The following is a 72,089-nucleotide window of genomic DNA, read 5'->3' as shown; positions in this document are numbered from 1 at the left end:
TTGACCAACTTGAGTAATATTATGAGATTGTTGACTGGTGTTGAATATGTTGACTGTGTTTGACTTGCGTTTGACTTACATTTGACTTAATTTGACTTTTGTTGACTTTTGCTAAATTTTGCTAAATTTATGAGTAGGACTTGAGCAATAAGACTATACGAACCCTATAGACCGACCTAGCTTATTAGACACTTATTGACCAACATATGTTCTCTAGGTTGGGGTCTATGGTTACTTGCATTCCGATTTTCGGTCACATCTCTGTGATTTATTTCTGAAGTTGTCAGGTGAGTTTCATTTGCCTTTTTACCCTTTATATTTTTGGGCTGAGAATACATGCGCAATGTTTATAAATGATTTACAAAATAGACACAAGTACGTGAAACTACATTCTATGGTTGAATTATCGAAATCGAATATGCCCCTTTTTATTTAGTCTGGTAATCTAAGAATTAGTGAACAGACACCCTAATTGACGCGAATCCTAAAGATAGATCTATCAGGCCCAACAAGCCCCATCCAAAGTACCGGATGCTTTAGTACTTCGAAATTTATATCATGTCCGAAGGAGGATCCCGGAATGATGGGGATATTCTATATGCATATTGTTAATGTCGGTTACCAGGTGTTCAATCCATATGAATGATATTTTTGTCTCTATGCATGGGACGTTTATTTATGAGAATTGGAAATATGAAATCTTGTGGTCTATTAAAATTATGAAATATTTGTTTATGATAAACTAATGAACTCACGAACCTTTTGGTTGACACTTTAAAACATGTTTATTCTCAGGTATGAAAGAAATCTTCCGCTGTGCTTTTGCTCATCTTAGAGATATTAATTGGAGTCATTCATGACATATTTCAAAAGACGTTGCATTCGAGTGGTTGAGTTTATCAAGAATATTATTAAGTCAATTATAGTAAGATATATTATGAAATGGTATGCATGTCGTCAACCGTAGATGTAATGAAAGATTGTCTTTTCAAAAATGAATGCAATGTTTGTAAAATGTATTATATAGAGGTCAAGTACCTCGCGATGTAATCAACTGTTGTGAATCATTCATAATCGATGTGGACTTTGTCCGGATGGATTAGGACGGGTCCTTTCAGTTGGTATCAGAGCGGTGGTCTTAGCGAACCAGGTCTTGCATTAGTGTGTCTAACTGATAGTTGTTTAGATGCATTAGGAGTCTGGACTTTGACCGTGTCTGCATGTCAAAAGTTTTGCTTATCATTTCGTGTCGAAAATTATCTGCGGGGAATCACTTGCTTATCATTCTTAATCTAGACATATCTTACTGCATTGATTGCATGAATAGTGTATAGACAAAAATTCATATCTTAGCGTATCTGCTAATTCACATCTTAACGTATCTGTTACTGTAGACTTTATCTGACACGTTTCCTTATTTCCCTTCGTAATCTACGGAATCTTCTATACTATACATAGGTATTCTATGTAATTAGAATATCATCCGATATCCGAAAATCATTTCATATCAAAAATCTTTCATCTAACCGTGTAAGATGAATTCTGCAACAAGTTCAAGTTCCTCGGATTTCAATATGGGTTTCCACTCGAGCTTCGAAAGTGGTGTAATCGGAATGAATCAACCAATCAGCCATCATCAATTCTGGATGAATTGAGAATGGGTTCGTAGTCGACTTAATCAATGGAGGTGAGAAGAAGTGATCCCTCTCACCAACCATATTGCCCTATTGGCAAAGAACCTGAAGTACTTACCGGCGAACCTATTCGAAACACCATATTCACCCTCATTACCAGGATATTTCACAACAAATTATATGATATCCCAAACTCTGAACCTTATTCATCCGCTTGTTAAAACCGCCAATCATCCCAGAGTAATAGAAGAAGTCAACAAGCTTTGCGCTCTAGTAGTGGCTTTGGAAATTATGGTGCCAAAATTACCAGCTTCAGCAACATCACCTACATCAACAACACCACCAGCATCAGTACCAACAGTACCAATACCACCAACAACACAAGCCTCAACATCCGTATCACAAGCCCCAACCTCACAATCTGTACCTCAAGCATAATCTTGTTCTACATGACGTTCTACACCATTTATCTTCGTTCTACATATTCGTTCTACATCGAATATATTCGTTCTACGTATCGTTGTACATCAAAGATTCTTGTGTACAAACTGTTAATGGTTAAAATATTTTAACGGGTAGGTAATACCCGAGGAATATTTAGATTTCACATTAACATGTTATACTGTACATTCTTTAAATACGATTCAACAGTCATTTACTATCCTACTTACAACCACAGATATACGTATCTGTTCATCAAAGAATAACTATTTTCATTCCAATTCAATTTCATATACGAATTTCTGTCGATCAAAATCCAAGTCAAGATTTGACAAGTGGCATAATGGAGAAAATAATAAATAAAATAAAAATTGATTAGTAACCAATTAATTAACTATGTAAAATTTTCTTCATCATCTTCAAATCTTAAATATTTTAAATTCTAAGATTTTATATTGGACTATTAGACTACTAACCTTGGACAACTAAAAAGCATTAAAAGAATAGGAGATGTCAATTATAACACATTCTGATTTAAAATATCGTTAATAAGCTACATCTTCTACAATTAAATAATTTTCTCAAGGTTGCCACTTGATTTCATCTTAAACAATCTTTTGTATCTTAGCGATTACAATTTTCATTCAAACCCTTCAAACTCTTGAAAATACCTCGGGTTGATAACCAATGATTCATATATGAGAGTGCTGATGAAGCAGCAAAAGCTATAGATGGTCCTAATGACCAGAAGCTTAATAATAAAGAATGGAGTGTTGGAAACGCTCAATAGAAAATTTGGTACTGAAAAACGGATTGAGCAAACCATGAAGGAGACAGAGGACAAATACAAGGACCAAACCCTATATTCAAAAAAAAAAAAAAAAATCCAGATAATTCTATATCCAATGAAATTTTTAGAGAATATCTTGCTCTGTACTCATGTTAAATCTTGTGGAAAATCTTTCTTCATCAACCTTCGATCTTAGAAATTCTAAAAATATCATCATAAATATCTTCGATATTTCTGAGGATATATTCATAACTCTTCTTGTCCAAAAATTATCTATCTCCTCGTGCTATCTATGTTACATCATAAAGGAAACTATTTTAGTTTCTAAAGTTCATTGAAATTCGAGTTTAAATTATGAATGAATTCTGGAGAAGTGTTGGAAATTGAAGCATGAGTTAGTATAATATAATGACGTCAGGCCAACGTGATTATATTACAGTAAGTCATGCTTAGTTTCTAATGGAACATGATGATGGTTCACAGTAGATCACACCCTCATCATGTACTATGTTACATAACTCTTTCATTCTACTTAACCTCCGAACATATCAAGAAAATATATTATTGATAGCTCTATCCTCAGTAATTCTGGTAATATAACAAATCAAATCGTGCAATTACGATCCTTCCTACTTAGAACATTATGATCAATCGAAACTTTATACCTACGAATTCTGGACCAGTATTCGCTTGACTTAAAGTCGGGAAGAGAAAACAAGAGCATGGAGCTCCGAAATATAAAAGGAAATATAAAGCTGATCACAAACACATAAATTAAAAAAAACCGTGTATAACAATGCGTATAGCAAAATAAAGACATGGGAGAAGGGAAATAAAATAATTTCTAGAGCATAGTTGAAGTAAACATATTCCTCTGGTGGTAGTTGAAAAAGAAGAGTGATTGATACGATAATCAAGAAAATATCAAGGATTAGAATTGGATTAAGCATTTTCAAAATCTTTTGAAAATATGAACTAAGAAAGAAGGTATTGGAATGATGAAAATAATGAAACGGGAGAGATAAATTTATAGTGAAAATATCTGACAGAGCAATCGAGGAAGATTACCGTGTTTAATTATAGAGATCCTAATTTCCTTAAATCACGAAGAACCATATCTTATAGATTTCAAAGATTTTCTTTAAATCCCTTGAATTCCGGAATTCAACCATGACTAGTCAAAAGTTATGATGAAACTTGTCTTTCTCATTTCACTATTTTGTGATAGCTTCATTCGTGCTCTTCGAAAAATCGAATTGTTTTACCCATATTACTCAAAGATGATAAAACTCTATTTATTTACTCATATTCATCATGAAAACATTTTTATTGTTAGCCATGACCACCTCACTCAAATTTCGGGACGAAATTTCTTTAACGGGTAGGTACTGTGACGACCCGGAAATTTCTGACCAAATTAAAACTTAATTCTTATTTGATTTCGACACGATAAGCAAAGTCTATAAAGTTGAATCTCAAAAATTTTGAACTATTTTTATGAATCCATTTGACCTTTGACTTTTCCCGACGACGCACAATACGATTACTTGTAAATAGATATGTATATAATTATATATATATATATATATATATATATATATATATATATATATATATGTAAATAATAAAATGAAATATTATATATTGTAATTGTTAGAATTAATTATGTAAATAATAATAATATATAAGAAATATTATTTAGAAAGTATATATACATATAAATAAAGTGTATAGAATATATATTTAGTGATTTCGAAGTTATTTAGTAAACAACGGTAACGCTCAATTGTCATTCAATTGATAGTAAATGAGTTAAAAAGGAACTTATGTGATTTTAAAATAAACGATGATCCGAAAATGAGTTTTATAAATTATAGGCTTATTAAAAATATAATAAATAATGAAACACACCAACTAGGTATGACGTCAAGAATTTTAAAAGGTTTAAAACAATATAGATATATATATAATTTTTATAAATATAAAATTAACCAATCATTGAATCATATTAAACTAAAATACATTGGGTTTTAGATAACAGATAAAAATTAAATACCAACCCGTGACTACACATTTAATACACGAGTTTATTTAATTATTACACCGTGTTATATCTATACCCGTGATTAACCAGTAAAACACCCGTGACCTTATCTAATCTATCTATATTCCAGATTCATTTTATCAAACACCCAATTTTTCTTTCAAGAACACCCACTACTATTCATCATCATCATCAATCTTTTATCACTCAAGAACACCTTAAAAACTTGATGGATCATAAAATCGTTTATATATTCGGATTCCTCTCGAAGAGCTCTACACATCCATACCAATAATTTCATGATTTGTGTAAGTTTTAAAAACTCAAATTTTTGGGTTTTCAGGTTTTTGTTACATATTAGGGTAGATATAGTGTCTATTGCTCAAGTCTATATGATTATACATGATTGTATGTGTTATATTGCTCGTTTGATGTGTTTATGTTTAATCCCGAATTTGTTTTGTGTGGTTACAGAAACTTGGTTTTCTTGAATGTTAAATATTATGATATAATTAAAATCCTCTCGAAAAATTAATAATTTTAGGCTTTAGATTCGCGTATTTTCATTACCGTATGCTTAAGATATGATTGATTGAAGTTTTTGTGATGAATATGTGATTATGTCAAATTCTGGAAAAATGGACATAGAATTGAATTCTAAACTGATCATAATTGTGTAGAGGATTTAAAAACACTCAAGTTAGACTAGGATATCATGCTATTTGGATTTGTAATACTCCCGTTATGCTTAATTGATCGTATATGAAAAACTGATTTGCTCAGTATTATAAAACTGACTTTTAAATTTATTTGAAGTATGATAGTGATTTAGGACTTTGCATATCTAAAAATTTCATATGTTGTAGTTAACGTTTCATCTAGGCCTTGCATCATTTGGATTTGTGAAGCTTGAGTAATGTGCGTGTCGAAATGGTAACCTGCATTCTGTCCAAATCTGTAACGTATGTACCTATACTTTTATAGTAAGAGTTGTACACCTTTTGAGACCTTGGCCTTCTGGATTATCGAACTTTGTATGTTATGTGATAAATGTCTAGTTTATTGAAACCTCTGAAACCCGATACATTGTGCACACTAAGGCTGTAGATTTGGTAACTTCTGAATTGAGCTGAAACAGAATGTCCAATTTGATTGAATAAACTGTACCAATTGGCTAAAAAAAAGTTTCTCATTTAAGGATATGTGGTAATTTGACTTGTCCTTGAACTAGGACCACTGACCTAGCTTGATTTGCATGTCCCTAGCTCCGGTTATAGCCATTACGAGATTGGTGCGCAGTCAGAAACTGATTTTGCGAACCATAAATGTACCTCTTCTGAAACCCGAATTGTAGACATCGTATGAGGCCCTGGCTGGATTTTTTGGAATCAATTTTGAGTCTACTTTTGATCTGGAGTTTTCCATGTTAATATGTTTTATGTGTTATGAATTATGTCCGATGTTTGTATGACGCGCGTGAAAATTTGTGACAATACGTGTTAACTCTAAACTAAACAGGCCAATATGTTTAATTAACTTAAGTTCTGGAAAATGTAGATTTTATATTTGTAAAGTTCATGATTAGTAGTTAAGTTTTCATATAGGTGTTGTATCTTAAAAGTTTCTAGATTTTGAGATAATTGCATGCGAAAATGGACACCCGAACTTGGACCGTCCATTTGGACACTTGACCCGTTTGAGTCTAAAAATGTCAAAATGGATAACGGTCAGCGTAAACAAATTCTATATGTTGATTTAAGTATGCCTGCAAGTTTTGGTGCTTTAAAAATGAGTTTTGGGTCTATTTTGGTTTAAAGAGAGATTTATGACCTATTCGGGTCAAACGTGAATAAATTGACCCATATGCATAATTTTGGAAAACGGAAGTCACCAACACATCTAAAATGTTCTTTTTGAGCTGTGATACAAATTTGGTTAACTCAGGTCAGCCGGATTCAAATTTGGATCGTTAACCGAAAGTTTTAGCATTTTTAACAAAAGTGTCAAAAATGACTCTCGAGCCTACTTTGCGGACTCATAAGTTGAAATTGGTTAAGTTTGGATAAAAACCATTAATTGATATTGAAAGTATTTACGACAAGCTTTAAAACAATATGTTATATGTATGATTTTGTCGAGACTAAACTGGTCTAAAACGAGTACGAAAATGGAACATCAGGGCTGATCCAATGCTATTAACAACAGCAAAACTCAGCATTTAGTGTTTTGAAGGACTGTTTTCGCGAGGTCATAACTTTCAAACTGTAACTCCGTCTTTGTCAAATAAACTGTATATAGAAAGGTGGGATGACATACTTTCCAACGATCACGACCCAAAGTATTATATCGGATTTGGTGGGACCCGAAATCAGCTGTAAAGTTACTACATATACATATATGTAAATAATATTGTTTTTACTAAATAAAAATGTATAACTTAAGTTTGACCTATGTTTGACTATTTGACCAACTTGAGTAATATTATGAGATTGTTGACTGGTGTTGACTATGTTGACTGTGTTTGACTTGCGTTTGACTTACATTTGACTTAATTTGACTTTTGTTGACTTTTGCTAAATTTTGCTAAATTTATGAGTAGGACTTGAGCAATAAGACTATACGAACCCTATAGACCGACCTAGCTTATTAGACACTTATTGACCAACATATGTTCTCTAGGTTGGGGTCTATGGTTACTTGCATTCCGATTTTTGGTCACATCTCTGTGATTTATTTCTGAAGTTGTCAGGTGAGTTTCATTTGCCTTTTTACCCTTTATATTTTTGGGCTGAGAATACATGCGCAATTTTTATAAATGATTTACAAAATAGACACAAATACGTGAAACTACATTCTATGGTTGAATTATCGAAATCGAATATGCCCCTTTTTATTTAGTCTGGTAATCTAAGAATTAGGGAACAGACACCCTAATTGACGCGAATCCTAAAGATAGATCTATCGGGCCCAACAAGCGCCATCCAAAGTACCGGATGCTTTAGTACTTCGAAATTTATATCATGTCCGAAGGAGGATCCCGGAATGATGGGGATATTCTATATGCATATTGTTAATGTCGGTTACCAGGTGTTCAATCCATATGAATGATATTTTTGTCTCTATGCATGGGACGTTTATTTATGAGAATTGGAAATATGAAATCTTGTGGTCTATTAAAATTATGAAATGTTTGTTTATGATAAACTAATGAACTCACCAACCTTTTGGTTGACACTTTAAAACATGTTTATTCTCAGGTATGAAAGAAATCTTCCGCTGTGCTTTTGCTCATCTTAGAGATATTAATTGGAGTCATTCATGACATATTTCAAAAGACGTTGCATTCGAGTCGTTGAGTTTATCAAGAATATTATTAAGTCAATTATAGTAAGATATATTATGAAATGGTATGCATGTCGTCAACCGTAGATGTAATGAAAGATTGTCTTTTCAAAAATGAATGCAATGTTTGTAAAATGTATTATATAGACGTCAAGTACCTCGCGATGTAATCAACTGTTGTGAATCATTCATAATCGATGTGGACTTTGTCCGGATGGATTAGGACGGGTCCTTTCACTACAGTACCTACCCGTTAAATAAATTTCGTCCCGAAATTTTAAGCAGTTGGAGGTGTTGACGTATCTTCTGGAAATAAATGCGGGTATTTCTTCTTCATCTGATTTTCTCATTCCCAGGTGAACTCGAGTCCTCTACGAGCATTCCATCGAACCTTAACAATTGGTATCTTGTTTTGCTTAAGTCTTTTAACCTCACGATCCATTATTTCGACGGGTTCTTCGATGAATTGAAGTTTTTCGTTGATTTGGATTTCATCTAACAGAATAGTGAGATCTTCTTTAGCAAAACATTTCTTCAAATTCGAGACGTGGAAAGTGTTATGTACAACCGCGAGTTGTTGAGGTAACTCAAGTCGGTAAGCTACTGGTCCGACACGATCAAAAATCTTGAATGGTCCAATATACCTTGGATTTAATTCCCCTCGTTTACCAAATCGAACAACGCCTTTCCAAGGTGCAACTTTAGGCATGACCATCTCTCCAATTTCAAATTTTATATCTTTTCTTTTAATGTCGGCGTAGCTCTTTTGTCGACTTTGGGCGGTTTTCAACCGTTGTTGAATTTGGATGATCTTCTTGGTAGTTTCTTGTATTATCTCCGGACCCGTAATCTGTCTATCCCCCACTTCACTCCAACAAATCAGAGACCTGCACTTTATACCATAAAGTGCTTCAAACGGCGCCATCTCAATACTTGAATGATAGCTGTTGTTGTAGGAATATTCTGCTAACGGTAGATGTCGATCCCAACTGTTTTCGAAATCAATAACACATGCTCGTAGCATGTCTTCAAGCATTTGTATCATCCTTCCGCTCTGCCCATCATTTTGTGGATGATAGGCAGTACTCATGTCTAGACGAGTTCCTAACGCTTGCTGTAATGTCTGCCAGAATCTTGAAATAAATCTGCCATCCCTATCAGAGATAATAGAGATTGGTATTCCATGTCTGGAGACGACTTCCTTCAAATACAGTCGTGCTAACTTCTCCATCTTTTCATCTTCTCTTATTGGCAGGAAGTGTGCTGATTTGGTGAGACGATCAACTATTACCCAAATAGTATCAAAACCACTTGCAGTCCTTGGCAATTTAGTGATGAAATCCATGGTAATGTTTTCCCATTTCCATTCTGGAATTTTGGGTTGTTGAAGTAGACCTGATGGTTTCTGATGTTCAGCTTTTGACCTTAGAACACGTCAAACATTCTCCTACATATTTAGCAATATCGGCTTTCATACCTGGCCACCAAAAATGTTTCTTAAGATCCTTGTACATCTTCCCCGTTCCAGGATGTATTGAGTATATGGTTTTATGAGCTTCTCTAAGTACCATTTCTCTCATATCTCCAAATTTTGGTACCCAAATTCTTTCAGCCCTATACCGGGTTCCGTCTTCCCGAATATTAAGATGCTTCTCCGATCCTTTGGGTATTTAATCCTTTAAATTTCCCTCTTTTAAAACTCCTTGTTGCGCCTCCTTTATTTGAGTAGTAAGGTTAGTATGAATCATTATATTCATAGATTTTACTCGAATGGGTTCTCTGTCCTTTCTGCTCAAGGCGTCGGCTACCACATTTGCCTTCCCCGGGTGGTAACGAATCTCAAAGTCGTAATCATTCAACAATTCAATCCACCTACGCTGCCTCATATTCAGTTGTTTCTGATTAAATATGTGTTGAAGACTTTTGTGGTCGGTATATATAATACTTTTGACCCCATATAAGTAGTGCCTCCAAGTCTTTAATGCAAAAACAACCGCGCCTAATTCCAAATCATGCGTCGTATAATTTTGCTCGTGAATCTTCAATTTTCTAGACGCATAAGCAATCACCTTCGTCCGTTGCATTAATACACAATCGAGACCTTGCTTTGATGCATCACAATAAATCACAAAATCATCATTCCCTTCAGGCAATGATAATATAGGTGCCGTCGTTAGCTTTTTCTTCAATAATTGAAATGCCTTCTCTTGTTCATCCTTCCATTCAAATTTCTTCCCTTTATGCGTTAATGCAGTCAAGGGTTTTGCTATTTTGGAGAAATCTTGGATGAATCTTCTGTAGTATCCAGCCAATCCTAAAAATTAACGTATATGCTTCGGAGTTTTTGGAGTTTCCCACTTTTCAACGATTTCGATCTTTGCCGGTTCCACCTGGATACCTTCTTTGTTCACTATGTGACCGAGGAATTGAACTTCTTCCAACCAAAATGCACACTTTGAAAATTTAGCGTACAATTCTTCCTTCCTCAATACTTCTAACACCTTTCTCAAATGTTCACCGTGTTCTTGGTCACTATTTGAGTAAATAAGTATGTCATCAATGAAAACAATGACAAACTTGTCAAGGTATGGTCCACACACTCGGTTCATAAGGTCCATGAACACAGCTGGTGCATTAGTTAAACCAAATGGCATGACCATAAACTCGTAATGACCGTAACGTGTTCTGAAAGCACTCTTTGGAATATCATCTTCTTTCACCCGCATTTGATGATACCCGGAACGTAAGTCAATCTTTGAATAAACAGACGAGCCTTGTAGTTGATCAAATAAGTCATCGATTCTCGGTAGTGGGTAGCGGTTCTTGATGGTAAGTTTGTTCAACTCTCGGTAGTCCATACACAACCTGAATGTACCATCTTTCTTCTTGACAAACAAAACAGGAGCTCCCCACGGTGATGTGCTTGGTCGAATGAAACCACGCTCTAAAATTTCTTGTAATTGGCTTTGCAGTTCTTTCATCTCGCTGGGTGCGAGTCTGTAAGGAGCACGAGCTATTGGTGCAGCTCCTGGTACAAGATCTATTTGAAATTCAACGGATCGATGTGGGGGTAATCCCGGTAATTCTTTCAGAAATTGATGTGTAATTTCGTACTCTAAATTATTAGCTAAATACCTATCGATTATCACACAATACAGGAAACTATAACCAGTTCGTGTAGTAATTAAACAAGTATTTGACCAATTCCTTCCACAGAGAGCATGTAATTGAAAACTTGAACGATTAATTATTCTAAGATTTAAAAAGGGGGTTTTGTTGTAAAACTGATTAAACGCGAAAGTAAATTAAACTTAACTCAATAAGAAACAAAGGTATCCACTTAGCTACAATTCCCTAGGCTAGGATTGCTCGTTTAAACCCGTTAATTAAACAATTACAATGATGTGACACTGTATTTATCTATCGATTCCTACAGTTTAAGACTAGCAACCTAAGTATAACTGTCATTAACCTAGAGTTACTAACCAATTCACAATGGTATTACTCAAGATTATAATCTAACTTAGGTTGGTTTGGTGTCCCTTACAACCTCACAATTATTGCAACTAATTTCAAGCTCAACCACTATACGATTAATTTTATTATCGGTGTCCCTCATAAAATCTCACGTATTCCTAAATTATTCACGTTCAATAATCTAGTAAAAGCTATTAATCAATTTAACTGTCGTTAGTTAATCAATAACTTCCGTGATCTAACAATCAATAAGCTTTAATAACGGTGGATCTTAGCTAGACATAAACTTGTGCAATTTTAATTAATTGTTATTAACCAAAAGATCGCAATCCATCACCTAGGTTCATGCATCTAAGCGAATACTAAATATTTAGCTACTCATGGTAAAGCAAAGAACAAATAAATAAGAAGAACAATTAAACATAATCATTGAATTGAATGAAGAACAAATTAATAAAGTAATTAAACTAACCAAGAATGATATTGTAGTTTAAACCCTTGTAAAATAATGAAGAAAGACAGAGAAATTCGTAACTAAAGTTGCTGTAGGCTAAAGTTCAGAATAAAAACTGCATACCCTAAATTGGGGTAAAATTCGTCTATTTATAGAAGCTGGGAAAATAGCTGAAATCGACAGACGTCGCGACCCACGACATACCATCGCGATCCGCGACAACATCGTGAAACGCGATGCACTGTAACGCGATATACTAGCCTCAAACGCGATAATTTGGTCAGAATGCCCTTTTTTCCATGTCGCGTTCTGGTGCACTCCATCACGTATCACGATGACCAAAACGCGATAAACATCATCCTGAAGCGATGGAAACTGACTTTTTCACCCGGGGCACGTTTATCTTCAACTCTAACTTTGTTTTGGCTATATCTTCAATAAAATCAACAATAATGAGCCAATGAACCATATCTTGACACTTTCTTCAATTTAAACTCAAATAACTCGATATCTCCATCAAAGTCTTCAAAATACCAACAAATGGAACAAGATAACGCCCAAAATATATGTATGAAAATGGCGTTATTAGAAATACATCGGGAAATTCTTTTTCGACGGGAACATCATTGATGCTCTTTTCTTCAGTTTGTACTTTTTCGACGTGTGCTAGAACAGCATAGCAACCTTTTATTATTAGTTTTTGTGCCTTCAAATTACTAATAAGATGTAGCTTCGTGTTGCCCTTTACTCCGTACACCATTAAGGGTTTTCCTTTTTCTCGTATAATGCGAATTGCATTTTTGTAACAAACGATCTCTACTTTCACTTCTTTCAACCAGTCCATACCGATTATCACGCCAAAACTCCCTAACTCTACTGGTATCAAGTCAATCTTAAATGTTTCGCTAACCAGTTTAATTTCTCGATTCCGACATATATTATCTGCTGAAATTAATTTACCATTTGCTAATTCGAGTAAAAATATACTATCCAAAGGCGTCAATGGACAACTTAATTTAACACAAAAATCTCTACTCATATAGCTTCTATCCGCACCCGAATCAAATAAAACGTAAGCAGATTTATTGTCAATAAGAAATGTACCCGTAACAAGCTCCGGGTCTTCCTGTGTAGTGACCCGAACTTTTCCATGTTTATATATATTAATTGAGATTGATATTTACATGATTAAATGTTTCCAACATGTTAAGCAATCAAACTTGTTAAGACTTGATTAATTGAAATATGTTTCATATAGACAATTGACCACCCAAGTTGACCGGTGATTCACGAACGTTAAAACTTGTAAAAACTATATGATGACATATATATGGATATATATATAGTTAACATGATACTATGATAAGTAAACATATCATTAAGTATATTAACAATGAACTACATATGTAAAAACAAGACTACTAACTTAATGATTTTTAAACGAGACATATATGTAACGATTATCGTTGTAAAGACATTTAATGTATATATATATCATATTAAGAGATATTCATACATGATAATATCATGATAATATAATAATTTAAAATCTCATTTGATATTATAAATATTGGGTTAACATCATTTAACAAGATCGTTAACCTAAAGGTTTCAAAACAACACTTACATGTAACGACTAACGATGACTTAACGACTCAGTTAAAATGTATATACATGTAGTGTTTTAATATGTATTCATACACTTTTAAAAGACTTCAAGACACTTATCAAAATACTTCTACTTAACAAAAATGCTTACAATTACATCCTCGTTCAGTTTCATCAACAATTCTACTCGTATGCACCCGTATTCGTACTCGTACAATACACAGCTTTAAGATGTATGTACTATTGGTATATACACTCTAATGATCAGCTCTTAGCAGCCCATGTGAGTCACCTAACACATTTGGGAACCATCATTTGGCAACTAGCATGAAATATCTCATAAAATTACAAAAATATGAGTAATCATTCATGACTTATTTACATGAAAACAAAATTACATATCCTTTATATCTAATCCATACACCAACGACCAAAAACACCTACAAAAACTTTCATTCTTCAATTTTCTTCATCTAATTGATCTCTCTCAAGTTCTATCTTCAAGTTCTAAGTGTTCTTCATATATTCTACAAGTTCTAGTTACATAAAATCAAGAATACTTTCAAGTTTGCTAGCTCACTTCCAATCTTGTAAGGTGATCATCCAACCTCAAGAAATCTTTATTTCTTACAGTAGGTTATCATTCTAATACAAGGTAATAATCATATTCAAACTTTGGTTCAATTTCTATAACTATAACAATCTTATTTCAAGTGATGATCTTACTTGAACTTGTTTTCGTGTCATGATTCTGCTTCAAGAACTTCGAGCCATCCAAGGATCCGTTGAAGCTAGATCCATTTTTCTATTTTCCAGTAGGTTTATCCAAGGAACTTAAGGTAGTAATGATGTTCATAACATCATTCGATTCATACATATAAAGCTATCTTATTCGAAGGTTTAAACTTGTAATCACTAGAACATAGTTTAGTTAATTCTAAACTTGTTCACAAACAAAAGTTAATCCTTCTAACTTGACTTTTAAAATCAACTAAACACATGTTCTATATCTATATGATATGCTAACTTAATGATTTAAAACCTGGAAACACGAAAAACACCGTAAAACCGGATTTACGCCGTCGTAGTAACACCGCGGGCTGTTTTGGGTTAGTTAATTAAAAACTATGATAAAATTTGATTTAAAAGTTGTTATTCTGAGAAAATTATTGTTATTATGAACATGAAACTATATCCAAAAATTATGGTTAAACTCAAAGTGGAAGTATGTTTTCTAAAATGGTCATCTAGACGTCGTTCTTTCGACTGAAATGACTACCTTTACAAAAACGACTTGTAACTTATTTTTCTGACTATAAACCTATACTTTTCCTGTTTAGATTCATAAAATAGAGTTCAATATGAAACCATAGCAATTTGATTCACTCAAAACGGATTTAAAATGAAGAAGTTATGGGTAAAACAAGATTGGATAATTTTTCTCATTTTAGCTACGTGAAAATTGGTAACAAATCTATTCAAACCATAACTTAATCAACTTGTATTGTATATTATGTAATCTTGAGATACCATAGACACGTATACAATGTTTCGACCTATCATGTCGACACATATATATATATTTCGGAACAACCATAGACACTCTATATGTGAATGTTGGAGTTAGCTATACAGGGTTGAGGTTGATTCCAAAATATATATAGTTTGAGTTGTGATCAATACTGAGATACGTATACACTGGGTCGTGGATTGATTCAAGATAATATTTATCGATTTATTTCTGTACATCTAACTGTGGACAACTAGTTGTAGGTTACTAACGAGGACAGCTGACTTAATAAACTTAAAACATCAAAATATATTAAAAGTGTTGTAAATATATTTTGAACATACTTTGATATATATGTATATATTGTTATAGGTTCGTGAATCAACCAGTGGCCAAGTCTTACTTCCCGACGAAGTAAAAATCTGTGAAAGTGAGTTATAGTCCCACTTTTAAAATCTAATATTTTTGGGATGAGAATACATGCAAGTTTTATAAATGATTTACAAAATAGACACAAGTACGTGAAACTACATTCTATGGTTGAATTATTGAAATCGAATATGCCCCTTTTTATTAAGTCTGGTAATCTAAGAATTAGGGAACAGACACCCTAATTGACGCGAATACTAAAGATAGATCTATTGGGCCTAACAAACCCCATCCAAAGTACCGGATGCTTTAGTACTTCGAAATTTATATCATATCCGAAGGGTGTCCCGGAATGATGGGGATATTCTTATATATGCATCTTGTTAATGTCAGTTACCAGCTGTTCACTATATGAATGATTTTTATCTCTATGTATGGGATGTGTATTGAAATATGAAATCTTGTGGTCTATTATTATGATTTGATATATATAGGTTAAACCTATAACTCACCAACATTTTTGTTGACGTTTTAAGCATGTTTATTCTCAGGTGATTATTAAGAGCTTCCGCTGTCACATACTTAAATAAGGACGATATTTGGAGTCCATGCTTGTATGATATTGTGTAAAAACTGCATTCAAGAAACTTATTTTGTTGTAACATATTTGTATTGTAAACCATTATGTAATGGTCGTGTGTAAACAGGATATTTTAGATTATCATTATTTGATAATCTACGTAAAGCTTTTTAAACCTTTATTGATGAAATAAAGGTTATGGTTTGTTTTAAAATGAATGCAGTCTTTGAAAAACGTCTCATATAGAGGTCAAAACCTCGCAACGAAATCAATTAATATGGAACGTTTTTAATCAATAAGAACGGGACATTTTAGTTGGTACCCGAGCGTAGGTCTTAGAGAACCAGAATTTTGCATTAGTGTGTCTTATCGAGTTTGTTAGGATGCATTATTGAGTCTGGACTTCGACCGTGTTTACTTGAAAAATGATTGCTTTACAAATTTTGTTGGAAACTATATATTTTTAACATGTGAATATTATTTGATATATTAATCTCTTAACGCGTTTGATATTATGTGATAGATGTCTACCTCTAGAACAAGTCCCATTGACTCACCTAATAATAATGAAGAGTCAAATGTAAATTAGAATGATTCGTGGACTGATTCACAAGTTCCCGAAGAGGAACCGGAAGAAGAGTCGGAACCGGAAGAAGAATCAGAACCGGAAGAAGAATCGGAACATGATGAAGAAATAGAACCGGTGGGGGAAATAATAAAACGGTTAAGTAAAAGAAAATCCTCAACCAACCGACCAAGGTTAATTATGGTCAATGGTGTTTCCGCCAAGTAAGCAAAATATTGGGAGGATTACCAATTCTCCGATGAATCGGATTCCGACGAGAATTCCGATGATGTTATAGAAATTACCCCAACTGAATTTAAAAAGGCAAAAGAAAATAATAAGGGAAAGGGCATAAAAATAGAGAAATCTAATTCCAACCCCGATGAACTTTATATGTATCGTCAACCCCCGAAGTCCTTAAGTTGTAACAATGACCCGGGAACCTCTAAACCACCAGGTTTTTCTAAACCAATGTGGAAAACGACGGCTCGTATTAGGGGAACATCATATATCCCTAGAAACTTGGCAAAACGAACCAAAACCGAAGAAGAAGAAACAAGCGAGTCCGAATAAGATAGTTGTATTCGTGTGGTGTAATATATGTAATATAGTGTGCTTATGCTTTATGATATATGTAAAAATTGCTTGTATTAATAAGTATTTTTTTTATGAATCTAACTCTTGTCTATTTTACAGTATAAAAACACAAAATGGATAGACAACCCAACATTTTAAGAGACCTACCCGGAGACATGATTGATGAAATCTTGTCTAGAGTCGGTCAGAATTCTTCGGCACAACTACTTAAGGCGAGATCAGTTTGTAAGTCATTCGAAGAACGTTCCAAGAATGCCTTGGTTTATAAAAGGCTTTCGTTCGATAGATGGGGGATATCACATTGGGAAATTCATAAGTTACGATGTGTTTACTTTGACGCATATATTGCGGGGAACCCAAATGCTATTTTACGCAATGGGTTAAGAAATTATTTTGACTCAATATATCCGAATATTGGACTTCGTGATTTAGAAAAAGCGGCTAACATGCAACATAAAGAAGCATGTTATGCTTACGGATTAGTAATGTTCGCTTCTCACCAAAGTGAGACCAAGAACATCGGGCTACAACTATTAAACAAAACGTTCCCACAAGTGACGGAGTCGGTAATTGGGGTAAGAAATGAGGTTTTTAGATTGTTACGGGACTGTTGGACATTATGTAACCCTCGTCCCTTTGACGACGTTACAACACGCTGTCTTATCAACGGCCATAACGGTTATGTTCCACAAGACCAAGGATGGGAAGTAATCCTAGTAAAACCAGAATGCGTGACTTGTTTCTGGACGTATGAATTACGTGTCTTTATTGCCTTTGCTGAATGACTTGTGTACTAGCTAGAATTATCTTCACAGCCATCTTGTATCAAATTTATTGTGTGCTATATTTCATGCTATATGTAAAACAAGCGGTATTGTAAGTTTGTAAAATATTGTGTAAAAATTTGAACGCGAAATATTATTATAATCAGTTTTTCATATAGAATTGTAGTAGTTGAATTGTATATTAGCTACTAAGTATGAACTTAACGGGTAGGTACTACCCGAATTTAAACTTATAAAATGCTAATATGAAGAAAAAGCTTTTATAAATGAGTTCATATTATGCTACGAAATACTATTAACTACTCTTAATATTCTGTATGATTAACTTGTTCCATTTGACTATTTTGAAGGAAATGGCACCGACTACTCGACACACCGTGAATATGAATGAAGAGGAATTCCGTACTTTTCTAGCTTCAAACATAGCCGCAGTACAGGCCGCGCTACATACCAACAATAACCTTGGATCTAGCAGTACAGGAAATCGTGTAGGATGCACCTACAAAGAATTCACTGCCTGCAAACCTTTGGAATTTGATGGAACCGAATGACCGATCGGATTGAAACGGTGGACCGATAAGGTTGAATCGGTGTTTGCCATAAGTAAGTGTAATGAAGAGGACAAAGTGAAGTACGCTACGCATACCTTCACAGGTTCTGCGTTAACATGGTGGAATACCTATCTAGAGCAAGTGGGACAAGACGATGCGTACGCACTACCGTGGTCAGCATTCAAGCACTTGATGAACGAGAAGTACCGTCTCAGAACCGAGGTCAATAAGCTCAAGACAGAACTTAGAGGGTTACGAACCCAAGGATTTGATATTACCACGTACGAAAGATGATTCACAGAATTGTGCCTATTGTGTCCGGGAGCATTCGAAGATGAGGAAGAGAAGATCGACGAGTTTGTGAAAGGATTACCGGAAAGAATCCAAGAAGATATAAGTTCACACGAGCCCGCCTCCATACAACAGGCATGTAGAATGGCTCACAAACTAGTGAACCAGATTGAAGAAAGAATTAAAGAACAGACTGCTGAAGAGGCCAATGTGAAGCAAGTCAAAAGAAAGTGGGAGGAAAACGGTGATAAGAATCACCAATACAACAACAACAGCAATTACAACAATAATCGCAACAATTATCCCAACAATCGCAACATCAATCGCAACTACAACAAACGGCCCAACAACAACAACAACAACAACAAGAACTACAACAATCATCCCAATAACAATAATAACCGCAACAACAACAACAATCAGAAGCAGCTATGCCAAAGGTGTGAAAAGTATCACTCGGGGTTCTGCACCAAATTTTGCAACAAGTGTAAAAGAAATGATCATAGCGCGGCGAAGTGTGAGGTCTACGGACCAGGGGTTAATAGAACGAAAGGAACAAATGGTGTCGGAACGAGTAATGGCGGAGCAAGTAGTGTCGGAGCAAGTTATGCCAATGTAGTTTGTTATAAATGTGGAAAACCGGGCCACATTATTAGAAATTGCCCGAACCAGGAGAACACGAATGGACAAGGCCGCGGAAGAGTTTTCAATATTAATGCGGCAGAGGCACAGGAAGACCCGGAGCTTGTTACGGGTACGTTTCTAATTGACAATAAATCTGCTTACGTTTTATTTGATTCGGGTGCGGATAGAAGCTATATGAGTAGAGATTTTTGTGCTAAATTAAGTTGTCCATTGACGCCTTTGGATAGTAAATTTTTACTCGAATTAGCAATGGTAAATTAATTTCAGCAGATAATATATGTCGGAATCGAGAAATTAAACTGGTTAGCGAAACATTTAAGATTGATTTGATACCAGTAGAGTTAGGGAGTTTTGATGTGATAATCGGTATGGACTGGTTGAAAGAAGTGAAAGCAGAGATCGTTTGTTACAAAAATGCAATTCTCATTATACGAGAAAAAGGAAAACCCTTAATGGTGTACGGAGAAAAGGGCAACACAAAGCTACATCTTATTAGTAATTTGAAGGCACAAAAACTAATAAGAAAAGTTTGCTATGCTGTTATAGCACACGTCGAGAAAGTACAAACTGAAGAAAAGAGCATCAATGATGTTCCCATTGCAAAAGAATTTCCCGATGTATTTACGAAAGAATTACCGGGATTACCCCCACATCGATCCGTTGAATTTCAAATAGATCTTGTACCAGGAGCTATACCAATAGCTCATGCTCCTTACAGACTCGCACCCAGCGAGATGAAAGAACTGCAAAGCCAATTACAAGAAATTTTAGAGCGTGGTTTCATTCGACCAAGCACATCACCGTGGGGAGCTCCTGTTTTGTTTGTCAAGAAGAAAGATGGTACATTCAGGTTGTGTATCGACTACCGAGAGTTGAACAAACTTACCATCAAGAACCGCTACCCACTACCTAGAATCGACGACTTATTTGATCAACTACAAGGCTCGTCTGTTTATTCAAAGATTGACTTACGTTCCGGGTATCATCAAATGCGGGTGAAAGAAGATGATATTCCAAAGACAGCTTTCAGAACACGTTACGGTCATTACGAGTTTATGGTCATGCCATTTGGTTTAACTAATGCACCAGCTGTGTTCATGGACCTTATGAACCGAGTGTGTGGACCATACCTTGACAAGTTTGTCATTGTTTTCATTGATGACATACTTATTTACTCAAAGAATGACCAAGAGCACGGTGAACATTTGAGAAAGGTGTTAGAAGTATTGAGGAAGGAAGAATTGTACGCTAAGTTTTCAAAGTGTGCATTTTGGTTGGAAGAAGTTCAATTCCTCGGTCACATAGTGAACAAAGAAGGTATTAAGGTGGATCCGGCAAAGATAGAAACTGTTGAAAAGTGGGAAACCCCGAAAACTCCGAAACACATACGCCAGTTTTTAGGACTAGCTGGTTACTACAGAAGGTTCATCCAAGACTTTTCCAGAATAGCAAAACCCTTGACTGCATTAACGCATAAAGGGAAGAAATTTGAATGGAATGATGAACAAGAGAAAGCGTTTCAGTTATTGAAGAAAAAGCTAACTACGGCACCTATATTGTCATTGCCTGAAGGGAATGATGATTTTGTGATTTATTGTGACGCATCAAAGCAAGGTCTCGGTTGTGTATTAATGCAACGAATGAAGGTGATTGCTTATGCGTCTAGACAATTGAAGATTCACGAACAAAATGATACGACGCATGATTTGGAATTAGGCGCGGTTGTTTTTGCATTAAAGACTTGGAGGCACTACTTATATGGGGTCAAAAGTATTATATATACCGACCACAAAAGTCTTCAACACATATTTAATCAGAAACAACTGATTATGAGGCAGCGTAGGTGGATTGAATTATTGAATGATCACGACTTTGAGATTCGTTACCACCCGGGGAAGGCAAATGTGGTAGCCGATGCCTTGAGTAGGAAGGACAGAGCACCCATTCGAGTAAAATCTATGAATATAATGATTCATAATAACCTTACTACTCAAATAAAGGAGGCACAACAAGGAGTTTTAAAAGAGGGAAATTTAAAGGATGAAATACCCAAAGGATCGGAGAAGCATCTTAATATTCGGGAAGACGAAACCCGGTATAGGGCTGAAAGGATTTGGGTACCAAAATTTGGAGATATGAGAGAAATGGTACTTAGAGAAGCTCATAAAACCAGATACTCAATACATCCTGGAACGGGGAAGATGTACAAGGATCTCAAGAAACATTTTTGGTGGCCGGGTATGAAAGCCGATGTTGCTAAATACGTACGAGAATGTTTGACGTGTTCTAAGGTCAAAGCTGAGCATCAGAAACCATCAGGTCTACTTCAACAACTCGAAATCCCGGAATGGAAATGGGAAAACATTACCATGGATTTCATCACTAAATTGCCAAGGACTGCAAGTGGTTTTGATACTATTTGGGTAATAGTTGATCGTCTCACCAAATCAGCACATTTCCTGCCAATAAGAGAAGATGACAAGATGGAGAAGTTAGCACGACTGTATTTGAAGGAAGTCGTCTCCAGACATGGAATACCAATCTCTATTCTCTCTGATAGGGATGGCAGATTTATTTCAAGATTCTGGCAGACATTACAGCAAGCATTAGGAACTCGTCTAGACATGAGTACTGCCTATCATCCACAAACTGATGGGCAGAGTGAAAGGACGATACAAATGCTTGAAGACATGCTACGAGCATGTGTTATTGATTTCGGAAACAGTTGGGATCGACATCTACCGTTAGCAGAATTTTCGTACAACAACAGATACCATTCAAGCATTGAGATGGCACCGTTTGAAGCACTTTATGGTAGAAAGTGAAGGTCTCCAATTTGTTGGAGTGAAGTGGGGGATAGACAGATTACGGGTCCGGAGATTATACAAGAAACTACCGAGAAGATCATCCAAATTCAACAACGGTTGAAAACCGCCCAAAGTCGACAAAAGAGCTACGCTGACATTAAAAGAAAAGATATAGAATTTGAAATTGGAGAGATGGTCATGCTTAAAGTTGCACCTTGGAAAGGCGTTGTTCGATTTGGTAAACGAGGGAAATTAAATCCAAGGTATATTGGACCATTCAAGATTATTGATCGTGTCGGACCAGTAGCTTACCGACTTGAGTTACCTCAACAACTCGCGGATGAACATAACACTTTCCACGTCTCGAATTTGAAGAAATGTTTTGCTAAAGAAGATCTCACTATTCCGTTAGATGAAATCCAAATCAACGAAAAACTTCAATTCATCGAAGAACCCGTCGAAATAATGGATCGTGAGGTTAAAAGACTTAAGCAAAACAAGATAAAAATTGTTAAGGTTCGATGGAATGCTCGTAGAGGACCCGAGTTCACCTGGGAGCATGAAGATCAGATGAAGAAGAAATACCCGCATCTATTTCCAGAAGATTCGTCAACACCTTCAACAGCTTAAAATTTCGGGACGAAATTTATTTAACGGGTAGGTACTGTAGTGACCCGAACTTTTCCATGTTTATATATATTAATTGAGATTGATATTTACATGATTAAATGTTTCCAACATGTTAAGCAATCAAACTTGTTAAGACTTGATTAATTGAAATATGTTTCATATAGACAATTGACCACCCAAGTTGACCGGTGATTCACGAACGTTAAAACTTATAAAAACTATATGATGACATATATATGGATATATATATAGTTAACATGATACTATGATAAGTAAACATATCATTAAGTATATTAACAATGAACTACATATGTAAAAACAAGACTACTAACTTAATGATTTTTAAACAAGACATATATGTAACGATTATCGTTGTAAAGACATTTAATGTATATATATCATATTAAGAGATATTCATACATGATAATATCATGATAATATAATAATTTAAAATCTCATTTGATATTTTAAACATTGGGTTAACATCATTTAACAAGATCGTTAACCTAAAGGTTTCAAAACAACACTTACATGTAACGACTAACGATGACTTAACGACTCAGTTAAAATGTATATACATGTAGTGTTTTAATATGTATTTATACACTTTTGAAAGACTTCAATACACTTATAAAAATACTTCTACTTAACAAAAATGCTTACAATTACATCCTCGTTCAGTTTCATCAACAATTCTACTCGTATGCACCCGTATTCGTACTCGTACAATACACAGCTTTTAGATGTATGTACTATTGGTATATACACTCCAATGATTAGCTCTTAGCAGCCCATGTGAGTCACTTAACACATGTGGGAACCATCATTTGGCAACTAGCATGAAATATCTCATAAAATTACAAAAATATGAGTAATCATTCATGACTTATTTACATGAAAACAAAATTACATATCCTTTATATCTAATCCATACACCAACGACCAAAAACACCTACAAACACTTTCATTCTTCAATTTTCTTCATCTAATTGATCTCTCTCAAGTTCTATCTTCAAGTTCTAAGTGTTCTTCATATATTCTACAAGTTCTAGTTACATAAAATCAAGAATACTTTCAAGTTTGCTAGCTCACTTCCAATCTTGTAAGGTGATCATCCAACCTCAAGAAATCTTTGTTTCTTACAGTAGATTATCATTCTAATACAAGGTAATAATCATATTCAAACTTTGGTTCAATTTCTATAACTATAACAATCTTATTTCTAGTGATGATCTTACTTGAACTTATTTTCGTGTCATGATTCTGCTTCAAGAACTTCGAGCCATCCAAGGATCCGTTGAAGCTAGATCCATTTTTCTCTTTTCCAGTAGGTTTATCCAAGGAACTTAAGGTAGTAATGATGTTCATAACATCATTCGATTCATACATATAAAGCTATCTTATTCGAAGGTTTAAACTTGTAATCACTAGAACATAGTTTAGTTAATTCTAAACTTGTTCACAAACAAAAGTTAATCCTTCTAACTTGACTTTTAAAATCAACTAAACACATGTTCTGTAACAACCCAAACCAAACCACGACAAAACCCGTTAATTTTCACAACAACAAAAAAATTTTCCTGAACAGCATACCCGCGCGCCGCGCCAAAACGGGCTGTCCCCGGGACTTTTAAGTGCGAAAAAGATAAGCGAGTTCCCGACACATTTAACCAAAACGCTTTTAGACACAAGTTTATATATGTTAAACTAGCACATAACTAAGGTGTGAACGAGTTTTACAAAGCGGGGCCCACATGGACCCAAATTACCACTTAAGTACCAATTACACGTTTTTGACCATAAAACTTTTAATACACAATAAAGCCGAGCATGGCGATCGGGAATACGCTACCCAATCCTAAACAATCCAGAAGCAAGTCTCTAAGCAACTATGCAAGTCTTCTAGTCCTCGCGCTTACCCGAGCCACCGTCCGCATGCAATCTATAAAAAAAGTCAACAACGAGAGGGTAAGCTAACGCTTAGTGAGTGATAATATACTACATACATATATATGTATAAAATGAATACGCCACCCAAATAACAAATACCGCATACCGAACATCCAAGCATAAAGGCAAGCTAGTCTAGGCGTACCGTACAAACACTAAGCACCAAGCTAATAATATCAACAAATATAAGTTCACAGTAACGATGTGAACGATGCCAATTAGCTACACCCATAAGGTTAGCCACATAACGACAATGCAACATTATACGTATACAATATACATATATAACAACGCGTAAAAACACCCAAGGTTAACCATAACGCTATGGTGCTACCGGCTCGTGGTTCACACCATACGCATTTGAGTCTCACTCGTTTATAGTGCTACCGGCTCGTGGTTCACACTCGATGCTACCGGCTCGTGGTTCACATCAATTACTTTATAGTGCTACCGGCTCGTGGTTCACACTCGATGCTACCGGCTCGTGGTTCACATCAATTACTTTATAGTGCTACCAGCTCGTGGTTCACACTCGATGCTACCGGCTCGTGGTTCACATCTTAGTTTATAGTGCTACCGGCTCGTGGTTCACACTCGATGCTACCGGCTCGTGGTTCACATCAATTATTTTATAGTGCTACCGGCTCGTGGTTCACACTCGATGCTACCATAACATCCACAAACAAATACGCCATAAACATGAACGCATAATTATTCCACTCACAATATTAACCCTTCGCCATTGGGGTTATATAATCCACATCGCCCGCCCATGTGATAACGTACACACAAAGTGTGCACCTCGTCAAAGGTGGTCAACCAAAATGCACAACCGTGCCAATTGGACCCATACACAAGTCCATCAAATCCACCTATATGTGAAGTGAGCTCTATAACCGAGAACCACTTCACCCGACCCGCACCCATCCTACACATACATATGCATATAGGATATTAACACTCACCTTGAAGTCTTGAAGAAAGCTTCCAAGTAAACTACAACTCGCCGATGGAAAATACCTATTCCATTATCACAATTACAACAATACACTTAGAGTGGATTTACAAATCAACCCAATTCGACACTTAGTGCAAATTCGACCCAAATGCACTTCCAAGCATAAACCGCGCCCAAAATTAACCAATAATCACTAACACAAGTGAGAATGGTCTTAATACGCCAATTAAACCCGATCATAGGTGATAAACACCTATCTTGCCCAAAAAGACACTTAAACCCTAATTTTGACCCATAAAGGTCAAAATCTCACCCTTTACAAGTTTTGACACCAAAACACATTTAACTCGGTTTAATACTTCAACTTAATCCATTTCAAGTTTATAAACCTCATTAAATCGCCAAATGGGTCATAATCACCACCAAACCCTAATTTGACCCAAAGTCACAATTAGTCAACCAATTAACCTTAAATGGGTTTCAATACTTCCTTAATCACTAACTTAAGTGATTAAACTCAATTTCAAGTCCTAAACATGGCCAATTAGTTCACCAACCCAAAATCCACCAACAATTAACAATAAACCCAATTACTAGCATCACTAAACCCATTTCATCATCTAAAAGGGTTTTTCATCAAACTAACTCAAACCCTAACTTGAATATCAAATCAAATAGATGAAATTCGGAGTTTGAGCTTACCAATACTACCACAACGTAGCTAGGAACGAAAGGAACAACTTTAGAACTCGAGCTTTTGATCCAAACGGCCTCCTTCTTCTCCAAAAATCCAAATCTCTCTCTAGAATCTCTCTCTCTCTCTCTAGATAGTTGGGAGTGATGGATGGATGTGAATATCATCCAAAACTGATCCAAACCAGCTAATATGGCTCACAAATCCGGCCCCAAGTGAAATTGCCCAATTGCCCTTCATTTAAAACAATTAAAAAGAAGAAGAGGGCTGTCTGCGTGATTTGGCGCGGCGCGCCCCAGACCCGCGCGGCGCGCAAGTAGCCAGTTTCAGATTCTTTTACCTTTCCAATTACATAACAATATTCAACGAAGCCCGTTCTTGAATGTCATAAGTACACAAGTATACAAGATAAATATTCGGGTCTTACAACTCTCCCCCACTTAAACTCGATCACGTCCTCGTGATCCTCGTCACTTAACCAAACGGACCACACTCCACGGTCCTCAAACATACGTCCCAATCCGACTTTCCTAGGCAACTCTTCCCAATGAATCACCTCTAACAACCAAAATCGTCACACGCGATTTAACAAATCACAATCCGAGCACTAAAACCATGCTCAATCCCTCACATCGGGAAACTCAACCAATCTCGAACCGAGATATCAACCCTCTAGCGTATCATTACCAAGTACAATGCTAAAAGCAACCAAGTTTAAATCCTAAAGTCAACAATCCGAAACGATGAAGACCGAACCAAACGAACCCTTACGGATTACACCAATCACTAAACATCCATTGTAGTGCGCAATACGACCAATAGGCAACTACCGTAACATCATAATCCAACGGCTAGAACCGATAGCGCCCAAAACGACTATGAAAACGAAAAACCCAAGGTGTACGAAATCAACCATCGTCACACCCGTAACAAACATGTGAGCGAAACACGGCTATCGCCTCACTAATCCCACAACATGGTCCTCACGACCCCACCATCGACGTATAAAACGACCGATAGTTCCCGCAACATGGTCCTTACGACCCTACCATTGGTGTATCAAACAACCAATAGATCACACGACACGAAGGCTGGCCGAAAACACACGCGCCCTAGTGAATCCGAACTACACGCGACTCACTACCTTCACCACAACAACAATCGGGAATGGCCGAACTACACTCGCCATAGTGAATCCGAACTACACGAGAGTCACTATCCCGGAGGAATGATCAAACTACACGAGTCATTTGTGAATCCGAACTACACGAGACTCACTCCTCAATACAATGACCGAAACCACACGAGTCATTTGTGAATCCGAACTACAAGAGATTCACTTCCACAATACAATGACCGAAACCACACGAGTCATTTGTGAATCCGAACTACACGAGATTCACTTCCTCAACATCGAGGTTGGCCGAACTACACGAGCCTTAGTAATCCGAAACCACACGAGATTACTACCTCAATAAGATGACCGAACTACACGAGTCACCATGAATCCGAACTACACGAGATTCATTTAGTTAAGATGACCGAAACCACACGCGTCATCGTGAATCCGAAACCACACGCGATTCACAATCTCAACATAGGAATGGTACTCGCATTTCCCACCGGTACTCGCATTTCCCGATAGTGTTACACCATACCGACATAACACTACTCCCTTGATGAAGTCAGCGGACCCCGAAGGTCATGCTCCACCAATCTCAACACCTGATGAAGTCAGCGGACCCGAAGATCATGCTTCACCGATATAACACCACGCTCATGATGAAGTCAGCGGACCCCGAAAGTCATGCTCCACCAATCACGTATTCCCATGATGAAGTCAGCGGACCCTAAAGATCATGCTTCATCAAACAACCATACCATAATCAAGCAAGAACCACCTATACCAAACATAGGTACCAAACAATAATTCTCCACAAGAGAACCCGACACACACCTCCCTTAACCGGAGGATTTCACCTTGCTCGCCAAACACGTCCATTATCTCTCAACGAGATTTACCACGTTACCACCTCGGTGATGATTCGAATCCAAACCATAAGTTCAATTTATCCGAAATTGTACTCTACCACAAATCGACCCAACCAGGTCTCGACAATATTTTTCGAATCTACCAATAGCATCATCCGAAATCTCACACTAAAACTTCCTCGTGCGGGAGTGTAACTCCCCCACTTGGAACCACGTTCCAATATCATAACTCGTACAACCGTACCATGCTACCAAAGGTAGACTTTTCCCACAATTGGGTTCACACGACCCATCACCACATCTTGCTCTGTCCTTGAGCACGCGAAGGATTTCAAACAATCCTTAAGCACTTCGAACGAAAAGTGTACCACAAATTACACAAACTACACCCTCGCAATAATCCAATTGCTTTAGTTTGTCAAATTCCACCTAGTCACTCATGTACCTAAGGGTTTCACCCCGGTACCCTAAGTACAATGTAACCACAACACACTCGGAGTCGAACACCACGCTAGTAGGTATAAAAGAGGCACCTAATGTCGCGTCATAAAGACTCCATTACCAACACACATCGAGATTTTAAACACTCGATCTCAAGGGTTCCCACCAACCGACGAACCTCATGATTCGTCACTTCAACATAAAAGCGAACACGCGCTTAACAACCAAACACCAAAACCATTTCCGTGGCTTGGTAGAAACGTTTGCACCAAGTCTTACGCCCTTCGCCCGTCAATCAACCATCAACATAGGGTACTTCCATTAGGAACGTCACCCATAGCATAACATGCACAACAAAGGCACGCAACTCAAACTCAAACGGCATTTAATAAATAATCAAAAGACATATTTATCAAAATTAAACGTACCTTAACGTCTCCTGGCCGCACCCGTCCCCGCTAACTTGGGACATTCCGACTTACGATGTCCTTCTTTTTGGCAATTGAAGCACACCATACCATCACCCTTTGGTACCGAACATTCCCAAGACTTGTGACCCCTCACGCCACAATTGTAACATCTAGCCGCACTAGAATTCAACATACCCGTTCGCGTACCACCCGTGCTCACACTCGGACCCTTAGCCCTCTTACTCGGAGCACCATAAGAAACGACCCTTCGCTCACTTGAAGGTTCACCCTTTTTCGATCGTGAATACGACTCGAAACCTCTAGCCAAGTCGAATAATTCCGAAAACGATTTCGCTTGACCCCGGCTAATTTTACTTTTCAAGTCATCATTCAAGGTCCGATAGAAATCTCCCATCAACAAACGATCATTCCCCAAATACTCCGGACAAAAACGAGCCTTCGCCATAAAGGTCGTCTTGAGAGTACTCAAATCCATAGATCCTTGTCGCAAATTTCGCAACTCATTACACAATTCCCACAAATCGGCCGAAGTCCGGAACTCCTCGAAGAATTCCTCCTTAAAGTCGTCCACGATAAAGCCATAAACGTCTCGCCACTGACAAGATCAATCTTACCATCCAACCAATCCCTTGCCCAATCCCGCAACAAACTCGTAGCGAGTTTCGTCTTTCTCTCGGGAGGGCAATCAATAGTACGGAAACACCCTTAGGCGTCCGAAATCCAAGTTGTGCTTACCAGAGGATCCGGTTTCCCGTCATACATCAGGGGTTTAGTCCTCATGAAGCTCTTAAGATAACGCTCCATTTCACCACTACTTTGAAGTTCGGAATACCTCCTTTCCATTCTTTCTTCTAACGCACCCATTTGCTCCGCAACGGCGGCCGCAACCCTAGTGTTAAACTCCACGTCATTCGCCTCGGTCTCGTTTCGCGTCGTCATTCTAAAGGATGCAAAACGATTAGTCCACGAACGTATAAAACCGTACGCACGACACAGCCCCATCTTGCTAAACACTCATCGTACATCACTTGTTAGACACGATTTGCACCCGTAATAAGGTTTGCAAGTTCTTATTATGCACACATGCCGCATCGACTCGTTAGTACAACGACGGTCTCGCTCGATGATATACACAAACACAACCAAAATTCTACGCGGTACAAACACACGCGAGAATTATTATCACAACACAACAACATATTAATAATATCCGCATTACTAATATAACCGTTAGTCAACCTATAGCCAAGGCACTAACCAAACCCATTCCGACCCGTAATCCTACAAGTCCCGCAACAATTTAAGCACACACAAGTCTAAGTCTAGGCACCTATCTCAAGTCACATAAATCCCTTAGACCATGCTCTGATACCACTTGTAACAACCCAAACCAAACCACGACAAAACCCATTAATTTTCACAACAAAATTTTTTTTTTCCTGAACAGCATACCCGCGCGCCGCGCCCCCTACCTGGCGCGCCGCGCCAAAACGGGCTGTCCCCGGGACTTTTAAGTGCGAAAAAGATAAGCGAGTTCCCGACACATTTAACCAAAACGCTTTTAGACACAAGTTTATATATGTTAAACTAGCACATAACTAAGGTGTGAACGAGTTTTACAAAGCGGGGCCCACATCGACCCAAATTACCACTTAAGTACCAATTACACGTTTTTGACCATAAAACTTTTAATACACAATAAAGCCGAGCATGGCGATCGGGGATACGCTACCCAATCCTAAACAATCCAGAAGCAAGTCTCTAAGCAACTATGCAAGTCTTCTAGTACTCGCGCTTACCCGAGCCACCGTCCGCATGCAATCTATAAAAAAAGTCAACAACGAGAGGGTAAGCTAACGCTTAGTGAGTGATAATATACTACATACATATATATGTATAAAATGGATACGCCACCCAAATAACAAATACCGCATACCGAACGTCCAAGCATAAAGGCAAGCTAGTCTAGGCGTACCGTACAAACACTAAGCACCAAGCTAATAATATCAACAAATATAAGTTCACAGTAACGATGTGAACGATGCCAATTAGCTACACCCATAAGGTTAGCCACATAACGACAATGCAACATTATACGTATACAATATACATATATAACAACGCGTAAAAACACCCAAGGTTAACCATAACGCTATGGTGCTACCGGCTCGTGGTTCACACCATACGCATTTGAGTCTCACTCGTTTATAGTGCTACCGGCTCGTGGTTCACACTCGATGCTACCGGCTCGTGGTTCACATCAATTACTTTATAGTGCTACCGGCTCGTGGTTCACACTCGATGCTACCGGCTCGTGGTTCACATCAATTACTTTATAGTGCAACCGGCTCGTGGTTCACACTCGATGCTACCGGCTCGTGGTTCACATCTTAGTTTATAGTGCTACCGGCTCGTGGTTCACACTCGATGCTACCGGCTCGTGGTTCACATCAATTATTTTATAGTGCTACCGGCTCGTGGTTCACACTCGATGCTACCATAACATCCACAAACAAATACGCCATAAACATGAACGCATAATTATTCCACTCACAATATTAACCCTTCGACATTGGGGTTATATAATCCACATCGCCCGCCCATGTGATAACGTACACACAAAGTGTGCACCTCGTCAAAGGTGGTCAACCAAAATGCACAACCGTGCCAATTGGACCCATACACAAGTCTATCAAATCCACCTATATGTGAACTGAGCTCTATAACCGAGAACCACTTCACCCGACCCGCACCCATCCTACACATACATATGCATATAGGATATTAACACTCACCTTGAAGTCTTGAAGAAAGCTTCCAAGTAAACCGCAACTCGCCAATGGAAAATACCTATTCCATTATCACAATTACAACAATACACTTAGAGTGGATTTACAAATCAACCCAATTCGACACTTAGTGCAAATTCGACCCAAATGCACTTCCAAGCACAAACCGCGCCCAAAATTAACCAATAATCACTAACACAAGTGAGAATGGTCTTAATACGCCAATTAAACCCGATCATAGGTGATAAACACCTATCTTGCCCAAAAAGACACTTAAACCCTAATTTTGACCCATAAAGGTCAAAATCTCACCCTTTACAAGTTTTGACACCAAAACACATTTAACTCGGTTTAATACTTCAACTTAATCCATTTCAAGTTTATAAACCTCATTAAATCGCCAAATGGGTCATAATCACCACCAAACCCTAATTTGACCCAAAGTCACAATTAGTCAACCAATTAACCTTAAATGGGTTTCAATACTTCCTTAATCACTAACTTAAGTGATTAAACTCAATTTCAAGTCCTAAACATGGCCAATTAGTTCACCAACCCAAAATCTACCAACAATTAACAATAAACCCAATTACTAGCATCACTAAACCCATTTCATCATCTAAAAGGGTTTTTCATCAAACTAACTCAAACCCTAACTTGAATATCAAATCAAATAGATGAAATTCGGAGTTTGAGCTTACCAATACTACCACAACGTAGCTAGGAACGAAAGGAACAACTTTAGAACTCGAGCTTTTGATCCAAACGGCCTCCTTCTTCTCCAAAAATCCAAATCTCTCTCTAGAATCTCTCTCTCTCTCTCTAGATAGTTGGGAGTGATGGATGGATGTGAATATCATCCAAAACTGATCCAAACCAGCTAATATGGCTCACAAATCCGGCCCCAAGTGAAATTGCCCAATTGCCCTTCATTTAAAACAATTAAAAAGAAGAAGAGGGCTGTCTGCGTGATTTGGCGCGGCGCGCCCCAGACCCGCGCGGCGCGCAAGTAGCCAGTTTCAGATTCTTTTACCTTTCCAATTACATAACAATATTCAACGAAGCCCGTTCTCGAATATCATAAGTACACAAGTATACAAGATAAATATTCGGGTCTTACATGTTCTATATCTATATGATATGCTAACTTAATGATTTAAAACATGGAAACACGAAAAACACCGTAAAACCGGATTTACGCCGTCGTAGTAACACCGCGGGCTGTTTTGGGTTAGTTAATTAAAAACTATGATAAACTTTGATTTAAAAGTTGTTATTCTGAGAAAATGATTGTTATTATGAACATGAAACTATATCCAAAAATTATGGTTAAACTCAAAGTGGAAGTATGTTTTCTAAAATGGTCATCTAGACGTCGTTCTTTCGACTGAAATGACTACCTTTACAAAAACGACTTGTAACTTATTTTTCCGACTATAAACCTATACTTTTTCTGTTTAGATTCATAAAATAGAGTTCAATATGAAACCATAGCAATTTGATTCACTCAAAACGGATTTAAAATGAAGAAGTTATGGGTAAAATAAGATTGGATAATTTTTCTCATTTTAGCTACGTGAAAATTGGTAACAAATCTATTCCAACCATAACTTAATCAACTTGTATTGTATATTATGTAATCTTGAGATACCATAGACACGTATACAATGTTTCGACCTATCATGTCGACACATCTATATATATTTCGGAACAACCATAGACACTCTATATGTGAATGTTGGAGTTAGCTATACAGGGTTGAGGTTGATTCCAAAATATATATAGTTTGAGTTGTGATCAATACTGAGATACGTATACACTGGGTCGTGGATTGATTCAAGATAATATTTATCGATTTATTTCTGTACATCTAACTGTGGACAACTAGTTGTAGGTTACTAACGAGGACAGCTGACTTAATAAACTTAAAACATCAAAATATATTAAAAGTGTTGTAAATATATTTTGAACATACTTTGATATATATGTATATATTGTTATAGGTTCATGAATCAACCAGTGGCCAAGTCTTACTTCCCGACGAAGTAAAAATCTGTGAAAGTGAGTTATAGTCCCACTTTTAAAATCTAATATTTTTGGGATGAGAATACATGCAAGTTTTATAAATGATTTACAAAATAGACACAAGTACGTGAAACTACATTCTTTGGTTGAATTATCGAAATCAAATATGCCCCTTTTTATTAAGTCTGGTAATCTAAGAATTAGGGAACAGACACCCTAATTGACGCGAATCCTAAAGATAGATCTATTGGGCCTAACAAACCCCATCCAAAGTACCGGATGCTTTAGTACTTCGAAATTTATATCATATCCGAAGGTTGTCCCAGAATGATGGGGATATTCTTATATATGCATCTTGTTAATGTCGGTTACCAGGTGTTCACTATATGAATGATTTTTATCTCTATGTATGGGATGTGTATTGAAATATGAAATCTTGTGGTCTATTATTATGATTTGATATATATAGGTTAAACCTATAACTCACCAACATTTTTGTTGACGTTTTAAGCATGTTTATTCTCAGGTGATTATTAAGAGCTTTCGCTGTCACATACTTAAATAAGGACGAGATTTGGAGTCCATGCTTGTATGATATTGTGTAAAAACTGCATTCAAGAAACTTATTTTGTTGTAACATATTTGTATTGTAAACCATTATGTAATGGTCGTGTGTAAACAGGATATTTTAGATTATCATTATTTGATAATCTACGTAAAGTTTTTTAAACCTTTATTGATGAAATAAAGGTTATGGTTTGTTTTAAAATGAATGCAGTCTTTGAAAAACGTCTCATATAGAGGTCAAAACCTCGCAACGAAATCAATTAATATGGAACGTTTTTAATCAATAAGAACGGGACATTTCATCCTGTGCCTCTGCCGCATTAATATTGAAAACTCTTCCGTGGCCTTGTCCATTCGTGTTCTCCTGGTTCGGGCAATTTCTAATAATGTGGCCCGATTTTCCACATTTATAACAAACTACATTGGCATAACTTGCTCCGACACTACTTGCTCCGCCATTACTCGTTCCGACCCCATTTGTTCCTTTCGTTCTGTTAACCTCTGGTCCGTAGACCTCACACTTTGCCGCGCTATTACCATTTCTTTTACACTTGTTGCAAAATTTGGTGCAGAACCCCGAGTGATACTTTTCACACCTTTGACATAGCTGCTTCTGATTATTGTTGTTGTTGAGTTATTATTGTTGTTGGGATGATTATTGTAGTTGCTGTTGTTGTTGTTGTTGTTGTTGTTAGGCCATTTGTTGTAGTTGCGATTGATGTTGCGATTGTTGGGATAGTTGTTGCGATTATTGTTGTAATTGCTGTTGTTGTTGTATTGCTGATTCTTATCATCGTTTTCCTCCCAGTTTCTTTTGACTTGCTTCACATTGGCCTCTTCAGCAGTCTGTTCTTTAATTCTTTCCTCAATCTGGTTCACTAGTTTCTGAGCCATTCTACATGCCTGTTGTATGGAGGCGGGCCCGTGTGAACTTATATCTTCTTGGATTCTTTCCGGTAATCCTTTCACAAACGAGTCGGTCTTCTCTTCCTCATCTTCGAACGCTCCCAGACACAATAGGCATAATTCTGTGAATCGTCTTTCGTACGTGGTAATATCAAATCCTTAGGTTCGTAACCCTCTAAGTTCTGTCTTGAGCTTATTGATCTCGGTTCTGGGACTGTACTTCTCGTTCATCAAGTGCTTGAATGCTGACCACGGTAGTGCGTAAGCATCATATTATCCCACTTGCTCTTGATAGGTATTCCACCATGTTAACGCAGAACCTGTGAAGGTATGCGTAGCGTACTTCACTTTGTCCTCTTCAGTACACTTACTTATGGCAAACACCGATTCGACCTTCTCGGTCCACCGTTTTAATCCGATCGGTACTTCGGTTCCATCAAATTCCAAAGGTTTGCAGGCAGTGAATTCTTTGTAGGTGCATCCTACACGATTTCCTGTACTGCTAGATCCAAGGTTATTGTTGGTATGTAGCGCAGCCTGTACTGCAGCTATGTTTGAAGCAAGAAAGGCACGAAATTCCTCTTCGCTCATATTCAAGGTGTGTCGAGTAGTCGGTGCCATTTCCTTCAAAATAGTCAAATGAAACGAGTTAATCATATAGAATATCAAGAGTAGTCAATAGTATTTCTGTAACGACCCGGATTTTTCCGATCATTTTATACTTATGAGATTAATATTTACATAAATTAAACCTTACCAACATGATAAGTAATCTAAATTGTTGAGATTTATGTTTTTAAAAAGAGTTTTACACAACGTTTGACCGTCCAATTTGACCGATGATATCACGAACTATATAACAAACGATAATTATACGTTTGTGTATATATATGTATTTATATATATTTAACATGATCTAAGAATGGTTTAACATCTTATTGTGTACTAATAACAATAAGTTAGAAGTATACTTTGAGACTACTAACTTAAGTTTTCAAAATGATAACTATATGTAACGTTATTTGACATATATACCTTTAACCTATAATACTTATACATGTATCGTATAAATATGTATTTAATCACTTTTAAAGGGCTTATATACATAAAACAATATAAGTATATTTACAAAAAATAGCTATATTTGAATTCTCGTTCTGTTTCCTCTAAATTTATACATGTATACCTAGAGTATATGTACTCGTATCATACCCAGCTCATATACGTATTTACTATTAGTATATACACATCACAATCACTTTATTAGCAGCCATGAGTCAGCCAATTTGGGATCTTAGCATGCATGATTAATCAATTTGGCATATTACAAGACTTTTGCACAATATTACAAATTTATACATCTTTTCACCACCATTTATACTCCATTCCAATTTCATTTTTACTACACATTTTCTCTAACCAAAAACACACTCTTAGGAACCTTAAGTATTCTTCACAATCTCAACAAATAACCATGAAGATCTAGCTTCAAAAACAAGCCTTAATCATCATAATAAATTCCTTACAAGAAAACTTCAATAATCCTTCCAAAAATACAAGTTTACTTCCAACCTTTTGATCCAACTCCACCACTCTTTTGATTCTAGGATTTTTCTCATCTCTTATAGTAACTTTGTCCAAGTAACTTGAGGTAGTAACCTAATTCATAATCTTATTCAATTCATATTCATATAGCTATCTTATTTTGTGGTATAAAATTTTAACAACAAGAACATAGTTTGAATGATTTCAAACTTGTTCGCAAACTTAATTGATCCTTCTAACTTAACTTTTAAAACAATTCAAGACCTGTAATATATCATAATTATATGCTAACTTAACAAGATATAACTTGGTTTTACAAAGAACATCTTAAAAACTGAATCTACGTCGTCGGAGTCCAACCGGGGGCTGTTTTGGGTTGGATAATTAAAAACCATCTTAAACTTTGAATTGGAAGTTCATGTTCTAGAAAAAATGATATTTCTTATGAATATGTTAACACATAAAAATTTCATGGTTTAACTCAAAGTGTAAGTATTTTTAGAAAAATGATCATTAAATGTTGTTTTTATGATGGAAAATGATCACTTTCATAAGTTTCACCAAAGTTTGACCTATAAACTGTGATTTTGAATACAAACTAAGGTATTATCAGTTCATATTCTTAAAATTTGACTCGATCCAAGGAAGTGGCAAGTTGAACCAACAAAAACGGAGTTGTGATGAAGAAACTACGGCTAAAACAAGATCGGGTATCCGAAGCTAGTTTAGCTACGAAAATATTTGGAGAAAAATTAAATTAATCATATATTTTCTAATTAATATGATATTTCATATATATTTACTTATGATTTGATTCTATATATTTCAGGACCACCCGTAAACAACACGAGAAGATTAATCATAAGACCTCATGATTGTACGCAACACGTCATTTGACAACACGGTACTTTATGTACGCAACACGTCACTTGACAACATGGTACCATGGGTCGAGATTAATTCTGATCAATACGAATACGATGGGGTCTTTATTTATTTTATTTAAGCAACTAATTGTGGACCACTAACATCGGACTGCTAACTACGGACTAAGAAAATATTAAAAGTATTAAAAGTATATATATATATATATATATATATATATATATATATATATATATATATATATATATATATATATATATATGTAACGATTACTTGAAAAGAAAATATGTTGATATATTATATATATGGTTAGGTTTGTGATATCAATCGGAGACCAAGTCGTGTTTATTACCTTCAAGGCAAAAGTGAGTATATAGTCCCACTTTTAAACTCTAAATATTTCGGGATGAGAATACATGCATTTTATGATTTATGTTATGGACACAAGTGATTAAAAATATATATTCTACGTTGAGTTGTACCACTGGCATACTTCCCTGTAACTTGGTAATTATTATTTACATGAGGTATTGTAAACGCGAATCCTGTTGATAGATCTATCGGGCCTGACAACCCCAACCGGACTGGACGACCAGTATTCAACGGTTGCACAGTACTTCATTTCGGTGACTACACTTGGTACAGTGTAGTAAGATTTCATAATAAAGGGAATATGCGACGTTGATTAAATGTTAAGTATGGTTATCAAGTGCTCAACAACTTAGAATATTTTTATTAAAACGTTTATATATGAAATCTTGTGGTCTATATTTATAACGCTGCCGGCATTAAACCTATATCTCACCAACTTTATGTTGACGTTTTAAGCATGTTTATTCTCAGGTGATAACTAAAAGCTTCCGCTGCAACATGTTGAATTTAAGCAAGATCTTGAGTATGCATATTTGTGTCAAAAATAAAACTGCATATCGGAGGATTTGTAATGTAAAATATGTTGGAAGTCGTATTGTTATTATCACATGTAAAGTTTGTAAGTCTAAGATTATCGCTAAACGATAATCATTATTAAGTTGTTTAAACCTTGTATTTGTAATAAAAGCTATGGTTTGTATTGTAAAAACGAATTCAGTTTTTAAAAAATGTCGCATATAGAGGTCAATACCTCGCGATGAAATCATATGTTATTGTAATCGTCCTTATGGTTAAGTTCGGGTTATGACATGTGGTATCAGAGCGTTGGTCTTAGAGAACCAGAAAATTTGCATTAGTGTGTCTTATCGAGTTTGTTAGGATGCATTAGTGAGTCTGGACTCTGACCATGTTTGATTTCGAAAACTATTGCTTATCCTTGTTGGTTAAAAAAAATTAATATGTAAATATTATGTGGTACTAACGTGCTAGTTGTTATGTGATAGATGTCTGGCTTATAACTTGTTATCACATTCAGCGACTCCGAACCAGAATCTTCAGATAGTGTTCCAGTCATTAACCTGTCCGATGATGAAAACGATACCTTTGGGGAAGACTCACAATTTTCGGATGAATCAATTGAAGAGGAACCGGAAAGTGATCCTGAGGAGGAAAAAATACAGGAAATTACGAAAGACAAGTTTGAAAGAGGAAAGAAACGAAAGGTTACTGAATTGGAAAATCCAAATCCCAAGTTTAGTGAGGATGTTGTGGCACCAATTCCACCAGATACTTCCACCCCTATTCCCGCTATTCCTATTAGTTCTATCCCGGCATCCAGTTCTTCAGCCCCTCCGCCAAAAACGCAGGGAGACAGTCAAGATAACCTATAAGCGATTTCTTTGAACACAAACATTTTGGGTTAAATGATGCGCTGTTGTTTTAAACCATGGGATCATATAACGTTTTGTATAATATTACTAGTATGGTTTGCTTAATGTTTGATGTAAGATAAGCATATGTAAAATAGTGAAGTGTGAAATGCAATAATTTTCCATGGTTGAGTATTATTTGGGTGATAGTAATTGATTTCTGTACTAAGCTATTAAGTATGAACTTTAACGGGTAGGTACTACCCTAGATATAATTTTAAAACGCTAATAAGAAGAAAATGCTTTTATAATAATAAATGGTTCATATTATTAATAAGCTACGATGTACTGTAAATACATACTACATCTATAATATTCCATGTGAATAATTATTTTTTTTCATTCTTATTGAAGATTATGGCGCGATTGAACCGAATGACGGAACAAGAAATCGAGGAACTCATCAATCTGCGAGTGGACGACAGAATGTTATGGGTCGAGGCTGCGAGAGGTGCGGCAGTTAACCCAAATCCTCGTGTGAGATGTACTTACAAAACTTTTCAAGGTTGCAAGCCCTCATCATTCAGTGGAACAGAAGGACCAGTCGGTTTAACCCGGTGGATCGAAAAGATTGAGTCTGTGTTTAAAATCAATGGTTGTATTGAGAAGGACATGACCAAGTATACATCGTGCACCTTACAAGATAGTGCACTCACATGGTGGAAAAACTATGTGAAGGCCGTAGGAGGAGATGTAGCTTATGATACTCCCTGGGAAGAATTCAAAACAATGCTAATCAACGATTATTGTCCAAGGAACGAGGTTAGAAAGTTGGAAGCTGAATTACGAAGCCTGAAAGTTGTTGGTACTGAACTCACCAACTACAATCAGCGATTCATGGAATTAGCTTTGCTATGTCCCGAATTGGTACCAACCGAAGAACGGAAGATAGAACTGTACAAAGATGGTTTGCCTAAAAATGTCAAAGCAAATGTTACAGCATCGAAACCCAAGACTATTCACGAAGCCATCACCATGGCGAACGAGTTGATGGACCAGATTATTCTGGATAAGAACACCGATGTCAAGACATCGGGAAACAAAAGAAAGTGGGAAGGTAATCATCAACAATCCAACAAGAAACAAGAAACCACGCAAGGTGCGGGTAGCGGTTCGAACTCAGGTTACAAGGGATGAAATCCTTTATGTAACAGATGCCACAAACATCACTCTGGTTATTGTAATGTGGTGTGCAACAATTGTAATCGAAAAGGTCATCTTGCTGAAGATTTTAGGGTTCCCACTACAAATACAAACGGTACCAAGACTCCTGCCACCAATGCAAATAGAACTACCTTGGCCACTGTGACTTGTTATGGGTGTGGGAAACAGGGTCATTATAAGAGTCAGTGCCCGAATCCAGAGAAGAATAATGGATCTGCACGTGGAAGAGCATTTCTTATTAATGCTAGAGAGGCGTGCGAAGACCCGGAGCTTGTTACGGGTACGTTTACCATTAATAACTTATCCGCTTCTATTATATTTGCTACTGGTGTCGATAGAAGTTACGTGTGTAGAGACTTTCACGCTAAATTGAATTGTTCATCATTACCTCTAGATGCTAAGTACATGATTGAGTTAGCTAATGGTAAACTAATTAAAGCCGATAAAATTTTCCGTGATTGTAAAATAAATTTAGCCGGAGAAACATTTAAGATTGATTTGATACCCGTAGAATTAGGAAGTTTTGATGTAATAGTTGGCATGGACTGGATGTCCAAAATAGGAGCTGAAGTTGTGTGAGCCAAGAAGGCAATTCGCATTCCTCGTAAGGATAAAACGCCAGTAATGATTTATGGAGAGAAGGGTAACTCAAAGCTAAAACTCATTAGTTGTTTGAAAGCTCAAAAGTGCTTGAAGAAAGGGTGCTATGCTATCTTAGCATATGTTAATAAAGTCGAAACGAAGGAAAAAGTGAAGAGCATCCACGACGTGCCTGTGGCAAGAGATTTTCCTGAAGTATTTCCGGAAGAGTTACCAGGATTACCTCCATTTAGATCTTTAGAATTTCAAATAGATCTAGTACCGGGAGCTGCACCAGTGGCTCGTGCTCCATATAGACTTGCACCATCTGAGATGAAAGAGTTACAAAGCCAGTTACAAGAATTACTAGACCGTGTATTCATACGACCAAGTACTTCACCGTGGGGAGCTCCGATTTTATTCGTCAAGAAGAAAGATGAATCTTTTAGGATGTGTATAGATTATCGTGAATTAAATAAGTTAACTATCAAGAATCGGTATCCACTACTGAGAATTAACGACTTATTTGATCAACTGCAAGGATCATTTGTGTACTCGAAAATCGACTTAAGATCGGGCTATCATCAATTACGTGTCAAAGAAGAAGATATTCCGAAAACTGCTTTTCGGACACGTTATGGTCATTATGAATTTTTGGTTATGCCGTTTGGGTTGACCAATGTGCCAGATGTATTCATGGACCTCATGAATCGAGTTTGTAGTCCGTATTTAGATAAGTTTGTTATCGTTTTCATTGACGATATTCTTATCTATTCCAAGAGTGAGTAAAAGCATGATCAGCATTTAAGGTTGGTATTAGAATTGTTAAGAAAAGAACAATTATACGCCAAATTTTCTAAGTGTGCATTTTGGTTGAAAGAAGTGCAATTTTTTGGCCACGTTGTTAGTAGTAAAGGAATTCAGGTTGATCCAGCTAAAATTGAGGCCATTGAAAAATGGGAGACTCCTAAGACACCAACGCAGATACGCCAATTTTTGGGTTTAGCTGGTTATTATAGAAGGTTTATTCAAGATTTTTCCCGAATAGCTAAACCATTAACAGCGTTAACGCAAAAAGAGAAGAAGTACGAATGGACTTCTGAGCAGGAAAGTGCATTTCAATTACTGAAGAAGAAGTTGACTACAGCACCTATTTTATCGTTACCTGAAGGGAACGATGATTTTGAGATATATTGTGACACTTCACGACAAGGTTTTGGTTGCGTCCTTATGCAACGGAAGAAAGTTATAGCATACGCATCTCGACAATTGAAGATTCACGAGCGGAATTATACGACGCATGATTTAGAATTGGGAGCAGTAGTGTTTGCATTGAAGATATGGAGACACTATTTATATGGGGTTAAATGCACTGTGTTTACTGATCATAAAAGCCTTCAACATATTTTTGATCAGAAACAGCTGAACATGAGACAACGTAGGTGGGTCGAGCTGATAAACGACTATGATTGTGAGATTCTCTATCATCCCGGGAAAGCGAATGTAGTGGCCGACGCTCTAAGAAGAAAGGAATGGGAACCAATTCGAGTACGAGCGATGAACATAAAAATTCACATGAATCTCAACTCACAAATCAAAGAGGCTCAACGAGAAGCTCTTACTAAAGAAAACATAGGAAATGAAATAATGAAGAAGTATGGGAAACAACTCGTTATACGGGAAGACGAAATTCGATATTTTGCAAACCGTATTTGGGTACCAAAGTTGGGTGGATTAAGGAAGTTGATATTGAATGAGGCACATAAGAAAAGATACTCGATACATCCTGGAGTTGGAAAGATGTATCAAGATCTTAAGACGCATTATTGGTGGCCTAATTTAAAGACAGATGTTGCAACATATGTTGGGGAATGTTTAACTTGTTCCAAAGTCAAAGCAGAACACCAGAAGCCGTCAGGGTTACTTCAACAACCAGAAATCCCAGAATGGAAATGGGATGGTATTACCATGGATTTCATCACAAAGTTACCTAAGACTGCCTGGGGTTATGACACCATTTGAGTAATAGTTGATCGTCTCACCAAATCTGCACATTTCTTGCCTATAAAGGAAACAGATAGAATGGAGAAACTATTACGATTATACATAAAGGAAATTGTTTCAAGGCATGGAATACCTATTTCCATTATATCCGATCGTGATAGTAAATTTACATCAAAGTTTTGGCAATCACTACAGGAGGCCCTGGGAACTCGTTTGGATATGAGCACCGCGTATCATCCACAAACTGACGGGCAGAGTGAAAGAACAATTCAGACTCTTGAAGACATGCTCAGGGCATGTGTTGTAGTGACCCGAACTTTTCCATGTTTATATATATTAATTGAGATTGATATTTACATGATTAAATGTTTCCAACATGTTAAGCAATCAAACTTGTTAAGACTTGATTAATTGAAATATGTTTCATATAGACAATTGACCACCCAAGTTGACCGGTGATTCACGAACGTTAAAACTTGTAAAAACTATATGATGACATATATGATGACATATATATGGATATATATATATATATATATAGTTAACATGATAATATGATAAGTAAACATATCATTAAGTATATAAATAATGAACTACATATGTAAAAACAAGACTACTAACTTAATGATTTTTAAACGAGACATATATGTAACGATTATCGTTGTAAAGACATTTAATGTATATATATATCATATTAAGAGATATTCATACATGATAATATCATGATAATATAATAATTTAAAATCTCATTTGATATTATAAACATTGGGTTAACAACATTTAACAAGATCGTTAACCTAAAGGTTTCAAAACAACACTTACATGTAACGACTAACGATGACTTAACGACTCAGTTAAAATGTATATACATGTAGTGTTTTAATATGTATTTATACACTTTTGAAAGACTTCAATACACTTATCAAAATACTTCTACTTAACAAAAATGCTTACAATTACATCCTCGTTCAGTTTCATCAACAATTCTACTCGTATGCACCCGTATTCGTACTCGTACAATACACAGCTTTTAGATGTATGTACTATTGGTATATACACTCCAATGATCAGCTCTTAGCAGCCCATGTGAGTCACCTAACACATGTGGGAACCATCATTTGGAAACTAGCATGAAATATCTCATAAAATTACAAAAATATGAGTAATCATTCATGACTTATTTACATGAAAACAAAATTACATATCCTTTATATCTAATCCATACACCAACGACCAAAAACACCTACAAACACTTTCATTCTTCAATTTTCTTCATCTAATTGATCTCTCTCAAGTTCTATCTTCAAGTTCTAAGTGTTCTTCATATATTCTACAAGTTCTAGTTACATAAAATCAAGAATACTTTCAAGTTTGCTAGCTCACTTCCAATCTTGTAAGGTGATCATCCAACCTCAAGAAATCTTTGTTTCTTACAGTAGGTTATCATTCTAATACAAGGTAATAATCATATTCAAACTTTGGTTCAATTTATATAACTATAACAATCTTATTTCAAGTGATGATCTTACTTGAACTTGTTTTCGTGTCATGATTCTGCTTCAAGAACTTCGAGCCATCCAAGGATCCGTTGAAGCTAGATCCATTTTTCTCTTTTCCAGTAGGTTTATCCAAGGAACTTAAGGTAGTAATGATGTTCATAACATCATTCGATTCATATATATAAAGCTATCTTATTCGAAGGTTTAAACTTGTAATCACTAGAACATAGTTTAGTTAATTCTAAACTTGTTCGCAAACAAAAGTTATTCCTTCTAACTTGACTTTTAAAATCAACTAACCACATGTTCTATATCTATATGATATGATAACTTAATGATTTAAAACATGGAAACACGAAAAACACCGTAAAACCGGATTTACGCCGTCGTAGTAACACCGCGGGCTGTTTTGGGTTAGTTAATTAAAAACTATGATAAACTCTGATTTAAAAGTTGTTATTCTGAGAAAATGATTTTTATTATGAACATGAAACTATATCCAAAAATTATGGTTAAACTCAAAGTGGAAGTATGTTTTCTAAAATGGTCATCTAGACGTCGTTCTTTCGACTGAAATGACTACCTTTACAAAAACGACTTGTAACTTATTTTTCCGACTATAAACCTATAATTTTTCTGTTTAGATTCATAAAATAGAGTTCAATATGAAACCATAGCAATTTGATTCACTCAAAACGGATTTAAAATGAAGAAGTTATGGGTAAAACAAGATTGGATAATTTTTCTCATTTTAGCTACGTGAAAATTGGTAACAAATCTATTCCAACCATAACTTAATCAACTTGTATTGTATATTATGTAATCTTGAGATACCATAGACACGTATACAATGTTTCGACCTATCATGTCGACACATCTATATATATTTCGGAACAACCATATACACTCTATATGTGAATGTTGTAGTTAGCTATACAGGGTTGAGGTTGATTCCAAAATATATATAGTTTGAGTTGTGATCAATACTGAGATACGTATACACTGGGTCGTGGATTGATTCAAGATAATATTTATCGATTTATTTCTGTACATCTAACTGTGGACAACTAGTTGTAGGTTACTAACGAGGACAGTTGACTTAATAAACTTAAAACATCAAAATATATTAAAAGTGTTGTAAATATATTTTGAACATACTTTGATATATATGTATATATTGTTATAGGTTCGTGAATCAACCAGTGGCCAAGTCTTACTTCCCGACGAAGTAAAAAAAAAATCTGTGAAAGTGAGTTATAGTCCCACTTTTAAAATCTAATATTTTTGGGATGAGAATACATGCAGGTTTTATAAATGATTTACAAAATAGACACAAGTACGTGAAACTACATTCTATGGTTGAATTATCGAAATCGAATATGCCCCTTTTTATTAAGTCTGGTAATCTAAGAATTAGGGAACAGACACCCTAATTGACGCGAATCCTAAAGATAGATCTATTGGGCCTAACAAACCCCATCCAAAGTACCGGATGCTTTAGTACTTCGAAATTTATATCATATCCGAAGGGTGTCCCGGAATGATGGGGATATTCTTATATATGCATCTTGTTAATGTCGGTTACCTGGTGTTCACCATATGAATGATTTTTATCTCTATGTATGGGATGTGTATTGAAATATGAAATCTTGTGGTCTATTATTATGATTTGATATATATAGGTTAAACCTATAACTCACCAACATTTTTGTTGACGTTTTAAGAATGTTTATTCTTAGGTGATTATTAAGAGCTTCCGCTGTCGCATACTTAAATAAGGACGAGATTTGGAGTCCATGCTTGTATGATATTGTGTAAAAACTGCATTCAAGAAACTTATTTTGTTGTAACATATTTGTATTGTAAACCATTATGTAATGGTCGTGTGTAAACAGGATATTTTAGATTATCATTTTTTGATAATCTACGTAAAGCTTTTTAAACCTTTATTGATGAAATAAAGGTTATGGTTTGTTTTAAAATGAATGCAGTCTTTGAAAAACGTCTCATATAGAGGTCAAAACCTCGCAACGAAATCAATTAATATGGAACGTTTTTAATCAATAAGAACGGGACATTTCAGTTGGTATCCGAGCGTTGGTCTTAGAGAACCAGAAAATTTGCATTAGTGTGTCTTATCGAGTTTGTTAGGATGCATTAGTGAGTCTGGACTTCGACCGTGTTTTCTTTAAAAATGATTGCTTAACATTTTTGTTGGAAACTATATATTATTAACATGTATATATTATGTGATATATTAATCTCTTAACATGTTTGATATTGTGTGATAGATATCTACCTCTAAAACAAGTCCCATTGACTCACCTAATAATAATGAAGAGTCAAATGTAAATTGGAATAATTCGTGGACTGATTCACAAGTTCCCGAAGAGGAACCGGAAGAAGAGTCGGAACCGGAAGAAGAATCGGAACCGGAAGAAGAATCGGAACCGGATGAAGAAATAGAACCGGTGGGGGAAATAATAAAACGGTTAAGTAAAAGAAAATCCTCAACCAACCGACCAAGGTTAATTATGGTCAACGGTGTTTCCGCCAAGGAAGCAAAATATTGGGAGGATTACCAATTCTCCGATGAATCGGATTCCGACGAGAATTCCGATGATGTTATAGAAATTACCCCAACTGAATTTAAAAAGGCAAAAGAAAATAATAAGGGAAAGGGCATAAAAATAGAGAAATCTAATTCCAACCCCGATGAACTTTATATGTATCGTCAACCCCCGAAGTCCTTAAGTTGTAACAGTGACCCGGGAACCTCTAAACCACCAGGTTTTTCTAAACCAATGTGGAAAACGACGGCTCATATTAGGGGAACATCATATATCCCTAGAAACTTGACAAAACGAACCAAAACCGAAGAAGAAGAAACAAGCGAGTCGGAATAAGATAGTTGTATTCGTGTGGTGTAATATATGTAATATAGTGTGCTTATGCTTTAAGATATATGTAAAAATTGCTTGTATTAATAAGTAATTTTTTTTTATTTTATGAATCTAACTCTTGTCTATTTTACAGTATAAAAACACAAAATGGATAGACAACACAATATTTTAAGAGACCTACCCGGAGACATGATTGATGAAATCTTGTCTAGAGTCGGTCAGAATTCTTCGGCACAACTATTTCAGGTGAGATCAGTTTGTAAGACATTTGAAGAACGTTCCAAGAATGCCTTGGTTTATAAAAGGCTTTCGTTTGAAATATGGGGGATATCACATTGGGAAACCCATAAGTTACGATGTGTTTACTTTGACGCATATATTGCGGGGAACCCAAATGCTATTTTACGCAACGGGTTAAGAAATTATTTCGACTCAATGTATCCGAATATAGGACTTCGTGATTTAGAAAAAGCGGCTAACATGCAACATAAAGAAGCATGTTATGCTTACGGATTAGTAATGTTCGCTTCTCACCAAAGTGAGAACAAGAACATCGGGCTACAACTATTAAACAAAACGTTCCCACAAGTGACGGAGTCGGTAATTGGGGTAAGAAATGAGGTTTTTAGATTGTTACGGGACTGTTGGACATTACGTAACCCTCGTCCCTTTGACGACGTTACAACACGCTGTCTTATCAACGGCCATAACGGTTATGTTCCACAAGACCAAGGATGGGAAGTAATCCTAGTAAAACCAGAATGCATGACTTGTTTCTGGACGTATGAATTACGTGTCTTTATTGCCTTTGCTGAACGGCTTGTGTACTAGCTAGAATTATCTTCACAACCATCTTGTATCAAATTTATTGTGTGCTATATTTCATGCTATATGTAAAATAAGCGGTATTGTAAGTTTGTAAAATATTGTGTAAAAGTTTGAACACGAAATATTATTATAATCAGTTTTTCATATAGAATTGTAGTAGTTGAATTGTGTATTAGCTACTAAGTATGAACTTAACGGTTAGGTACTACCCGAATTTAAACTTATAAAACGCTAATATGAAGAAAAAGCTTTTATAAATGAGTTCATATTATGCTACGAAATACTATTAACTACTCTTAATATTCTGTATGATTAACTTGTGCCATTTGACTATTTTGAAGGAAATGGCACCGACTACTCGACACACCGTGAATATGAATGAAGAGGAATTCCGTACTTTTCTAGCTTCAAACATAGCCGCAGTACAGGCTGCGCTACATACCAACAATAACCTTGGATCTAGCAGTACAGGAAATCGTGTAGGATGCACCTACAAAGAATTCACTGCCTGCAAACCTTTGGAATTTGATGGAACCGAAGGACCAATCGGATTGAAACGGTGGACCGAGAAGGTCGAATCGGTGTTTGCCATAAGTAAGTGTACTGAAGAGGACAAAGTGAAGTACGCTACGCATACCTTCACAGGTTCTGCGTTAACATGGTGGAATACCTATCTAGAGCAAGTGGGACAAGACGATGCGTACGCACTACCGTGGTCAGCATTCAAGCACTTGATGAACGAGAAGTACCGTCCCAGAACCGAGGTCAATAAGCTCAAGACAGAACTTAGAGGGTTACGAACCCAAGGATTTGATATTACCACGTACGAAAGACGATTCACAGAATTGTGCCTATTGTGTCCGGGAGCATTCGAAGATGAGGAAGAGAAGATCGACGCGTTTGTATTAGGATTACCGGAAAGAATCCAAGAAGATATAAGTTCACACGAGCCCGCCTCCATACAACAGGCATGTAGAATGGCTCACAAACTAGTGAACCAGATTGAAGAAAGAATTAAAGAACAGACTGCTGAAGAGGCCAATGTGAAGCAAGTCAAAAGAAAGTGGGAGGAAAACGGTGATAAGAATCACCAATACAACAACAACAGCAATTACAACAATAATCGCAACAATTATCCCAACAATCGCAACATCAATCGCAACTACAACAAACGGCCCAACAACAACAACAACAACAACAACAACAACAACAACAACTACAACAATCATCCCAACAACAATAATAACCGCAACAACAACAACAATCAAAAGCAGCTATGCCAAAGGTGTGAAAAGTATCACTCGGGGTTCTGCACCAAATTTTGCAACAAGTGTAAAAGAAATGGTCATAGCGCGGCGAAGTGTGAGGTCTACGGACCAGGGGTTAATAGAACGAAAGGAACAAATGATGTCGGAATGAGTAATGGCGGAGCAAGTAGTGTCGGAGCAAGTTATGCCAATGTAGTTTGTTATAAATGTGGAAAACCGGGCCACATTATTAGAAATTGCCCGAACCAGGAGAACACGAATGGACAAGGCCGCGGAAGAGTTTTCAATATTAATGCGGCAGAGGCACAGGAAGACCCGGAGCTTGTTACGGGTACGTTTCTTATTGACAATAAATCTGCTTACGTTTTATTTGATTCGGGTGCGGATAGAAGCTATATGAGTAGAGATTTTTGTGCTAAATTAAGTTGTCCATTGACGCCTTTGGATAGTAAATTTTTACTCGAATTAGCAAATGGTAAATTTGAAGGTATTTCATATGCCCGACAGACATATTAAATTAATGTGGCTAATGTGTTATGATCCAAGTCGGGTCATACCCAATAACAAGCTTATCGACACCTTATATGTATTTAATCTTAACGAATGGATTGTTAAATAAATACGCGACACTTGAACTTTAGAAAATCGGTTTTCTAAAGAAATTTCACTTGAGATAAATTATTTGTATAATTTATATATATAATTGTTTATAGGTTTAAATGATTATGTTGTGTTATATTTTATAAAAGGTTTTATAAAAATGTATAAGTAACAAATCAATACATAAGTTTATAAAAATTTATAAACTTTTATGAACTTACATGTATATATATAAAATATATATATATGTAGTGGGCTGATTTGGGACTCCAAGAGAAGACCACACATGCTCACTTTTGTTACTTCCTATATACACAAGTTCTTAAGTGCATGCTACACACAACAACCAAGTAATTTGACCAAGGATTCCACTTAAAAGTTCAAGAAAACTCTCTTAACTTTTAGCTACTATTCTGGCCGAAATTTGTGAGCTGTTTTGAGGAGGTTTCTTGCTTGGTTTCTAGCTTAATAAGTGTCTTAAAATCCTAACTAATTCAAGGAAAGTGTTGGTGATTCAAAGCTTGGGGTATACTACACTTGAGGCTTCAAGTTAGAAGCTTTTAAGTCATCAATTTCATCAAACATTTCAGCTCAAATTCTGCTGCTGCTGTTCGGTTTTCTCAAGGGCAGAAAAGAGGGTTTTCAAGCTAGGTTTCAAGGTGTACAAGGTTTATAACAAGGCAAGGGTGTTTTGGTGCTTTTCATCCAAGCATTTTGCAGCCCTTAAACTTGTTTTAAGGAGGTATAAACATCTTAACTTTCTACTTAGTTTGTAAGCATATTTGTTCACAACTTGATCCATGGGGTTTAACTTTAAAATGGTTTAAAGATATACAAGTTCTAAAATGTAACTAACATGCTTCCGCTTTAATAAAATTCTTAAAAGGTTTTAAGTATTATCAAACTTGTTAAATCCCAACAATGGTATCTAGAGCCGAAGTTGTTGAAATATGCTTCGAATTATTGTTTTAAACCCACTATATTTGCATTCTAAGTACATGCATGAAAGAAGAATGCAAAAATTGTTGGTTATGGGTGGGTACTTCATTATGGCCGAATTTATTAGGGTTCAAAATTGGGTTTTGAGCTCTATCATTTGGTCATATTTTGTTGCATGTTATAGTTCACAATCCTAGCCTTGACCTTGTGTTGATTGCATGCTATATTTGGTTGATTTGTTATATTCATTTGGTATGTAATATTATTCATTCAATTGGCATGTAATAATTATTATTTTGGCTATGTAATTTGTTTTACATTTGGTATGTAAAATAGAATAGGTTGTATTTCATTTTCTAGATAAAAATGTATTAGGATACATATTTTGTAAAAATGAAGAACAAGATCATGAAGACTTCAAGAACACAAGGAGCATATGGATGCAAGGTTAAGTGGGAGATTGTAATCTCCTACTTTGTATGATTAACCCTTACCCGGTGACATTTGTTTTCGGCTAAACAAATGTCCACCAAAATGGCTAGATTGTGAACATACTTATTATGCATGTGTGGTTGTTTGTATGATTATTGTTTTGTATGTTTGGTTGATACAATTAATCACAAGATAACAACTAACAAAACGACATTTTAATTGGTTAAATTAGACGTGCTAAGTACATGCAAAACGGCAATTTAAATGGTTAAATTTAAAAGGCAACCGAGAACCTTAATAAATGGTTATTAAGAACATGATAAGGATCATACATATAAAATGGTTTATATCAAGTAATTGGCTTAATTACAAAACATGAAAATGGATTTTCAAATAAACCATACACTAAATGCATGTTGGTGTATGGTGCAAAAGTTTTCCTAAACTAGAAATAACGAAAACTCAAAATCCCTTTAACAAACAAGCTTAACAAGTTTAACGCCATCCTTTTGTGAAAACACTTAGACATATTAAGAAACTCTTGACAGGATAAAGGTCACCTAACCGTCATGAGCGGACTAATATCAATAAGGTAAATTTCGCACACTTGTGGGATAAAGGTCACCTAACCACTTGTATGTTGAATTTACATGTTTACACAAGTGGGACGACTTAATTTGGGAATCATGAACTTAGGGCCACCGAAGCATGAGGAACAAATAGGCGTTGATGGGATAAATATGCCATGCAAAAGGATTGCATGATCCCATAACTTAGAAGTTGTAAAAGGATTGCAATTGTCATATAATGACTACCTAGCTAAATCAAATAACGGGATAAAGGTCACCTAACCGAAATTTGATTTACCGTTGGATTCTAATATTTAATAAGTCAATTAAAATTTTAAAAGGGTATTGAATGTTACATTAAAATCGATACTTAAACGAACTTTGTTAATTTTATAGATGGCCGCCAATAACAACAACAACATTCCAAACGCACCACTTAACCTGAACCACCTATCATTAAGGTCTCTCTTAGAGAAAGACAAACTCAACCTTACAAACTTTATGGATTGGTTCCGCAATCTTCGGATTGTCCTCAAACAAGAGGATAAAATGTATGTGCTTGAGGACCCCATTCCCGATCAACCGGATGAGAATGATGTGGAGGCAATGGCCTCTTACGATAAGTATTGCCACGACTCCCTTCAAGTCTCATGCTTAATGCTTGGGACTATGATACCCGAACTCCAAAAGGATTTCGAGCATCATAGTGCATACGACATGATAACGCAATTGAAGGAGATGTTCCTCCAACAAGCGCGTGTCGAACGCTTCGAAACGGTTCGGGCGCTACATGCTTGTCGTATGGACGATACCCAATCGGTTTCATCTTATGTACTTAAGATGAAAAGCCTTATCGATCGTGCTAACCGTCTTAACCTAAACATATCTAATGAGTTAGCCACCGATCTTATCCTTAACTCCCTATCAAAAAGGTTTGATCAATTTGTAATTAATTACAATATGAATGGGATGGATAAGAGCATAGGTGAGCTTCACGGTATGCTTAGAACAGCGGAAACTAGCATGGGTAAAAGGGCTTTACCCGTGTTAGCAATCGATCAAGGTGGATCCAAAGGTAACACCTCTAAGCCAAAGGTGGCTAAGAGGAAAGGACCCGCCCATCAAGGCAAAGGGAAGGGGAAGATGGTTACCCCAACCAAGAACAAGGCTAAGAAGCAAAAGGTAGCCGAGAAGGCAAACCCCAAGGAAGACCCATGTTTCGGTTGCGGTGAAATGGGTCATTGGAAACGAAACTGTCCAGTCTATCTTAAGGAGTTGAAGGACAAGAGGGATGCAGGGCAAACCTCAGGTAATATATATATGGTATATATAGAGCTTAGTATTACTTCTTCTAATACATGGGTATTAGACACTGGATGTGGAACTCACATTTGCAATTCATTGCAGGGGTTCAAAAGAAGTAGCAAGCAAACGGGAACATCAAGTCTCTACATGGGTAATGGGGCCAAAGTGCAAGTGAAGGCTCAAGGAGACTTTGTGTTAAAGCTTCCAAGTGGTTTGGAACTTATTTTGAAAGATGTTTTGTATGCACCCGATTTATGTCGAAACATTATTTCCATTTCCCGTTTGAAACAATGTGGTTTTTATCTTAATTTTGTTAATGATGATATCCATATTTATTTAGATAATGTATTCTATTTCAAGGCTTCACCTTCAAATGGAATTTATGAATTGGTTCATGATGACACATCATCTAGTAGCTCAATGTACCATACAAGCACCAAGAAACTCAAAAGGGATTTGAGTGATTCCTATTTATGGCATTGTCGCCTTGGTCACATAAACAAGAACCGAATGCATACACTTCAAAAGGATGGACTTTTGAAATCAAATGAAATGGATTTGTTTGATGTATGTGAATCTTGTTTACAAGGCAAGATGACTAAAGCACCTTTCAAAGGGACTTATGAAAGGGCTAAAGATTTATTGGGATTAATACATTCGGATGTATGTGGACCCTTTAAGCCCATGACTAGGAATGGTGAAAGATACTTCGTTACTTTCATTGATGACTTCAGTCGTTTCGGATATGTCTACTTATTAAGACACAAGGATGAAACTTTTGAAGCATTCAAAGAATATCAAAACGAAGTACAAAATCAACTCAACAAGACAATTAAGGTACTTCGTACCGATAGAGGAGGTGAATACCTAAGCGATGCTTTCCAAGATCATCTTAGGAGTTGTGGGATTATCTCACAACTTACTCCACCCGGAACACCCCAACTTAATGGAGTTTCCGAAAGGAGGAACCGAACCCTAATGGATATGGTTCGATCTATGATGGCAAGAAGCTCGTTGCCTCTATCATTTTGGGGTTATTGTCTAAGCTCCACGGCTTGTATTTTAAATATGGCCCCAACCAAGAAAGTGGAACGAACTCCTCACGAGATGTGGTTTGGCAAACCTCCATCTCTATCATACTTAAAGGTATGGGGATGTGAAGCTTATCCTAAGCGTTACGTCCCTAATAAGTTGAATGCTCAATCCACGAAGTGTATCTTCATAGGATATCCCAAGGATGATATGGGATACTATTTCTATGATCCATCCGAGCAGAATGTATTTGTTGCTCGGAAGGCGGAATTCCTTGAAACTAAGTTCCTAATGGAAGGAAATAGTGAAAGGAAGATAGATCTTGAAGAGGTTCAAGATCAAGTAGATGATACACAATTGGTTAACACTAGCACTCAACATGAAAATGTTGATAGTGATCAAATGGATGATCAAAATACACAAGACATTCGTAGATCTGGTAGGATTAGCAATCCTCCTGAGAGATATGGGTTTCTCATAGATGGTTTCCATACGGTTGATTTGGATGAACCAACAAACTACCAAGATGCTTTATCAAGGATTGATAAAGATAAATGGCAGGATGCCATGGACGCCGAGATGCAATCCATGTATGAAAACCAAGTGTGGGAACTTGTTGAGCAACCTCCTAGCTCTAAGCTAGTTGATTGCAAATGGCTTTTCAAGAAGAAAACCGACATACATGGAAACTTGGATACATATAAAGCTAGACTTGTAGCAAAAGGTTTCACTCAAACTCAAGGGGTTGATTATGATGAAACTTTCTCGCCAGTGGCAATGCTAAAGTCTATTAGGATATTATTTGCCATTGCTGCTCACTACGACTATGAAATATGGCAAATGGATGTCAAAACCGCTTTCCTAAATGGATATCTTATTGAAGATGTCTATATGGTCCAACCTGAAGGTTTTGTTGATCCAAAATATCCTAAAAGGGTATGCAAGTTAAAGAAATCAATCTACGGATTGAAACAAGCATCTAGAATGTGGAATCATCGTTTTAATGAGGAAGTCGAGAAATTTGGCTTCATTAAAAATGGTGATGAAGCTTGTGTATATAAGAAAGCTAGTGGGAGCACTATCATATTCCTTGTACTATATGTGGATGATATATTATTATTTGGGAATGATATTACCACAATGCAAGGAGTCAAAACTTGGCTAAAGAGTTGCTTCTCCATTAAGGATCTTGGAGATGCACAATATATATTGGGGATAGGGATCTATAGGAATAGATCCAAGAGATTGATAGGTTTAAGTCAAAGTACATACATTGATAAAATCTTGAAAAGGTTCAAGATGGAAAACTCTAAGAAAGGTTTGGTACCTATTCAAAGAGGAACCAGTCTCAGTTCATCTCAGTGTCCCACCACGAAAGATGAACAAGAGAAAATGAAGAAAGTCCCATACGCATCTGCTATTGGGTCTATCATGTATGCAATGATATGTACTAGACCGGATGTGTCATGCGCTCTAAGCTTGACAAGTAGATACCAGAACAACCCAGGAAACAGTCATTGGATTGCTGTTAAAAGTATATTGAAATACCTTAGAAGGACTAAGGATATGTTTCTAATATACGGGTCTGGTGAGGAGGAACTCGCTGTAAAAGGTTACGTGGACGCGAGTTTCCAAACTGATCGAGATGACTCTCGATCACAATCCGGTTATGTCTTCATGTTAAATGGTGGTGCAGTCTCTTGGAAGAGCTCAAAACAGGATGTTGTTGCGTTATCCACTACAGAGTCGGAGTACATTGCCGCCTCATTGGCAGCACAGGAAGCTGCATGGATAAAGAAATTCATCGACGACTTAGGAGTGGTCCCTTCCATTCAGGACCCTCTTGAGATCTTTTGTGACAACGAGGGTGCGATTGCCCAAATCAAGGAACCTCGTGCTCACCAAAAGACCCGTCACATTGAGCGGAGATTCAACTACATAAGGGATGAAGTTGAAAAAGGAAAGATATGTATTCGCAAGATTCACACAGATCTTAATATAGCGGATCCACTCACGAAGCTCTTACATGGAGCAAAACATGAAGGGCATGTTAGTGCATTAGGGCTTCGATATTCTAGTGATTGGTTATGATCTGTTTTAAGTATTGTACCGGAACGAAATTATTCAAACTCATTAATATAACTATGGTGTTAATTTATTTGAGTTATGTTCCTATTTTGCATATTTCATCCATGAATAAGCAATTATTCTAAATTTCCGTAGTCGATCACATTTGTGGGAACAAGTGTGAGGTTTAGACTATTATGAACTCGGATTGGTATACATTCATAGGTTGAATGTGGGGCAAGGTTGCAACCAAGGTTCATAGATATTTGTGGGAAACAAATATTGGAAGACCCGCTCTCAAGAATTACTGTATAGAGCCTTTGTGGTTGATCACATGTAATCTTGAGTAAAGGTGAATATCATTGTATCCTCTGACCTGAGATACATATTGGGTTCGGATATTCACCGAGTATTATGCCTTGATTCTTTCCTTCGCTATTCTGAAATATGGTAGTACATAAGGAAGAGCTCAGGTATAATGCAAAGTATGTATCTAGGACGTATGTAGTCAAGATGGAATTTGTCCCTCTTATTCGTTGAGAGTCAGATGTCTAAGGCCTGATAAAGTTAAATCTATAAGAGAGTGGTCACTCTGTATCTCTTGGATTTGACATGACATCTAGGATGAAAGGATATAATGAAAGATTCACCTATTCATATTCGAGATGGGAACTCGAAAAGGATGATGTTATTGAATGGCACAAAGTCATAACATATTGGGGGTGATGGACGGTCGTTAGGTGGTATCCGTCACTTGCATTAATTTCTTACGTTTCTCGTGCAAGTGGGAGATTGAAGGTATTTCATATGCCCGAGAGACATATTAAATTAATGTGGCTAATGTGTTATGATCCAAGTCGGGTCATACCCAATAACAAGCTTATCGACACCTTATATGTATTTAATCTTAACGAATGGATTGTTAAATAAATACGCGACACTTGAACTTTAGAAAATCGGTTTTCTAAAGAAATTTCACTTGAGATAAATTATTTGTATAATTTATATATATAATTGTTTATAGGTTTAAATGATTATGTTGTGTTATATTTTATAAAAGGTTTTATAAAAATGTATAAGTAACAAATCAATACATAAGTTTATAAAAATTTATAAACTTTTATGAACTTACATGTATATATATAAAATATATATATATGTAGTGGGCTGATTTGGGACTCCAAGAGAAGACCACACATGCTCACTTTTGTTACTTCCTATATACACAAGTTCTTAAGTGCATGCTACACACAACAACCAAGTAATTTGACCAAGGATTCCACTTAAAAGTTCAAGAAAACTCTCTTAACTTTTAGCTACTATTCTGGCCGAAATTTGTGAGTTGTTTTGAGGAGGTTTCTTGCTTGGTTTCTAGCTTAATAAGTGTCTTAAAATCCTAACTAATTCAAGGAAAGTGTTGGTGATTCAAAGCTTGGGGTATACTACACTTGAGGCTTCAAGTTAGAAGCTTTTAAGTCATCAATTTCATCAAACATTTCAGCTCAAATTCTGCTGCTGCTGTTCGGTTTTCTCAAGGGCAGAAAAGAGGGTTTTCAAGCTAGGTTTCAAGGTGTACAAGGTTTATAACAAGGCAAGGGTGTTTTGGTGCTTTTCATCCAAGCATTTTGCAGCCCTTAAACTTGTTTTAAGGAGGTATAAACATCTTAACTTTCTACTTAGTTTGTAAGCATATTTGTTCACAACTTGATCCATGGGGTTTAACTTTAAAATGGTTTAAAGATATACAAGTTCTAAAATGTAACTAACATGCTTCCGCTTTAATAAAATTCTTAAAAGGTTTTAAGTATTATCAAACTTGTTAAATCCCAACAAAATTAATTTCAGCAGATAATATATGTCGGAATCGAGAAATTAAACTGGTTAACGAAACATTTAAGATTGATTTGATACCAGTAGAGTTAGGGAGTTTTGATGTGATAATCGGTATGGACTGGTTGAAAGAAGTGAAAGCAGAGATCGTTTGTTAAAAAAATGCAATTCGCATTATACGAGAAAAAGGAAAACCCTTAATGGTGTACGGAGAAAAGGGCAACACGAAGCTACATCTTATTAGTAATTTGAAGGCACAAAAACTAATAAGAAAAGGTTGCTATGCTGTTCTAGCACACGTTGATAAAGTACAAACTGAAGAAAAGAGCATCAATGATGTTCCCATTGCAAAAGAATTTCCCGATGTATTTCCGAAAGAATTACCGGGATTACCCCCACATCGATCCGTTGAATTTCAAATAGATCTTGTACCAGGAGCTGCACCAATAGCTCGTGCTCCTTACAGACTCGCACCCAGCGAGATGAAAGAACTGCAAAGCCAATTACAAGAACTTTTAGAGCGTGGTTTCATTCGACCAAGCACATCACCGTGGGGAGCTCCTGTTTTGTTTGTCAAGAAGAAAGATGGTACATTCAGGTTGTGTATCGACTACCGAGAGTTGAACAAACTTACCATCAAGAACTGCTACCCACTACCGAGAATCGATGACTTATTTGATCAACTACAAGGCTCGTATGTTTATTCAAAAATTGACTTACGTTCCGGGTATCATCAAATGCGGGTGAAAGAAGATGATATTCCAAAGACTGCTTTCAGAACATGTTACGGTCATTACGAGTTTATGGTCATGCCGTTTGGTTTAACTAATGCACCAGCTGTGTTCATGGACCTTATGAACCGAGTGTATGGACCATACCTTGACAAGTTTGTCATTGTTTTCATTGATGACATACTTATTTACTCAAAGAATGACCAAGAACACGGTGAACATTTGAGAAAGGTGTTAGAAGTATTGAGGAAGGAAGAATTGTACGCTAAGTTTTCAAAGTGTGCATTTTGGTTGGAAGAAGTTCAATTCCTCGGTCACATAGTGAACAAAGAAGGTATTAAGGTGGATCCGGCAAAGATAGAAATTGTTGAAAAGTGGGAAATCCCGAAAACTCCGAAACACATACGCCAGTTTTTAGGACTAGCTGGTTACTACAGAAGGTTCATCCAAGACTTTTCCAGAATAGCAAAACCCTTGACTGCATTAACGCATAAAGGGAAGAAATTTGAATGGAATGATGAACAAGAGAAAGCGTTTCAGTTATTGAAGAAAAAGCTAACTACGGCACCTATATTGTCATTGCCTGAAGGGAATGATGATTTTGTGATTTATTGTGACGCATCAAAGCAAGGTCTCGGTTGTGTATTAATGCAACGAACGAAGGTGATTGCTTATGCGTCTAGACAATTGAAGATTCACGAATAAAATTATACGACGCATGATTTGGAATTAGGCGCGGTTGTTTTTGCATTAAAGACTTGGAGGCACTACTTATATGGGGTCAAAAGTATTATATATACCGACCACAAAAGTCTTCAACACATATTTAATCAGAAACAACTGAATATGAGGCAGCGTAGGTGGATTGAATTGTTGAATGATTACGACTTTGAGATTCGTTACCACCCGGGAAAGGCAAATGTGGTAGCCGATGCCTTGAGCAGGAAGGACAGAGAACCCATTCGAGTAAAATCTATGAATATAATGATTCATAATAACCTTACTACTCAAATAAAGGAGGCGCAACAAGGAGTTTTAAAAGAGGGAAATTTAAAGGATGAAATACCCAAAGGATCGGAGAAGCATCTTAATATTCGGAAAGACGGAACCCGGTATAGGGCTGAAAGGATTTGGGTACCAAAATTTGGAGATATGAGAGAAATGGTACTTAGAGAAGCTCATAAAACCAGATACTCAATACATCCTGGAACGGGGAAGATGTACAAGGATCTCAAGAAACATTTTTGGTGGCCGGGTATGAAAGCCGATGTTGCTAAATATGTAGGAGAATGTTTGACGTGTTCTAAGGTCAAAGCTGAGCATCAGAAACCATCAGGTCTACTTCAACAACCCGAAATCCCGGAATGGAAATGGGAAAACATTACCATGGATTTCATCACTAAATTGCCAAGGACAGCAAGTGGTTTTGATACTATTTGGGTAATAGTTGATAGTCTCACCAAATCAGCACACTTCCTGCCAATAAGAGAAGATGACAAGATGGAGAAGTTAGCACGACTGTATTTGAAGGAAGTCGTCTCCAGACATGGAATACCAATCTCTATTATCTCTGATAGGGATGGTAGATTTATTTCAAGATTCTGGCAGACATTACAGCAAGCATTAGGAACTCGTCTAGACATGAGTACTGCCTATCATCCACAAACTGATAGGCAAAGCGAAAGGACGATACAAACGCTTGAAGACATGCTACGAGCATGTGTTATTGATTTCGGAAACAGTTGGGATTGACATCTACCGTTAGCAGAATTTTCCTACAACAACAGCTACCATTCAAGCATTGAGATGGCGTCGTTTGAAGCACTTTATGGTAGAAAGTGCAGGTCTCCGATTTGTTGGAGTGAAGTGGGGGATAGACAGATTACGGGTCCAGAGATTATACAAGAAACTACCGAGAAGATCATCCAAATTCAACAACGGTTGAAAACCGCCCAAAGTCGACAAAAGAGCTACGCTGACATTAAAAGAAAAGATATAGAATTTGAAATTTGAGAGATGGTCATGCTTAAAGTTGCACCTTGGAAAGGCGTTGTTCGATTTGGTAAATGAGGGAAATTAAATCCAAGGTATATTGGACCATTCAAGATTATTGATCGTGTCGGACCAGTAGCTTACCGACTTGAGTTACCTCAACAACTCGCGGCTGTACATAACACTTTCCACGTCTCGAATTTGAAGAAATGTTTTGCTAAAGAAGATCTCACTATTCCGTTAGATGAAATCCAAATCAACGAAAAACTTCAATTCATCGAAGAACTCGTCAAAATAATGGATCGTGAGGTTAAAAGACTTAAGCAAAACAAGATACCAATTGTTAAGGTTCGATGGAATGCTCGTAGAGGACCCGAGTTCACCTGGGAGCGTGAAGATCAGATGAAGAAGAAATACCCGCATCTATTTCCAGAAGATTCGTCAACACCTTCAACAGCTTAAAATTTCGGGACGAAATTTATTTAACGGGTAGGTACTGTAGTGACCCGAACTTTTCCATGTTTATATATATTAATTGAGATTGATATTTACATGATTAAATGTTTCCAACATGTTAAGCAATCAAACTTGTTAAGACTTGATTAATTGAAATATGTTTCATATAGACAATTGACCACCCAAGTTGACCGGTGATTCACGAACGTTAAAACTTGTAAAAACTATATGATGACATATATATGGATATATATATATATATATATATATATATATATATATATATATATATATATATATATATATATATATATATAGTTAACATGATAATATGATAAGTAAACATATCATTAAGTATATAAACAATGAACTACATATGTAAAAACAAGACTACTAACTTAATGATTTTTAAACGAGACATATATGTAACGATTATCGTTGTAAAGACATTTAATGTATATATATATATATCATATTAAGAGATATTCATACATGATAATATCATGATAATATAATAATTTAAAATCTCATTTGATATTATAAACATTGGGTTAACAACATTTAACAAGATCGTTAACCTAAAGGTTTCAAAACAACACTTACATGTAACGACTAACGATGACTTAACGACTCAGTTAAAATGTATATACATGTAGTGTTTTAATATGTATTTATACACTTTTGAAAGACTTCAATACACTTATCAAAATACTTCTACTTAACAAAAATGCTTACAATTACATCCTCGTTCAGTTTCATCAACAATTCTACTCGTATGCACCCGTATTCATACTCGTACAATACACAGCTTTTAGATGTATGTACTATTGGTATATACACTCCAATGATCAGCTCTTAGCAGCCCATGTGAGTCACCTAACACATGTGGGAACCATCATTTGGAAAATAGCATGAAATATCTCATAAAATTACAAAAATATGAGTAATCATTCATGACTTATTTACATGAAAACAAAATTACATATCCTTTATATCTAATCCATACACCTACGACCAAAAACACCTACAAACACTTTCATTCTTCAATTTTCTTTATCTAATTGATCTCTCTCAAGTTCTATCTTCAAGTTCTAAGTGTTCTTCATATATTCTACAAGTTCTAGTTACATAAAATCAAGAATACTTTCAAGTTTGCTAGCTCACTTCCAATCTTGTAAGGTGATCATCCAACCTCAAGAAATCTTTGTTTCTTACAGTAGGTTATCATTCTAATACAAGGTAATAATCATATTCAAACTTTGGTTCAATTTCTCTAACTATAACAATCTTATTTCAAGTGATGATCTTACTTGAACTTGTTTTCGTGTCATGATTCTGCTTCAAGAACTTCGAGCCATCCAAGGATCCGTTGAAGCTAGATCCATTTTTCTCTTTTCTAGTAGGTTTATCCAAGGAACTTAAGGTAGTAATGATGTTCATAACATCATTCGATTCATATAAAAAAACCTATCTTATTCGAAGGTTTAAACTTGTAATCACTAGAACATAGTTTAGTTAATTCTAAACTTGTTCGCAAACAAAAGTTAATCCTTCTAACTTGACTTTTAAAATCAACTAAACACATGTTATATATCTATATGATATGCTAACTTAATGATTTAAAACCTGGAAACACGAAAAACACCGTAAAACCGGATTTACGCCGTCGTAGTAACACCGCGGGCTGTTTTGGGTTAGTTAATTAAAAACTATGATAAACTCTGATTTAAAAGTTGTTATTCTGTGAAAATGATTTTTATTATGAACATGAAACTATATCCAAAAATTATGGTTAAACTCAAAGTGGAAGTATGTTTTCTAAAATGGTCATCTAGACGTCGTTCTTTCGACTGAAATGACTACCTTTACAAAAACGACTTGTAACTTATTTTTCCAACTATAAACCTATAATTTTTCTGTTTAGATTCATAAAATAGAGTTCAATATGAAACCATAGCAATTTGATTCACTCAAAACGGATTTAAAATGAAGAAGTTATGGGTAAAACAAGATTGGATAATTTTTCTCATTTTAGCTACGTGAAAATTGGTAACAAATCTATTCCAACCATAACTTAATCAACTTGTATTGTATATTATGTAATCTTGAGATACCATAGACACGTATACAATGTTTCGACCTATCATGTCGACACATCTATATATATTTCGGAACAACCATATACACTCTATATGTGAATGTTGGAGTTAGCTATACAGGGTTGAGGTTGATTCCAAAATATATATAGTTTGAGTTGTGATCAATACTGAGATACGTATACACTGGGTCGTGGATTGATTCAATATAAGATTTATCGATTTATTTCTGTACATCTAACTGTGGACAACTAGTTGTAGGTTACTAACGAGGACAGCTGACTTAATAAACTTAAAACATCAAAATATATTAAAAGTGTTGTAAATATATTTTGAACATACTTTGATATATATGTATATATTGTTATAGGTTCGTGAATCAACCAGTGGCCAAGTCTTACTTCCCGACGAAGTAAAAAAAAAAAATCTGTGAAAGTGAGTTATAGTCCCACTTTTAAAATCTAATATTTTTGGAATGAGAATACATGCAGGTTTTATAAATGATTTACAAAATAGACACAAGTACGTGAAACTACATTCTATGGTTGAATTATCGAAATCGAATATGCCCCTTTTTATTAAGTCTGGTAATCTAAGAATTAGGGAACAGACACCCTAATTGACGCGAATCCTAAAGATAGATCTATTGGGCCTAACAAACCCCATCCAAAGTACCGGATGCTTTAGTACTTCGAAATTTATATCATATCCGAAGGGTGTCCCGGAATGATGGGGATATTCTTATATATGCATCTTGTTAATGTCGGTTACCAGGTGTTCACCATATGAATGATTTTTATCTCTATGTATGGGATGTGTATTGAAATATGAAATCTTGTGGTATATTATTATGATTTGATATATATAGGTTAAACCTATAACTCACCAACATTTTTGTTGACGTTTTAAGCATGTTTATTCTTAGGTGATTATTAAGAGCTTCCGCTGTCGCATACTTAAATAAGGACGAGATTTGGAGTCCATGCTTGTATGATATTATGTAAAAACTGCATTCAAGAAACTTATTTTGTTGTAACATATTTGTATTGTAAACCATTATGTAATGGTCGTGTGTAAACAGGATATTTTAGATTATCATTTTTTGATAATCTACGTAAAGCTTTTTAAACCTTTATTGATGAAATAAAGGTTATGGTTTGTTTTAAAATGAATGCAGTCTTTGAAAAACGTCTCATATAGAGGTCAAAACCTCGCAACGAAATCAATTAATATGGAACGTTTTTAATCAATAAGAACAGGACATTTCATGTGTGATGGATTTTGGAAACGGATGGGATAAATATCTACCATTAGCAGAATTCTCGTATAAAAACAGTTATCATACGAGCATTAAAGCTGCACCATTCGAAGCACTGTATGGAAGGAAGTGTAGATCCCCTATCTGTTGGAATGAAGTAGGAGATTGATAATTAACTGGTCCCGAGATCATACACGAAACGACTGAGAAGATAGTACAAATCAAGGAGAGATTGAAAACAGCCCGTAGTCGCCAAAAGAGCTACGCTGATGTCCGAAGGAAACCATTAGAGTTTCAGATCGGTGACATGGTTAAGTTAATGTTGTCACCTTGGAAAGGTGTAATACATTTCGGTAAAAGGGGTAAACTGAACCCAAGATATGTAGGCCCGTTCAAGATCATCGAACGCATTGGACCGGTAGCTTATCGACTCGAGTTACCGCAACAACTCGCCGGAGTACATAATACATTTCACGTATCAAACCTTAAGAAATGTCTTGCAAAGGAATATCTCACCATTCCTCTTGAAGAAATCCAAGTCGACGAGAAACTACAATTCATAGAAGAACCAGTCAAAATCATGGACCGTGAAGTTAAACAACTCAAGCAGAGCAACATACCGATCGTTAAGGTTCGTTGGAATACTCGAAGGGGTCCCAAGTTTACCTGGGAATGAGAGGATTAGATGAAACGAAAGTACCCACATTTGTTTCCCGAGAATGCAAAATAGGTACAATTTTAAAATTTCGGGACGAAATTTATTTAACGGGTAGGTACTGTAACGACCCGGATTTTTCCGATCATTTTATACCTATGAGATTAATATTTACATAAATTAAACCTTACCAACATGATAAGTAATCTAAATTGTTGAGATTTATGTTTTTAAAAAGAGTTTTACACAACGTTTGACCGTATAATTTGACCGATGATATCACGAACTATATAACAAACGATAATTATACGTTTGTGTATATATATGAATTTATATATATTTAACATGATCTAAGAATGGTTTAACATCTTATTGTGTACTAATAACAATAAGTTATAAGTATACTTTAAAACTACTAACTTAAGTTTTCAAAATGATAACTATACGTAACGTTATTTGACATATATACCTTTAACCTATAATACTTATACAAATATTGTATAAATATGTATTTAATCACTTTTAAAGGGCTTATATACATAAAACAATATAAGTATATTTATAAAAAAATAGCTATATTTGAATTCTCGTTCCGTTTCCTCAAAATTTCTACATGTATACCTAAAGTATATGTACTCGTATCATACCCAGCTCCTATACGTATTTACTATTTGTATATACACATCACAATCACTTTATTAGCAGCCATGAGTCAGCCAATTTTGGATCTTAGCATGCATGATTAATCAATTTGGCATATTACAAGACTTTTGTACAATATTACAAATTTATACATCTTTTCACCACCATTTATACTCCATTCCAATTTCATTTTTACTACACATTTTCTCTTACCAAAAACACACTCTTACGAACCTTAAGTGTTTTTCACAATTTCAGCAAATAACCATGAAAATCTAGCTTCAAAAACAAGCCTTAATCATCATAATAAATTCCTTACAAAAAAACTTCAATAATCCTTCCAAAAATACAAGTTTACTTCCAACCTTTTGATCCAACTCCACCACTCTTTTGATTCTAGGATTTTTCTCATCTCTTATAGTAACTTTGTCCAAGTAACTTGAGGTAGTAACCTTATTCATAATCTTATTCAATTCATATTCATATAGCTATCTTATTTTGTGGTATAAAATTTTAACAACAAGAACATAGTTTGAATGATTTCAAACTTGTTCGCAAACTAAATAGATCCTTCTAACTTAACTTTTAAAACACTTCAAGACCTGTAATATATCATAATTATATGCTAACTTAACAAGATATAACTTGGTTTTACAAAGAACATCTTAAAAACTGAATCTACGTCGTCGGAGTGCAACCGGGGGCTGTTTTGGGTTGGATAATTAAAAACCATCTTAAGCTTTGAATTGGAAGTTTATGTTCTAGAAAAAATGATATTTCTTATGAATATGTTAACACATAAAAATTTCATGGTTTAACTCAAAGTGTAAATATTTTTAGAAAAATGATCATTAAATGTTGTTTTTATGATGGAAAATGATCACTTTCATAAGTTTCACCAAAGTTTAACCTATAACCTGTGATTTCGAATACAAACTAAGGTATTATCAGTTCATATTCTTAAATTTTGACTCGATCCAAGAAAGTGGCAAGTTGAACCAACAAAAACGGAGTTGTGATGAAGAAACTACGACTAAAACAAGATCGGGTATCCGAAGCTAGTTTAGCTACGAAAATATTTGGAGAAAAATTAAATTAATCATATATTTTCTAATTAATATGATATTTCATATATATTTACTTATGATTTGATTTTATATATTTCAGGACCACCCGTAAACAACACGAGAAGATTAATCATAAGACCTCATGATTGTACGCAACACGTCATTTGACAACACGGTACTTTATGTATGCAACACGTCACTTGACAACATGGTACCATGGGTCGAGATTAATTCTGATCAATACGAATACGATGGGGTCTTTATTTATTTTATTTAAGCAACTAATTGTGGACCACTAACATCGGACTGCTAACTACGGACTAAGAAAATATTAAAAGTATTAAAAGTATATATATATATATATATATATATATATATATATATATATATATATATATATATATATATATATATATATATATATATATATATATATATATATATATATATATATATATAACGATTACTTGAAAAGAAAATATGTTGATATATTATATATATGGTTAGGTTTGTGATATCAATCGGAGACCAAGTCGTGTTTATTACCTTCAAGGCAAAAGTGAGTATATAGTCCCACTTTTAAACTCTAAATATTTCGGGATGAGAATACATGCATTTTATGATTTACGTTATGGACACAAGTGATTAAAAATATATATTCTACGTTGAGTTGTACCACTGGCATACTTCCCTGTAACTTGGTAACTATTATTTACATGAGGTATTGTAAACGCGAATCCTGTTGATAGATCTATCGGGCCTGACAATCCCAACCGGACTGGACGACCAGTATTCAACGGTTGCATAGTACTTCATTTCGGTGACTACACTTGGTACGGTGTAGTAAGATTTCATAATAAAGGGAATATGCGACGTTGATTAAATGTTAAGTATGGTTATCAAGTGTAGTGACCCGAACTTTTCCATGTTTATATATATTAATTGAGATTGATATTTACATGATTAAATGTTTCCAACATGTTAAGCAATCAAACTTGTTAAGACTTGATTAATTGAAATATGTTTCATATAGACAATTGACCACCCAAGTTGACCGGCGATTCACGAACGTTAAAACTTGTAAAAACGACATGACGATATATATATGGATACACATATGGTTAACATGAGATTATGATAAGTAAGTATCTCCATAAGTATATTAACAATGAGTTATATACATGTAAACAAGACTACTAACTTAAGGATTTCGAAACGAGACATATATGTAACGATTATCGTTGTACCGACATTTAAATGTATATATATCATATTAAGATATATTAATATATCATAATATCATGATAATATAATAATTTAACATCTCATTAGATATAATAAACAATGGGTTAACAACATTAATTGAGATCGTTAATTTAAAGGTTTCAAAACAACACTTACATGTAACGACTAACGATGACTTAACGACTCAGTTAAAATGTATATACATGTAGTGTATTTAGATATATTAAAATACTTTTGGAAGACTTCAAGACATATATCAAAACACTCATACTTAACGAAAATGGTTACAGTTACTTTTCCATTCTTTTCTTTCATCAAGAATTCTAGTCGTATTCTTACCCGTATTATACACAGCTTCAAAACGTACTTACTATGAGTATATACCAATAGGAACTAGCATGGGATTCCACTCTTGATTATGTCATGTATGACTAATCAATTTTAACTTCTACCATGAGCTAGTCAACTAACTAGAACTCCTTTTAACCCCACTCACCACTCACCAATTACCACTCATCATTCACTCCATTTCACTTCCAATTCTCTTTCTAATTCTCTCTCAACACACACACACACACTATTATGAACGTATTTTTCCAGTAGTTAATCATTATATTCATCAAAAATCACTTCAAGAATCAAGCTATAATCATCATAGGAAGAACACTTCAAGAACACTTCAAAAATCCCTTCAAGTTTACTAATTTACTTCCAAGCTTTCTAATCCATTCCAAGTAATCATATAAGATCAAGAAACCTTTGTTATATACAGTAGGTTATCTTTCTTATTCAAGGTAATATTCATATTCAAACTTTGATTCAATTTCTATAACTATAAACTATCTTAATTCGAGTAAAAATCTTACTTGAACTTGTTTTTGTGTCATGATCCTACTTCAAGAACTTTCAAGCCATCCAAGATCCTTTGAAGCTAGATCATTTCTTGTCACTTCTAGTAGGTTTACCTACTAAACTTGAGGTAGTAATGATGTTCATAACATCATTCAATTCATATATATAAAACTATCTTATTCGAAGGTTTAAACTCGTAATCACTAGAATATAGTTTAGTTAATTCTAAACTTGTTCACAAACAAAAGTTAATCCTTCTAACTTGACTTTTAAAATTAACTACACACATGTTCTATATCTATATGATATGCTAACTTAATGATTTAAAACCTGGAAACACGAAAAACACCGTAAAACCGGATTTACGCCGTCGTAGTAACACCGCGGGCTGTTTTGGGTTAGTTAATTAAAAACTATGATAAACTTTGATTTAAAAGTTGTTATTCTGAGAAAATGATTTTTATTATGAACATAAAAATATATCCAAAAATTATGGTTAAACTCAAAGTGGAAGTATGTTTTCTAAAATGGTCATCTAGACGTCGTTCTTTCGACTGAAATGACTACCTTTACAAAAACGACTTGTAACTTATTTTTCCGACTATAAATCTATACTTTTCTGTTTAGATTCATAAAATAGAGTTCAATATGAAACCATAGCATATTGATTCACTCAAAACGGATTTAAAATGAAGAAGTTATGGGTAAAACAAGATTGGATAATTTTTCTCATTTTAGCTACGTGAAAATTGGTAACAAATCTATTCCAACTATAACTTAATCAACTTGTATTGTATATTATGTAATCTTGAGATACCATAGACACGTATACAATGTTTCGACCTATCATGTCGACACATCTATATATATTTCGGAACAACCATAGACACTCTATATGTGAATGTTGGAGTTAGCTATACAGGGTTGAGGTTGATTCCAAAATATATATAGTTTGAGTTGTGATCAATACTGAGATACGTATACACTGGGTCGTGGATTGATTCAAGATAATATTTATCGATTTATTTCTGTACATCTAACTGTGGACAACTAGTTGTAGGTTACTAACGAGGACAGCTGACTTAATAAACTTAAAACATCAAAATATATTAAAAGTGTTGTAAATATATTTTAAACATACTTTGATATATATGTATATATTGTTATAGGTTCGTGAATCAACCAGTGGCCAAGTCTTACTTCCCGACGAAGTAAAAATCTGTGAAAGTGAGTTATAGTCCCACTTTTAAAATCTAATATTTTTGGGATGAGAATACATGCAGGTTTTATAAATGATTTACAAAATAGACACAAGTACGTGAAACTACATTCTATGGTTGAATTATCAAAATCGAATATGCCCCTTTTTATTAAGTCTGGTAATCTAAGAATTAGGGAACAGACACCCTAATTGACGCGAATCCTAAAGATAGATCTATTGGGCCTAACAAACCCCATCCAAAGTACCGGATGCTTTAGTACTTCAAAATTTATATCATATCCGAAGGGTGTCCCGGAATGATGGGGATATTCTTATATATATGCATCTTGTTAATGTCAGTTACCAGGTGTTCGCCATATGAATGATTTTTATCTCTATGTATGGGATGTGTATTGAAATATGAAATCTTGTGGTCTATTGTTACGATTTGATATATATAGGTTAAACCTATAACTCACCAACATTTTTGTTGACGTTTAAAGCATGTTTATTCTCAGGTGAATACTAAGAGCTTCCGCTATCGCATACTTAAATAAGGACGAGATTTAGAGTCCATGCTTGTATGATATTGTGTAAAAACTGCATTCAAGAAACTTATTTTGTTGTAACATATTTGTATTGTAAACCATTATGTAATGGTTGTGTGTAAACAGGATATTTTAGATTATCATTATTTGATAATCTACGTAAAGTTTTTTTAAACCTTTATCTATGAAATAAAGGTTATGGTTTGTTTTAAAAATGAATGC

The sequence above is a fragment of the Rutidosis leptorrhynchoides genome, chromosome 11 (genome assembly GCF_046630445.1).
Source record: "Rutidosis leptorrhynchoides isolate AG116_Rl617_1_P2 chromosome 11, CSIRO_AGI_Rlap_v1, whole genome shotgun sequence".
NCBI classification, from domain to species: domain Eukaryota; kingdom Viridiplantae; phylum Streptophyta; class Magnoliopsida; order Asterales; family Asteraceae; genus Rutidosis; species Rutidosis leptorrhynchoides.
Note: the sequence above shows the minus strand (reverse complement) of the source record.